We start from the raw sequence: 68,527 nt of genomic DNA on the forward strand, positions 1-68,527 counted from the left end.
AGCTGCCTATCCTGCTGTGGGGCAGAGAAGGGCCCAGCAAAGCCACTTGTCTTCCCCCTGGCGCCTGAGGTCAGGTACTGCAAGTCAGAGCTCACAGACCCAGAGGGCAGGCTGACCAGCTGCTGCCCCAGGGAAAGGGGACAAGGCTCAGCTCAAACCTTGCCTCTTGCAGGAAGCCTCTCCAAACTTCCTTCCCCTCTCTCTGCTCCTGCAGCGCTCATCTCTGAAACACACCACCTCACTTTGCTGCACCTCCCCCTGACGTCTCTAAAACAGTCATTTTCGAGCTTATGCAAACACTGATAGTTTTATCTCATTAAGTGGGGAGCCTTAGGGATACTGTTGACAGCTGAAGGTCTATGGCTATTAATTAGAGTTACAAAGATAGCAACCAGGGAGCAAATGCCAGGGATGTAGCTGAAGGGAGAAAGGGGAGGGGAGAAAGAAATCTCCCTTCCAATATGATCCAACTTGGATAAAGTAGATCAATCAAGAGATAGCGGAAAGGCTACCCATTGTCAGCCTCTTCTATATGACATTGCGGAAAAGGCAAAATCGTGGAGACATAAATTAGCTCCGTGGTTATCAGGGATGATCTGGAGATGAGCTGAAGACGACAATTGCTTTGCAATCATGCTTGAAGGCAAGAGGAGGGGGAACCACACGGCAGAGCAGGGGTGGGTTAGAGAAGGTCCCAGAGCACACCCTACCTCCAGAAACCATGCGGCAGTAGTAGAGAAAGATCAGTCTGCTCAGCCAGCACACAGAATCCTCCCGCCCTGCCCTGGCCTCTGATGAATGTCACTGGGCTGCGAGAGGCCCAGAAAGTACGCTGCCAATGTTTCCATGCACAGCAGGCCACAGTATCGGGGGTAGGAAATGAGATCAACAGTAAGAGCAACTGATTAGAGCTTCCGCTGTGCCAGGTATGGTGTGCGTTGGGCTTCACAATGTATTATCTCATTTAATCCTCACGACAATCTTACGGAGCTATTACTACCCCCCATGTAACAGAGGAGGGGACCAGAGTCCAGAGATGTTAGGTAATCTGCACAAAGTAAAACAGCTGGTAAGAGAGGATGGGATTCGAACACGGGCACCTCTGGCTTCAGAGTCCTGGCCCTTAACCAGCACTGCTCCTCAGTGCCACAAGGGCCATCTCCCATCGTTCCAATGACAGCAGAGTCTCCTCCCCCACCTTCCTGCAATGCACCCATCCTGCCTTGGTTTGCACACCCCTATTGGTGGGTACTCACGTTTTTCCCAGGAAGGTCGTGCTTAAATGAACTTAAAGTTGACTTCTGAATACACGCACCCACACTCAGTCACCCCTCTGGGCCCTGAGTCAGTGTTGCTCAGCAAACATCACCGCCTGCTCCTGGGCACGGGGGAGGATTGTACTTCCTGGCCTCCAGGACTTAGGTATTCCCACATGCCTTCCTCTGGCCAAGGAAGTGGGAACAGACACTTTATAGGCCATTGTCCAGTTCCCTGCTTCCGATGCTACAGGGTTTGGGAGGCTCACGTCTGGAGGAAACCCCCCTCGGCGTGGATCCCTGAGTGACGAGGATGAGCGGAGCCTCCCTCCTGATCTGTGCGGGGATGTGAGCAGGAAGTAAGCCTCGGCTGGGTAAGCCACTGAGGTTTGGGGATCATATGTTACTGCAGCAATACCGAGCCTATCCTGGCTAAATGGGCCACAGAGAAAGTCAGTCTGCTTAGGGCCAGCAACAACCCAATCTCCCCCAAATCTCCTCTAAGCTGCCTAGTCCCAATTTTTTCAGCCAAGCCTCCCATGACTTGGTTAGCTGACTTCTTGACCCTGCTCTTCTCTTCTGGATACATTACAATGTGAGAACTGGACACAACACTCGGCAAAGTCTGTTGCCTCTTCCCTCCTCCTCTGTGCCCTACCCTAGGGATGCAGCCCATGATTTCACTGGCCTTCACCAGGACAGCAAGGCCAGCTCCACCCTACGCCCCAAGATTCCATTCTGACCGGCCTGGCCCTAATTCTTTGGGCCCTGGATAAAGAGAGGGCTCAGGATTTAGAATTGGACTGACCTGGGTTTATCTTGCCTCTACTACTAACTTAACTGGGTCACTGTGGGCAAGTTTCTTAACCTCTCTGAGCCTTTTCCTCAAATGAAGGATGGATATAATAAGACCAACCTTGAGATAGTGGTCCGTGTCAGGTGAAGCACCCAGCCACTCCCTGAGGGCCAGGAGCTCTGTGCAGATGCTATTTCCCTTCCTGTCCCCCCACTCCATCTCCTTCAGGCTCCCAAGATGGGGAAGGGGGAAGGCATTTCTGGAATGAGGCCCCAGGCCACTCTTGTACCATTGCTGGTCCCTAAGCCTAGTCTTAGACCAGTTGCAGGGGGTGGGGGCTCCTGCCCTCCCTTGCAGGTCACAGCTGTCTGCTCCCCCATCCCCCATTCCAGGGGGGCTGTCCCATGGGGGTGGGAAAGAGGGAAGTAGACTCCAGGCTGCAGATGTTCAGTGCTCAGAGAAGGCTGCTAGGCTAATCCCGGGGCTGCTGGCAAGGTTGGGCCAGAGTCTCAGAAGTAGGCTTCCAAGAGGCCCTCTCCTGCCTGCCGGCTGCCTGTGGCTCGGCTCGAATTCCCGAGGCCCCCAGCTCGGGAACAGCTGCGTGGCTGCCCCTCCCTGCCTCCGATCTCTCTCCTCTTCCCCCCACATGAGTTAAACGGACAGTGGAGCAGTGCTAACCCAGGGTCTGGACGGAATCCAGGCATCTCCCAGCCACGCAAACCAGTTTTCTGAAGCCTCAAGGCGCTCAGAGCCGCGGGGTTTCTTGAGCCTTTCAACTTGGAGACACGTTTCCTGCTGCTCTTCTTTTGGCAGAAAGTCTCGGGTCCAGCTTTGATGCTTGCACTTTCGCCTGCCCCTCTGCTCCCTGGCTGGCAGCACTTTTCAAGATACCCTCTAACCAGTGCGGTGGGGCGGGACAGGACCTGGGGTGGGGTTCAGCAGCAACCTCACCGACAAGCCTCCCCAGCCTCCTCCCTCCCCACCCAGGTCTCTACTGGCCTCTCCTAACTGCCTCCCTTGCCATGTCGCCATTGTCAGCACCACCCCCGCAGAGGGGGGTGCGTGTGTGCGCACGTGCCCGTGGGTGTGTACTCACTACCATTTTCTGAATGTTTGTTACAGGAAAAGCTTGTGTTATTTTATCCTCCACGTTCTTGCTTCTTCTCTTTGACAAACACGGAAATAGACAAAAAGAGAGGGTGAGAATCTTGACTTGTTCACAGAAATAGGAAATGACAAAGCCAGGATGTGACCCCAGTTTTGATGCTCTGATGACTTCTGCACCCGTGTCCCCTCTCCAGCCAACCACGGAGCCTGGTAAGGACCAGTCCTCGGCGCGGGAGCACGTGGGACAGCTATGTGATTTACCCCCACTCGATACAGAGCCCTACCTGAGCCACAGACGTAGGTGCCCCTGTAGCTGAATGTGTCTCAGGAGTGACATTGAGGACAGCCTGATTGAGCCGGGGGGGAGGGAGATCCTCACCATCCCGGCGTGCTGGGATGAAGCATGGGACGGTACGGCAGAATCTGTTGCCCTTAGCTGGGTCCCTAGGCTCTGCCACTGGACTGTTCCTTTTCAGGTTGGGAGTAATTCCAGGTGAACATAAGGGTACTTCTCCTGAGTGACCTTAAATACAAGCCAGCATCCACCAAAGAAATCAGGTTTGACCCAAGGCAGGGGGAACACCTGCCCTCATGGGTTTGTTGAAGGATCGCGTGGAGGGGTCCACCAAGTGTCTCCTGAGATATTTCCAAGGGTAAATTTGATGCTACATGGTCTCTGCCTATGATTACAAACTAAGCCCAAGCATGAACAGTTGTCCCTTACTCGCAGGGAAATTGCCTCTGATGATGAGATCCCAGGACTGGAGAGAAATCTGGGGAAAGACTGGAAACCTGGGGCTTCCAGGGACCTTGGTCTCCCTTTGAGGTCCCTGGAGTTACCTGTTGCCCCTCCCCATCTAGGTTTTCAGTGTAGGGCAAGGCACACTGCTGGACAGAGAATGGGATCTGAGCTCCAACGTAGCTCTGCAAGGGGACCCCGGGCGGGTCACTTACAATCCATATGGGCCCCACGTTCCCCAATTGTCAGATGAGGTTGTCGGACAAGTAATCCTGCTGAGGCACTGGGGATCCTTGGGGACTGCATCTGGAATGGGGAGGGCTCCAAACCCTAGCCCAGGGAGCAGCACTGACTCTAAGACTTGTTGTATCTTGACTGAGGCTTCCGGCAGCCTCTGCCCACTTCTGGTGGTTGCTTCTGGTCCAGGGATGGCTTCTAGATCTGCTTCCAGAGATGGTATCATCACCTCATTTTCCAGGTAAGAGAGACACTTGTTGCCTATAGGGCCTTCCCCCACCCATCTCCTTTCCAGTACCTCCATCCTCCCTCTGTCCCTCTGTTGTGAAGCTCCCATGTCCTGGCACTATCCTCCCAGGCCTGCCCCTTTGCAGAACCTCAGGCTCAGGTCCTCTCAGGACACCCCTCACCCACCATAATCAACTAGGTGCCCCTATTCCCTGAAGAGTTGCCCCCTGTCTTTTTCCCTCTGTTTCAAAAGTCTATGTTTGGGCTTGAAATAGTCATGGGCCCATTTGCCCTTCAACACCAGCTGGTGACCTTGGACAGGTCACCTCAACTCTCCGAGCCTTAGCTTTGACATTTTGAAAGAACGTCTAAAATAATAACAATAATTCCAGCAGTGACCACGTGTTGGGTGTTTATCATGAGCCAAGCTAAAAATCGAGTCCTTACATACAACTCAAAAAACCCCAAACAATCTGATGAAAAAATGAGCAGAGGACCTGCATAGACATTTCTCCAAAGAAGACAACCAGATTGCCAGTGGACACATGAAAGGAAGCGCAACATCACTCATCGTCGGGGAAATGCAAATCAAAACCACCATGGGCTGTCACCTCGCACCTGTCAGAATGGCCAGAACAAAACGACAAGCAACACCAAGTGTTGGCGAGCATGTGGAGAAAAAGGAACCCTCCTGCACTGCTGGTGGGAATGCAAACTGGTGCGGCCACTCTGGAAAACAGTATGGAGGTTCCTTCAAAAATTAGAAATAAAAAGATTAAAAATAGAAATACTGTATGATCCATTAGTGGGTATTTACCTAACGAATATAAAAATACTCATTTAAAAAGATATGCACTCCCCTATATTTTTGCAATGTTATTTATAAGATATAAATATCTTTATATATGTATAGGTGTGTGTGTGTGTGAATATTACTCAGCCATCAAAAATAATGAAATCTTGCCACTTGCAACAACGTGGATGGATCTAGAGGGTGTTACACTAAGTGAGGAAAGACAGAGAGCACCCAGCCTTGGAAGCCAAAAGTCCTGTTGTCATCACTTGGGGTGAGCAAAGCCCCAGCCAGAGTCGTCCCCATAAAGTGCATGGGGACAGTGAGTGTGAGCAAGCCCATCAGGCACCTTCCTGCCCGGACAGCATTATGAGGGCCATGGTGGCTTGCTGGGGCAGCTGCTGGGCAGTATGTCCTGACGAGCTTGACTTGCTTTGGCCTTTATCCAGATCCCGTGGCCCAGGGCTGAAGGAGAAGAGGATGGGAAGAGACGGGAAGGTGGGAGGGAGGGAAAGGATGAGAACGAGCTCCCACAGAAGCCTCCGGAGCTTCTGGCCAGTGGGTGGAGTCCATGGTGTACAAAACCTCACTGGGTGGACCTGAGTCTTACCGGAGCCCTCCTGAACACGATCAACTGGATAAGGCGTGGGCTGTCCAGGTGGGGAAACTGAGTCCCAGGAAGCAGCAGAGGCTTGCCCAGTCGATAGCCAAGACAGGGATCGAAACTGGATCTTCTGATTCTCAGTTTGGGCTTGATTTGCCTTCTAGACATCAGAGTGGGGCCTGGGTGCAGGCTTGCAGGGGCTGTCCTACCTCCCCTGTGGGCCAATTCCATAGCTGGGGAAGGAAACAAGGAGGCCAGTCCCCTTCCATACAATGGGGTGGGGATGGACAAACCAGTGCTGGTTCCAGCTGCCCCCCAAGGCTCCCTCAAGCCTTTTCTGCCCTAGCAGCTTCCCTCTCCCTCTGCAAAATGGAGAACTTTAGTTCTCTGGCAGGTAGTTGCGGGGTCAAATGAGAGCATACCTGGGAAAGGGGGTTACAGGCTGTAAAGCCCTAACCCCAGGGAAGACGAGCTTGCTAATGTCTCTGGCGCATCGGGGCCCCTGGGGAAGGTGAGGTCAGGCTGTCCTGTCCTGCTGGAGGAAGGACTGGACCAAGTGTGTACTCACCTCTCCCCGCTCTGGGGTCGGCTTCAGGCTCTGTGGGCCAGGAACACAGTTGAACCAAAGCCTGGCCCCCAGCGCAGGGGAAGAACTACATACAAGATGCTTTCATCTGCCCACCTCCCCAGACATGGGCTAAATTAAGTGCATCCTAAGCCATAGTTCCGTCCCTATAAACTGAACACAGTCTTCCTCCCGCACCCTCCCACCCGCAGCTGCGCCTTCCTTCCATCAGGCTACAGAGTTGATAGGCGCCCCAGCCACAACCTCAGGGGCTGCCCTCTGACCCCTGGCTGTTCCTGGGTGGTGAGTGAGTGGGGGAGACAACATGGGGAAGGGAGTTGCCCCCAGACCCTCACCACAGGCCAAAGCCCAGGTGGCATGTCGGGGCAAAGTACTCCCCCGCCACCCCCAGGCTTCCCCTCTTGCTTCCGCCCACACTTTTCCAGCCCCTTCTAAATGACGTGCCCTCTCCTCCAGGTAAAATGGGTCCCTGTCCTCAAGGAGCTTACATTCCCACCAGGGGCTCAAAAAGGGGACCTCCTGGATAAATTTAAGCGCTGTTGCAAGGTGGTTAGTGCTACTCTGGAAACAGAAGAAAGACCCCTCTATGAAGGGGCCAGGAGAGCCCTGCAGAGTGGGTGGAGGAGAGTGGGGTGGAGGCGGACGAGGAGGCACCGCAGTTTGAAAGAGGGAGCTCTGGACAGGCTTCCAGGGCACGACGGCAGCCAAGGCCCCCGACCTCCCCCAGCCAAGGGATTTAAGGTTTTCGATTGCTGGCATCTGGCATTCATTTTGCCTTTTCTCAGGGGTGAGAGGACATAGAGTGTTTGGCAGGGTTATTCTGGGTCAGGCTCAGGGACAGTTTCTCTGTGTCCTGGTCAGAAGGGAGGCTCTTCTGGGGGTAGAAGTCGTCCCTGGAGCTCAAGACAGCTGGTCTGCCTCAGGGAGACCTGCGGTGGGGATCAGGCCACAGTGAAATCCCCATCTGTGCCAAGCATTTGGGCCTTATTTAAAACAAAAGACACTCTAGTGGACACCCTGCAGACAGACCTCGTCGGGGCGTGCTGACCTAGCTGGGCCAGGGCCCCACAGTGCCTGGGGTCCATGAGCCAGGATGCGAATGCCACTAGGGCCCAGCGTGTTTGTCCCAGCCCTGCATGTGCTCCCACACACTCACACACACAGCACCGCACACACTCACACATACTGCTCATCACGCATCCCTCCCCATGATGACGTAGCCGCCACACATACACACACACACCTACCACAGCACCCGACTCAGAAGGACCCCCCACGCACGCTCACACAGACGGATCCCCACGTGGCGTAGACCCACAACACATATACACACCCCCACGCCCGTACACAGTATGCCCCAGACCATCTCACACGCACGCGGGCACACGTGCCCTCACAGACATACATCGTATGTCCACTCACCACCACATACGCACGCGCATGCCGCACGCCCCGCACCTTGTGGTCCTTAAGGAGCAGGCTTGACGCAGCTACACCAGTTCTCGAAACCGTCTCTGTTGCTTACGTAGCTGGGTGAGTCCTGACTCCCTTACCCTACAAGGTATCAGTCTGACAACCACTTTAAGATTTAGCTAGTTAGTTCTTTGGTTGAAAAAAGGAGGCAGAGTGAGTGAGGAAAGAGGCAGAGAGAGAGAATCTCAAGCAGACTGAGTGGGAGCCCGTCGATGCCCCTCGGGGTCCCATCTCAAGACCCTGAGATCATGACCTGAGCGGAAACCAAGTGTCGGGGGCTTCTCCGACTGAGATGCCCGGGTGCCCCCTGCCTGACTACCATGTTATCTGTGTTCCAGGGCAGCTCGGAGTGAGGAGGTCAGAATTGTCTCTGTGTCGCTTCATAAAATGCCCAGCAAGGAAGGGACTTTTTCTTCTGTCACGCGGCGCTCTCTGGGACAAGGGGAAGATCCTCCAGCATACATGTCAGAAACCAGGTTTTACTCCTAGCCTGTTGGCCACCGGTTACATGCATGTCACTGGGTAAAGATATTTTGCTCCTCGAAACCTTAGTTTCTTCATCCACAAAATGGGAATGGATACTGTGTTTTCCAAACTTCTCAGGGTGGTGAAACTCCAGATGAAATGGCTTTGCAACCTTGAAGTCATGCCAATACGAAACGGGATCACCAGTAATTTGGATGAATTGTATAGGCTTTGTTGCCTAACCAGGCAGGAAGCAGGGGTGGAGAGCATGTTCTTGTCCCTGCTGCTTCCAGGAGGAGGCCTGAGGGAGTCCCGTGGACATGGAGATGGCGCTCCACCATGGGCCACCTCTTCTCATCCCAGGACCCAGCAGGAAGTGCTTCTTGCCAACAACCATTCTCCGGTGGGGTGTCTCCAGGCCCGAGAAGCTAGGGATGGGGAGAACAACAAGGCAGGGCAGAGAGCCTAGCTGGGGAGGAGAGACAGAGAGCTACAGCATCACCGGGCCTAGTCTGCCTTCCTTGATCAGGGCTGACGCCAGCCCACTTTGCACAAAGCACTGGAAGGCCTCCTGGACTGCAAGAGAGCTTCTCTGTGCGAGGTTATAGTTGCTCTGAGTGGTCGCAGGGCTGGGGGTCCTAGGCAAGAATGTGACTAGGTCCTGAGGTACACTGTAAAAAACTACAGTAAGCTCTTAAAGCTTCCTGGAAAATGGGGGCTCTGTCCTTCTCAAAATCCGCAAAACGTTGTAATAGTTTAGCTGGGGGCCCCGAGTTGGCAACTCTGAGCTACTTAGTTTGGGTCTCTCTCGTGTGACAATCCTACTGGCACCTTCTGGAGCTGTGGCAGCAGCCTTGCAGCTCTGGGGACAGGCTCACTCATTCTAGTTTTTAAACTCGGAAAGTGAAATAAGTGCAGGAAAATGTTGGTAAGTACCACTACTGTATTGGTCTTCTATTGCTGCAACAAATTCACCAGAGCTAAAAAGAGGAACCATTTGTTGGTTCACCGATGAGCAGCCCAGAAGCCCACGCACGGCGTGGTAGGTGTGCTCAGGGTCCTACAGGCCAACCCCAAGAAGTTGGCTGGGCTGTGATCTCATCTAGAATTCTGGGTCCTCTTCCAAGCTCATGGGGTTGTGGCAAATTTAACTCCTTGAGGTTGTAGGCCTGAGGTCCCTGGGTCCTCGCTGGCTGTCAGTCAGGATCTGTTCTCCGTTCCTAGAGATCATCTGTATGGCCACCGAGGTCCCCTCCATCTTTAAAGCCCCGTATGTCACATCTTTCATGCTTTGAATCTCTGACTTTCTGTTTCTGATCTCTAGATACAGGTTTAAAAGGACCTTGGGACTTGGTCAGGCCGACCTGGTTAATCTCCTGCTTGAACTCATATGCAACTGGTTAGTTACCACAGTCACATCGGCAAAGTTCCTTTTGCCGTATGATATGACACAGTCACCAATGATACCTGTCATATTTGCAGGCTTTGTGTATACTCTGGTGCTGGACATTATGTCATGGCGGTCATCTTAGCATTCTGCTTACTACAACTACATTACCGTTAATAACTTCAAGTCTTCAAAAGACATTCATAAGAAGGTAGAAGAGATAACAATTTATCAATATACATAGATGATAAGAGAGTTGTATCTCAAATACAGTTTATAACGCCTACAGATTAATGGGGGGGGGACAAAACAGGAGAAAACCAGACAAAGAAATAAACAGGCATTTCTCAGAAAGAAGGCAAAATAATGAATGTATGAAAACATGCTCATTATTAATTGGGGAAAAATAAATGAAAACCCAGTAAAACACCATTTCACCCTCACCAAATTAGCAAAATTGTAAAAATTCTGACAGCATCAAGTGCTTGCGGTGAATATGGAGTAATGGGAACCTGCACACCCTCCTAATGTGAGTTTCCATTGGCGCAACCTCCTGGGATAATGAAATGTAATTATCTCCAAAGTTGAAAATGCACGTGATCTATAACCCAACATTCACACCCCCAGGTATATACTTGACAGAAATATACACACATGGATGTCCAAGGCAGCAAAAATCTAGAAACAATAGGAAAGAATTCAAATGCCATCCACAGTAGCATGTATAAATAAATTCAAATATATTCATGTAACAGATGATTCAGAGGCAATAGCATGGTTCCATTTCTTAAAATTGGTGGAGACTACACTGGTGTTCGTTCCGTTGTTCCTTTGGGAAGTCCTCCCAACTCCTCTGTACCTTCCTCTGAGCAGAAAGAAGTCAGAGGAGGACAGGTGTTTAGAGATCCAGAGCCTAACCCACGGCATCACAAACAAGGAGACAAGGGAAGAAGATACGTGTCAGGTTTTCCAAGGGCTTCTCTCGATCCGTCCTCCTTTCCGTCTCAGTACTCATCTGTAACATTCTCTTCATCTTTCAAGGTCTTCCCTCCGGATGCTTGGAGACCATCCTAGTCCATGCATCCAGTGAGAAGCCCAGAGTTCAGAGAGGCTGAAGGATGTGCTCAAGGCACACAGGCATGGGGAGGCGGCTCGAGCTCTCTGGAGTCAGCGCCATCTTTCCTGGCAGCATCCAAGGCTAATTCATATCTCTATTCTACAGCATCCTCAAAGATCGGCCCATATAGACAGGAAGTGCTCAGCAAATGCAGCCCTTCCCTTCTTGGGTCCTTAGCTAAGTTTGAACAAAAGCTTTGCAACTCTTATTTTGATGCTGCTACACAGGAAATGACCAGCAGATGGTAGCATTTCCCTTTCCTGGCTCCTAATTCTTCCCAATTGCAAGTGTAAAGGGAGGAAAATTGGCTTTTCCCTTCTGTTCTCCAAACTCGGATGTCAGTATATCCCAAGGGCCTATTGCTCCCATTCAAAGCATTCATCTGCTTACTCCTTTGCTGAGAAAAGCCTACTTCGCATCTGCAGAAACTCCAGTGTTAGACACTGAAGGAGGATAGCATGGGGATATGCAGCAAGAACATGAATGAAGCCTTATGAAATACTGATTTCCGCCCCCCACCCCCCAACGGGGATACAGTGGGCAGAGAAAGTGGCTTGCTTAAGGTTCCCATTTTCCTTCAGGGAAACAGGCTCAGAGAGGTAGGGCAATGTGCTCAGAGTCACACAGCAAAGTCAGATTTTCTTTTTTTTTTTTCAGTTTTAGTTATTTTTATTTAATTAGCCACAATTTCTTCTTACCTAAAGCAAAAGAAAACATTTAAACCGAAGATTACTCTGCAGATCATACAGAGAAACAAGACCATTTTGAGTAAGTAGTCTCATTTATGCCAGATGGTATTTACATTGCTATATCCAAGAAACAAAATCTGTCATTTATATATTTTTATCTGATTTTGGTGGGAATATCAGGTAAAGGTATAGGATCAGATAAAGATCCTATTAGTTATTATTTTTGATAATTCTTACATTTAAAATAATTTCTCTTAACACAGTTAGATAAATATTTAAAAATAATTTTTTGGCCAATATTTGAATTCCTTTGCCTTTTAAATGGGCACTTGGTATATAAAATGAATTCTGACTATTTTACTATATACTACCATTTTGTTTTGTTTAATTTTTTTTTCTTTTTTTTTCCATTTTATTTATTTTTTTCAGCGTAACAGTATTCATTCTTTTTGCACAACACCCAGTGCTCCATGCAAAACGTGCCCTCCCCATTACCCACCACCTGTTCCCCCCACCTCCCACCCTTGACCCTTCAAAACCCTCAGGTTGCCCCAACCTCCCACCCCTGACCCTTCAAAACCCTCAGGTTGTTTTTCAGAGTACATAGTCTCTTATGGTTCGCTTCCCCTCCCCAATGTCCATAGCCCCCTCCCCCTCTCCCAATCCCACCTCCCCCCAGCAACCCCCAGTTTGTTTTGTGAGATTAAGAGTCATTTATGGTTTGTCTCCCTCCCAATCCCATCTTGTTTCATTTATTCTTCTCCTATCTCCCTACCCCCCCATGTTGCTTCTCCATGTCCTCATATCAGGGAGATCATATGATAGTTGTCTTTCTCCGATTGACTTATTTCACTAAGCATGATACGCTCTAGTTCCATCCACGTCGTCGCAAATGGCATGATTTCATTTCTTTTGATGGCTGCATAGTATTCCATTGTGTATATATACCACATCTTCTTTATCCATTCATCTGTTGATGGACATCTAGGTTCTTTCCATAGTCTGGCTATTGTAGACATTGCTGCTATAAACATTCGGGTACACGTGCCCCTTCGGATCACTATGTTTGTATCTTTAGGGTAAATACCCAGTAGTGCAATTGCTGGGTCATAGGGTAGTTCTATTTTCAACCTTTTGAGGAACCTCCATGCTGTTTTCCAGAGTGGTTGCACCAGCTTGCATTCCCACCAACAGTGGAGGAGGGTTCCCCTTTCTCCACATCCTCTCCAGCATCTGTCATTTCCTGACTTGTTAATTTTAGCCATTCTGGCAAAGTCAGATTTTCTGACTCCCAATCCAGTGCACCCTGTGAGTTTTGCCAAGTTAATTCTCAAAGGCAAAACCTACCCTGAAGGCATTTTTCAGCCTATATATGCAGACAGGAGATCTGAAAGTTAAAACACAATTCAAAATGCTATATGGTGAATAATAAGGGAACAGCATAGGAAAGAAGTGGGGGCTCAGAGGAGCAGATCTTACCATTTTCAGGGTGAGGGGTATGTGTGAAGAACTGTGAGGTCAGGGAAGAGCTCCTAGAAAGAGATGAGCTCTTACCCTTGAAAGTCAAGATGTACAAAAGACAAGGAGCCACGGTGGAAACTGTAAATCAGGATGGCAAATGCGTGGCCTGGATCTGCAACTTTCTTTATTCTCATGCACCCTCCATCCAGCACCCGGGCCCGTGGCAGACATCATTAATCGATTGCTAGCCTCTTTCCCCCTGAGCGCAGGGCCTGCCCAGGATCCGTTCTGGCACAGGGCTCATCCCCTTCCAGCCCATCACAGGTGGCCCAGCAGATGAAGGCTGCTTGCTCCTCTCGGGCCTGCTCTGCGGCCTCCCTGCTTGCTTGCTGTCCTTTACTGCTCACTTTGGGGCCAGGAGACACGCTGAGTCCTTTATACACACCTGCAATTCAATCCACTTAACAACAAAATCTCAGGTTTACAATAAGTGAAACTAAGGCACAGAGGTGCTAAAAGCCTTTCCGTGGCAGAGCCAGGATGCACCCCCATGCCTGTGTGCCTCCCAAGCCCAGGCTCTGAGACTGCTAGAGTGTTGTGTCAGCCAGTGCGGGAGAAGGGCTGCAGTTTAGGCCCTTGATGGGAAGGTAGTAATGAGACTAACGGAGCTTCAGTGGACACCGAGTCCCAAAGAACAGGGGGCATCAGAAGTGCTTTGTTTGATCGTGCATTCCTTTGACATATATCTATTAAGCACCTACTGTATGCCAGATACCTTCTAGATGCTGGGAGTATAGCTGTTAACAAAAGAGGCAAGACACCCCGTCCTCAATTGGGGGAGTCTAACAGGTGTACCATACGTCAGGTGCTGTGGGGAAAAGTAAAGGCTGGAGAGAGCCATGATGAGCTATATGGGTTTTCAGGCCTGGGAGATAAGGAATGGCCTGGGGGACCTAGCTTTCTGGAGTGACTGAGGCACATGGACATAAAGCCCTAAGGAGGCAGATTCTGATGGCCTCAAAGCAAATCATGGCGGTGAGGAGTCCATGTATGGAGGAAAGAGCGGGGCCTGCCGGCAGTATGAGGGATTCCGGAAGCCTTCTTCGCTCTCCTGAAAGTGGTGTGGCTGCGGGAAAGGCAGTCTTTCCAGAAGACACAGGCTCCTGGGCCCCCTTGGATGCTGGCCGGTGTGGGATGGAGGCAGAGTTCCGTGTATGCCTCATACAATATACGAGCACCTAACGGAATCGAATTCATTCTTCAGGGGTCTCCGACCACCACCAACAGCCGGCCCCATAGATGGGGCTGGAGCAGGGTGGGAGGTGAATTTTCAGCCTCTGGGCCCTTACTCCCAGCAGGGTACTGGGAGGAACTCCATGCCATGATCAGTGGAAAGCATGGAAACGTGCTGGTCACTATCGACAAGATGCTTGGTATGTAGTTGGTGGAGGAAAATGACTTTCCAGGAGTCTGTTCAATAGGAAGCCAGGAAGCATGTTGTTCGAGCACAGTGTCCTCTGTGTGCCCAAACTCACAAACAGCTTAGTTAAGCTTTGGGGGAAATAAACATGCAGAAATAAAATGGACTTGGGGCGCCTGGGTGGCTCAGTCAGTTGAGCATCCAACTCTTGAATTTGGCTCAGGTCATGATCTCAGGGTCTTTGGATCGAGCCCCGTGTCAGGCTCTGTGCTCATCATGGAGTCGGCTTGTCCCTCTCCTTCTGCTCCTCCCCTGGCTCACATTCTCTCTCTCTCTCTCAAGTAAATAAATAAAATAAAATTTTTGAAAAAAGGAAATGGGCTTGCTCTGCTAGGGTTCAGGTCTCCCTTGGGTGCATGAGCAACATGGAAGGGAGTAGAAAGGAGGAAGAATTTTAGAAGACTCGTGGCCAGTTCTTTCATGCCACCTTGCCCCACCTTTAGTTCAGTGCTTTATGGAGGCTTTCTTGTGGCCTGCAGGGAACCATGAAGCATGTTCTTCACGTGGGCTCTGCGAACATTCTAGGAGTAGTATACCAGCTCAAGCAGGGGGGATTAGTACACATATGAGTCCCTGCATGACTATATGGATGCACAACTGTGCGCATCCAGCTTTCTTCAAATGCCCCTAACATGTCTATGCTAGTTATCATTTTATGACTTTTCAGCTCCAAGTTCACCCACAAATAGCTGCTGCCTGCTAATGGGCAGGATCCCCACAAGCGTCTTGCCTTTATAGTGAGCGTGCTGGTAAGTCTTCTAGCAGAGCGTGCTCGGAGAACTCCACAGGAGGACGGGGCTTCTGCTGTTGGTTTTGACAGGTACAGGACATCCTGTGGTGCTCTGTCCCACCCATGTGTCCGGGAGGTCCCCCAGAGACCTAAGCATCTTGTCCGGCCTGGTGATCACCTTCCCATGACCCTCCCAAAACGGACGCTGTGTGTTCCTTGCTGCCCACCTACACTGCCATCTGACTCCTTCTAGATGCCCACAGACCCCACCACCAGGTTGTGACTCACCTGCACTCAGGCAGATTGCTTCATCCTTGTCTAGCCACGGAAGACCAGCTGTGGCCAAGAAACCTGCAAATTCCTCCACCATCCCAGGGGCTGCCATGATGCCTTCTCCAACAAGGTCTGGTCCACAGCCTTGAAAGGTGGCTCCGTTTTGAGGCTATACCCCTTTCCTTGAGTTCCCTTTCTCAGCTGTAGGGAGAGTAGCCCTCTAGGGCTCTCTTTACATCCTACAGTTACTCTTTTATCACAGCATAATTTTCTTTAGAGTAAATTCCCATTGCTTAACTGCTTACTCCAACTCCATTGCTTAACTGCAAACTCCCATTGTTTCTGTCCCCTCTTCCTGATTGAACCTAGACAGAGAACAGTTCTTGGCTCCCCAAGGATCCACCATAGCTAGTCTCAGGTAAAACAAAAATAGAAAACTCTCAGCTCATTGTTCAGCACACAGAGAACAATAAACCTAAGTGGCTCTGTTACTACTCTGTGTTTGAGGTAGAGGTCACTTCCCCTGCTACCAAAGGGTTGGCGGCTCCGGAGAATCTGCCTTAGGCACCTCCTCTTACCTGTTTAGCTTGAGCTGCATCTCCCCTGGGCGGCAGGAACATAACGAGAAGGTAGAGCTATCATTTGTGGAGCACACCCCCCATAGGAAGTGGTGGGCCAAGAGTTTTGTGTGTATTATTTGTCCCATGTGCAGACAAAAAAAAAGCTAAGGACTCAAGAAGTTACAATGTTGCCCAACATTTCACAGCTGGCCCAGGCAGAGCTGGAATGTGAACCCTGTATAGCCTATCCCAGAGCCCAGATGCTTAACCACCATGATGAATTTCTTCACGGCCAAGATCTATTGCTGTGTCCGGCCCTGTGCTAGATGATTCACAGAGGTTACATAATGTGTCTCCATAACAACTGGGTTTGGCATGCAGTGTTTTGGTTCCTGTCACACAGATCAAGAGACTACATTTCTTACCCAAGGCCACTCAGCTAGTGAGTACGGAGGCAGGATTAGAAATGGGCCCTCTGGCTCCAGAGCTACGCATTTAACATCTAGAGTATGGCTGCTTCCCTGACTCCCATAACGGAAGTGAACGTTGGCTGCAGGATGTACGTAGATCTGGAGAGCGTGCTGAGTGAAGCATTGGGAAACACTTGACATGGCACTTGACTTCGTATATGGTGCCCATGCATTTCCAACCATGCCATTGGCATCAAAGATGAAAAGCTAGGGAGAGAGAAGGATAGAAGAGTCGATAGGCTTCTCTCCCTGTGTCGCCGCCCTACTATACCTGTCCTAACCCCAGCTCTATGTGAGAGGGATCATCTGCAGGCATTTCTATAAGAATGGTTTGGAGACAGACCTGTGTTGGTTTCCAGCCCTCTTCTAGGGAGGGGATTGCCCGACACTCAAGATGGATGGCACAGCCCCTCAAGCACCTTGCCAACACCCAGGTCTGATTCCATTTCACCAATGGTGCCAACCTGAGTGATTAGCTCCCTTTGTACAGTTTCATGCTTCTTTATCAGCTTAGCCCTAAAGACCCTAACAGCAGATACAGAGAGGGAAATAGCACCTATTGTAAGATCTAAGAGTATTTGCAGATTCCAGAGAATGAGGCCAAATAACACATTCATTTCTACAAGTTGTCCTCTTGGAGAGGTCGTTATGGACATAACAAGCCTCCTGTTCGACATCCTTGCAACAGAAGAGGGATCCATGTTCAAAGCTATATTTTGCATCATGTCGCTCAGTACAGATTGAGGGCCACCAATCAAAACACAATCCACTAAAAGTTAATCTTTAAAAACCAACGGGAGGCACTCAGGCGCTGAACTCTGTGGCTCCAGCTGAACTGGTATTATATGTATTTAAGAATATGAGTCTAGGGTGCCTGGGTGGCTCAGTGGGTTAAGCCTCTGCCTTCGGCTCAGGTCATGATCTCAGGGGCCTGGGTTCAAGTCCTGCATCAGGCTGTCTGCTCAGCAGGGAGCCTGCTTCCCCCCACACCCCCCGGCCTGTCTCTCTGCCTACTTGTGATCTCTGTCTGTCAAATAAATAAATAAAATCTGTAAAAAAGAATATGTGTCTAGGTATTGAATAAAATACATACTTCATAGGTACTTGTCCACAAACAGCATTTCTTTCAGCCAAACTTTTAAACAGTACATTGTGGCTCTGAGGCTGAGATTCGACTCGGAATGCTGGTACTCTCCGTTGCCATTTATGAAAGGAGCCACACGCATTAATAATAAACTGATCTGGGACTTCAGTTCAATCCTCTGAGGAAAACTGGGGCGCCAGCAAGCACATGTTCCTAAAGCAAAGGCCAACACACATCCCCTCCAACCTGTGTCAAGAGAGCCCTTGCTGGTGGAGCCAAGAATTGCTTTAGGAGAAACTTCCAGAGTTCTCTAAGAACGCCACAGGTGGGTAACTGAGGCCCCATGGTTCCACCTGGGACCGTGCAATGGCAATGAAAGTCAGCCTGGGGAAACAGGACATCAGGTGTGGAAGCACAGATCCTATCTGAACACACAGGCAGATACCTGTAGCCCCGCTCATGCCGACCAGCAATCCCTGCTAGTCAAACTGGCTGTGAAATGCACTCCCTAAGTAACTAAACAAGGTAGCTTTTCAGCTTATAACTGTTTTCTCCAAATCCCCTAAAGTTGGAGGATAGCTCTTAAAATGATTGTTGCGGATCCAGAATTGGTAACCCTTGTTTCTGGAGGTAATAAGACAGTAGTAGTGATTGTCTATTAAGACCATTCTGGGGGCGCCAGAGGTGGGGGGCGCAGTCCGTTAAGCATCCGATTCTCGGTTTCTGCTCAGATCCTGATCGCGCTGTCGTGGGACTGTGCCCCCTGTGCGGCTTCGCTGCGCTGAGCATGGAGTCAGCTTGAGATTCTCTCTCTGTCCCTCCTACTCCTACTCTCTCTCTCTAAAATAAATAAATGAAACTTTAAAAAAAAAAAAAAAGACCATTCTGAGTCCATGATATCCAAATCGGATTTCCCAGAAATTCTTCAGTGCTTCTAATTCCCTGAACATTATTTGTCAGCTTTTTAAAAAAATACCAGTTTTTTTCCTTTCCTGACATTTCTGGAGTTTGGGGCTGAAGAGATAGACTACAGCACGTGCTCTGTCCACTATCGTGACGGAGGAAGTCCGAGAGCCTTATTACACAGAGTTTCAGCAAAATACATTTCCTGAAATTGTTTTTAAAAATATCTATTTCTATATGTTTATATGTAGTCATTGCATATGTTGCCTTATCAAGTATATTTCCTGAAAGAGAACTTCCATTTTAAATGGGCATTCATGAGGGGTGCCCCGGGGGCTCAGTCGGTTAAGCTATGCACTCCTGATTTCATGGCTCATGTCATGATCTCAGGGTCATGAGACAGAGCCTCACTTAGGGCTTCATGCTCAGCACAGAATCTGCTTCTTCCTCTCCCTCTGCTCCTCCTCCCACTTGCATGCTCTCTCTCTCAAATAAATAAATAAAATCTTAAAAAAAAAACAAACAAAAAATAAATGGGCATGGATGAGGATAAACTTACATGCTTAAAACTTCATACATACAATGTTCGGAAGAGTTTTCCATAGACTAATTTCTGGTTCCAAATGTATCAAATCTTGTTTCTCCTTCACTGCCTACATTTTTCTGAAAACAGGTTCGAGAGGACATGTTTATTATTGAACCGTCTCTGGCTCTCCTGGCTGAATCAGAGCCGTGTTCCTAGAAACCATTCCCACACTGAAAGATGAGCAGTAATGTAACCACATACAGAAGTGACTGGAAATGGCACAAACATATCTTATTAAATCCTAACTAAGTGAACTTCAGCTTGTCTTTTTTTAGCTAAATCCCAAAAATGCCTATGGCTCCTCTGATGTGAGGGGTTTTTGGAGAACTCAGGGTAGAAAGAACCAGATGTCTTAATTGCTTGTATTTAAAATAGCTTATTTCTGCAAACTCTACAAAAACATTGGACCATAGAAAGGTTTGCTAAGCCTCTCCCATGAGGAGCTCACAGAGGTGAGGAGCCCTGTAGTGCTATCTCAGCTGAGATACAGAAGCCAAGAGAAAAAGCAGGTTGAGCAGGAAAGATGATTAGTTCACTTTTTGACATTATGAAGTTGGGTTTTAGGAGGGATATTCTGGTAAAGGTGTCTAGGAAGCAGCTATCTATTCATATGTTTTTAATTCAAGCAGCACCTCCTTATTAAGTAAAGAAAACTCAAACATTGCAAAGGAAGTAGGAAAATAGAAAAAAAGATACAAAGAGAAAGCGTATTTCACATGATATTCAAAATATGAATCCACCTACCTGGCCCCTTTCCTAACCAGTTAGAGACTTGGAAAAGGTGCTGGACGGCCCCCTGGGATAAGCATTGCCCCTTTTGTTGCTAGATCAGGGGAAAATCAAGAGTGGAGGTACTATGAGGTCTCAAGGCAACAGCTATTTACCAAGCAGGATGAAAGAACTTTGACTTTTTACAACTTACAGCCTTTACCAATGTGTTTTAGGTGAATATCAGCCCAGAGTACGTGTGCGTGCATCTCCAAAAAAGGGGCAGAAATAAGTCCAAATATTTCTGTAATCATTATTAATATAAACTAAACTCATCAATTAAAGGTAGGTACCCAACTGGATTTGTTAAAAAAAAAAAAAAAAAAAAGGTGTCATTTCCAGGAGATGAACCTAAAGAACAGGAAAGCCTGAAAACAAGACAGGAAAAACATACCAGACAAATACTATCTTAGCAATACTGAAAGCAGGCCTAATAATTTTTTAAGGAGAAAAATGATAAAAGAAGGTAAGTCACCAAAAGATAAACCAATTATGAACTTGTGTGAACCTAATACTTTGTTCTCAAAATTATAAGGCAAAATGAGAACAAATTATAGGGGGAAATTGACAAAGTATAATAAAGGTAGGAAATGTTAAATCAGCCTTCTTGGAAATCAACAGCTGGAACAGAAAAAACCTGGGGTATAAACAATCTGAGTAACTAGCACACTGGAGGGAAAAACACATAGAAAGAAGCTTGTGTATTCACAAAAACTGGGACATTAAAAAAAAGAAAAGTCTGTCTGTAAGGCCACAGAGAAGTCACAAATTCCAAAAAGAGCACCTTTTCTCATCTCTAAGCATTAAAATTAGAAATCTATGACAAAAAAAAATTTTTTTTAAGATTTTATTTATTTATTTGACAGACAGAGATCACAAGTAGGCAGAGAGGCAGGCAGAGAGAGAGGAGGAAGCAGCAGAGAGCCTGATGCAGGGCTCCATCCCAGGACCCTAAGATCATGACCTGAGCCGAAGGCAGAGGCTTTAACCCACTGAGCCACCCAGGCACTCCCAAAACGTTTTTTTAAAAAGCTGCAGAAACACGCTTCTAAATAATACATGAATTAAGGATAAAATCCTAATTTAAAAAACCCAGAATATTTAGAACTGAGAGATAACAAAAGCATGGCATGTTAAAAATTGTGATATGTAGTTAAAGCAGGTTGTACAGGGAGATTTATCGTCTTAGATACATTTATCAGAGAACAACAAGAGAGAGATTTGGAAAATAACTGACCCAAATGTTCAACTCTAGAAACCAGAAAAAGATCACCAGGGCAAATCGAAGGAAAGAAGGAATGGAACTACAAAGATTAAAACAGAAATGAAAGCAGTAGATAATATTTTTAAAAGAATGAATATAATTTATAAAAAAAATTAGGGACGCCTGGTTAGTTAGCTTAGTCGGTTAAGTGTCTGCCTTCAGCTCAGGTCATGATCCCAGAGTCCTGGGATGAGTCCCTTGTGGGGCTCCCTGCTTAGCAGGGGCCTGCTTCTCCCTCTCTCTGCTGCTCCCCCTGCTTGTGCTCTCTTTCTTCCTCTGACAAATATATTAAATCTTAAAAAAAAATTTTTTTTTTAATTAAAAGTGGATTGTAAAGTCTGGCCAGACTGATCAGAAGCAGCCTTTCTGGATCCCAACCTCTACACTTTCCTCTCCCATCCTTGACCCTAAGAATCCTCTTTACAAGCCTGTGTTTTGTGAGGTATTTGCGATTTGTTCGATTTGTTCATTTCCCCACTGGAGAAGAGCTGTGTTTACAGCAATAGAGTGTTCTATAGTCCCTCTTTGTGTGGCACCCAGCAAGGGGCGGGTCACCTCGGCTGTACTCAAACCCTGTCTGTGCAATGACTCAAGGCTCCTGCTCTACTCAGAGCCATGCAGCACCTGACCGGTTTGCAAGGGGTTCACTCCCCCTTAGCTCAGCTCATGTTTGCGTCAGACCCTAGCCGCGATGAACCAGGGGTACATTTGCAGATTTTCATAGACCATAGACCATTTCTAAGCGAGAACACCGAGGCTCAAAGAACGGACCACTTCCAAAGCGACAGGCCCCAGGTGTTGGCACACCAAATCCAGAGTCTTTTCCCTGACACAAGTGTCCCCACGGAGTCGGAGCTCAACACGACGTTTGTTAAAAATAAATGGTTCAGAGTCACAGAAGGGTGACCACAGGGGTAGCTATTCAGCACCCTGGCCTTGAAGAGCTCAGTCCTGACGTAGGAAAGTGTTCGCTACACGCAGAAGGAATTCCGCTCTGATTTATTTTTTTTAAAGGTGGTATTTAAGGAAGCAGTAGCTCATCTGCGAAAAAAGTGAGCCATTCAAAGAAACTTGCCTTTGAGGCCGCCGGGAGCCGGGGCAAGCGCGGCGCCGACGCAGGCCGTCCAGCCAGAGGCTTGGATGGGCGCCGGGTGTGACCTTCCCTGACGAAGTCCCAAGCCGAGGGCACGCCAAGCGACAGACGCTCCCTCGGAAGGCCGCGGGCTCGGTGGGGGCTTCGCCCCGACGCGCGCTCCTGTGTCGCCACAGGCACCCCCACCGCGGTAATACCCCGGCCTGGCGGAGCCTCCTGGTGCCACCGACCCTCCGCTCGTCTTCTGCTGAGGGTGGGGGCGGGGCGTTTCCTCCGAGTCGCACTGGAGCCTTTGGCCTGAGTTTCACTCTCACCCGCCTCTCATCGCTAAAAAATGCAGTTCAGCCCCGAAAAAAGGCCGTGCCTTTGCGGGGTGAGGGGTGTTGCAGAGGCCGCGTAGAATGACTGGGTCCGTGGGGTTTGTAGTTGGGCGCGGCGGCTGGCTGTCCCAGGGCGCGGCTTCCGCACCGCACCCGCGACCCTACCCGACAGGCAGTCTCCCCTTCTACCTACAGCGCCCAGTCCCGCCCTCTCTTTGCGCTCTGAAAATGGAAATAGGACCAGCAGCGCTGTTTGCAACAGCCCCAAACCCGCAGCAACCTAAATGTCTTTCCCTAAGAACCTAGGTGTCACGCACGTTGGCGCACCCCTTGGGTCCTTGGGAAGAGCCAAGGAGATCAAAGTGTGCTTGCATGGAAAGACCCGGCAAGATGTAGTGAGTAAAAATGCATGTTGCAAAAAACACGGCAACACCGTCTTAAACAGTGCATCTAGGTGAATACATATACACATAGAGAGTTGCAGAGAGAAAGATCTGGAAGGACACGCCTAAAAGCGGGCTGGAGGAGTAAAGAGTGAATCTCAGTTTCTAAAAATTGCTTTTAAATGATCATATATTCATGTATTACCTGTGCGAACATTTTTTCAAAAATGAGATCTTTTAGAGTAGTTTTATATGTACAGAAAAAATGAGAAGTTAACACTTGGTTTCTCCTATTATTAGCATTTCCTATTAGCATGGAGCTTTTGCTACAATGAATGAGCCATACTTTATTATTAACTGACGTCCATAGTTTATTTAAATTTCCTTAGTTTTTTCCTAATGTCCTTTTGCCCGTATCCCCTCCAGGATGCCACACTACATTATTTTCATATCTCCTTAGACTTTTCTTGGCTATATTCTTGGGAGGAAGATCACATGGGCACATCCTATCACTGAAGATTTCTGTCTCTCCATGTTGACCTTGATCACCTGGCTAAGGTAGTTTGTCGGGTTTCTCCACTGGAAAGCTACTCTCTCCACCCCCACCTCTATTTCCATACTGTTGGGTGACATTTTAACGTGAAAAGTGTTCTTTACCTGAAGGAGAGTCGTTAACAAAAGCACATAGGGCCGGGGGGCGGGGGGGGGGCTTGGGGAATGCCGTCCGGGAGATCCTGGCTCAGGGCGCGACCAACGGAGGAGGTGGGCGGAGCAGGGTAGCTCCTCACCGACCTCCGGGCGCCGGCAGTATCCCCTCCCAGCCCTCAAGAACCAGAAGGCGGGAGATTTTTACCCCCGCCCCAGGAGGCGGCTCTCAGCCCTTTAGCCCTTCCGGCTATCACCTGGAGGCGGGGCCACGCTCCAACCCCACCCCTACCCCCGCCCCACCCCTACCCCCGCCCCGCCTCCAGCGCGAGCGGCTCCGCCCCGGGGCGCGCTGGGCCCCTGCCGGGTTTTCCGCCCCGCGCGCTCCTCCTCCCGCCCCGCCCTGACGGTTGCGGTTCCCGAGTGCCCGAGTGTCCGGAGTGCCCGAGTGCCCCGAAAGCCGGAGTGGGACAGAGCTCCAGGCCGACGGAGGCGCCGCGGCCGCGACGCCCGCGGAGACAGCCGCCGCTGCCCGGGGCCCCGCTTGCCCCTTGCGGCCCCCACCCTTGTGATCAGTGGCCAGTGGCCGGGTAAGTGAGGACTCCCCGGCCCTCCGGAGGCACGGGGCGGGGCGGCGGCAAGGGACGGGGTGGCAGCAGAGCGCCGCGGCCGGGCGGGTGAGCCCCAGACTGCCCTGCGCCCGCTCCCGTCCTGGTCCTGCCCTGCGGCTTCCTGGTTGCTCAGCACGGCGATTGTGGGGGTTGGTGTCGGGTTATCTGGTTGGCCCCGGACGGGTCGTCGGCCAGGCTGCCCGGCTCGACCAGCCGCAGGGGGCTGCCCTCTTTGAGGTGGGCGGTGCGCAGACCGGCCCCCTGTGCCCAGGCCACGTGACTGTGGTGCGCGGCTGGGGTCGGGGGCTCACCCGCTCCTGGGCGGGCGTGGGACGACTGGGTGAACTTGGAACCGGGTTAACCTGCGGCCAGAAGGCGGCTGGCTGGTATGGGGATGGCCGGTGACCCGGGCCCCTCTGACCCAGCGGAGTTCTCGAGAGTGTAGGTGCCCTTCCGGCTTGTGCTAAAGAGGGCTCGTAGAGGAAGCTGGCTTCAGGAACTTTCCTCCTGAACTGGGAAGATGCAAATCCTGGGAGCTGCTGCTGTTGGAGATTGTTTGTTAAGGCCCCTTTGAGAGAATGCGGAACTACCCCGGCGCTGTGTTCACCTGTGTGTTTACCCTTTCTGCCTTTCCCCTTGAGCCCTACGTAGCCTGTGGAAGACTTAAAATGGCAGAAACCCATCTTATTGGTTTAAAGGACAGTTGCGAAGTTCTCCTTTCGAGGAGAGAAGTTAAGCTGGCGAGTTCTAGCCCAAGCAGGTTACAGTTGCCTCCCCGCCCCCCCCACCCCCACCCCCGCGATATTCCTCTCCGCTTCCCCTATCAGTGACCTTGCTTTGCTTTGGGTATCCAAGGTAGCCAGCGACACTGCTCTCTCTCCTGACCCCACGTTTTGCTTCTGGCTGCCTTGACCTGGGCGTGGAGTGGTGTGCCTCTTCGCTGCTCCCACAACAGGAACAAAAGCTTGCAGAGGAGGGCAGGGTGTGTTTTCTTTCTTCACTCCTAAATGGCTCGCATTTTGTTCCATCATTCCTTCCTAACTTCAGTCCATTGTTGGGGATTCCAGGAGGATTAACAGTGCTCCTTCCCTCAAGGCACCCTCCTGTGCTTCTAGGTGGTCCCTGGCAAGACAGACGGGTGAGGTGCTAGGGAAATCTGTTACCCTGGCATGCGGTGCTCAGTACCTCCGGGTCCTGCATCCCTCCGTCTTGTCTCTTACAAGTCTCTGTGCCTTGGTTTCCTCATCTGTAAAGTGGGGGTGATAATACCTACCTCACGGGGGCATTGTAAGGGTTAAGTGAGTTAATACGTGACAGCCATACAGTCCAGGCGCAGCGCTGAGCTGGTGACTGTTAGACCATACGTGTGTGCTCTAGGTGGATGTCACCTACATGGGGTAAAGCTTACGGCAGGGCCTAGGACACAAGTGTCAGCAATAATAATACAGTAATAATAGCTGTTGTTTCTTTCATGCATCTGGAGGTCCGTTCAAATCTAATTGCTTTCCTGCCAGTTCCTATTTTAGTTCATGTTGTTCTGCCCTCCGGGAATGTCCTCCTTCCCCATCTCTGCCCATGATTCTCCACCCTTCTGGGAACCATCCAGGGGCCTACTCCTAGCCGGAAGGGACAAGACATACCCTGAGCCCACGCTGCCCTCCTCCTCCACTCCTTTGGCATCCCTTCTCCATATTCGCCTTGCTTAGTATTTGTGTGGCCCCGTGTCTTATCCCTGCCCTGTCCTTTGTCTTTGGAGGGTGGGGCTTACTCATGTTTCTTACTTGTGCCTTGGTTGCACAGCACCCAGGATGGGCTCTGCCTAATATATGTGCTCAGCAGAATTTCACTGAGTGTGAGAGGCAGGCCAGGGAAGTAAGGTTTTTCCTTGATCTTAGACCTTGAAGGCTCGGTTTGGGTAGGCAACAAAAGAGAGCCTGAGATGGAGCTAGGGCAAGGCTGACAGATACCTGTCTTGGATTGCTGTACCTAGAAGGCCAAGATCAATTAGTGATGCCTTGCTCATATGATTCCATGGAGGATGGGTCCTTTGGAGTGACAGGAGTAAGAATCCTGCCAGAATAGGTTAGTGTGGGCTCTTGGGAATTCATTGCAGAACAGAGAGGCAAAGCCGGTGTAGTGTAGGCAGGAGGTGACTGTAGAAAGGAAATCTGTGCTGAGTGCTAGGGATCTGTGCTAAAGACCCAGGGCCTTTATGGAGTTCACCCTCCTTCCTCTTGGATTCACCTCCTCCTTTCCTCTCTCCCTAAGCCTGAGGCAATGCCTGTGCTTGATCCCATGGTGGGGCACTCAGGGAAGTCTGTGCTGGTGTGCTTCACAGTCACAGCCAAGCAGGCCAACTCTGGTCTTTCTGGACTTCTCTCTACAGCACATTCTGATGCCATTGTCCCCTGGTGTCTCAGGAATTTGAGTGATCCTAGATAGGAAAGCCCTTAGGCTTTCAGCCCTTAGGCACCTGTAAAGGTGAAGAAACTGAAGTTTCTTTGTTGGGAATTTGCATTTTTTAAAAGGAGTTGCTGAAATTCAGTGAAGTTTTCTAATGCTGAAACCACAGCACAGCAGGCCCCCTGAGCCCCCCTCCACCCCCAGTAAAATAGAGGTCTGATGTCACCTGGTGGCTTGTATTCCGGAGGACCGTAACAGTACATAAGGCCCAAACAGAGGCTCCAGTACGCTATTAGAAGAAAGTGGGTGAGGGCAGCAATGGAGGAGTCAGGAGACAGAGTTCTCCTCCGTTTTGGGTCACTGGGACAAGTTGTGGAGCCAAACAAGGTCCCAGTGTTCTAGATGGTACAATGCCTGCCTCATATGGTTGTTTGCAGATTCTGGTGAGAAGATGTTTGCGGAGGGGGTTTAAGATGAGCCAGGGCTTGGTCATGATGGTGTTGATCTCTTGGGTGCTTTACTGCAAGGACCCTTGAGACAGGATGGAGTGTGCAGACAGTTGGCGTCTGACTCTGTGATCCCTTAGTGTCTGGTCTTCCAGGGGCTGTGCTCCTGAAAGTCCCATGGACTCAGCAGAAAAGAAGGGAAGAATTGCTCCTGAAATTGCAAGGGAAGTCTGGTGTCCCCAGCCTTTGTCACCTGGAGTTTGGGGGTAGGTGGCTGGGAGGGCCATTAGCTGTGCGGTCTGGGCGGGGAGCATGTGGCAGATTAAGCCTGGGACTGGCATCTCTAGGGGGAAAAGTATGTTTGGGGGGGGGCAGCTGGCAGTAGCAGATGTGAGCTTGCCGGGGCCACGTAAAAGGTCACGGCTATTTTTAGGAAGTGGGTGACAAGGCATGTTTCTGTTGAACCGACATTGTGAGTACCCACTGTTTGCCCAGCCCTGTGCTGTGTGCATAAAAGCACAGTCCACCCCACCCACCCTAGGTTGTCTGGCTAGATTCCCCAGAGACATGGCATACTGGATGAGAACCAGGTCTGGAAGGTGGCCAAGATCATGATCACGAATTCAGTTTTGGACATGGAGCGTCTTGAGGTGCCTTTGGGGTACCAAGGAGGCAGGTGTGTCTGGGACTTAGGAGGACTCTGGGCTAGAGAGACATTTTTGTCTAGATTTATCTGCTGTAAAGGGCATATTGAGATTGAGGAACTCACCTTAAACAGCTGAGTAAAGGAACCTGAGCCCAGGAAGGAGCTCGAAAAAGAGCAGTCCATGAGGGGAGAAGAAAAGCAGGACAGTGTCAGATCATAGAAGCCAGGGTGAGTCCACTGCAGTCGGAGGGAGTGACCGTGGGCACTTGCTGTTGCTGTGGGAGGTGATAAGGAGGATACGCAGCACATGAGCTGTGGCTGTTTTGCTGGGAGGTTGGCGGAGAAGCCAGATGGGAATGAATGGGCGGAGGAGTTGCAGGAGTGCAGATTGGCTGTGCTGAGTATAGAGGAGCTTTGAAGGGAAGGAGAGGCATTGGGTGGTGCTGGAGGAGGCCGGCACCGAGGGGGTGTTTGTTTCTGTTTCTCAGCTCATCCTCCCATTCCACCCTGAGAAATTAGCAGTGTGGGTGGCCTTCAGTCCAGCCCCCCCCCCCCAATTCCTCTGTATCGTGTGGACACAGGCACCTGTAAAGGTTTACTGCTGCTGCTGCTTTTTTAAAGATTTTGTTTATGTATTTAAGAGAGCGAGTGAGCGAGCGAGCAGGGAGAGGGGCAGAGGAAGAGGGAGAAGCAGGCTCCCTGCTGAGCAAGAAGCCTGATGTGGGACTCCATCCATCCCAGGACCCTGGGATCATGACCTGAGCCAAAGGTAGACGCTTAACCAACCGATCCCCCCAGGCGCCCCTGTAAAGGTTGGCTTCTCTCACAGAATGGCTTCATGCTGCACCCCTTATTCTACAGCTAGTGGTTTTGATTAGTTTATCAGGGGCAGTAACCCTGGGTGAGCCGTGTTCTGGGTCCAGTAGCCACTGTGGAATGTTCTATAGTGCAGGGGGACTGGTTTATACAGTCTTGCCTTAATTGATGGGTATGGAGACCATTGACTATTTTTATAATTTGAACTAGTGCTGGAATGAGCAACCAATAGGGCCCTGATTGGGATGTCATCGAATGTATTCATTTATAAGGAAGAGTTGACCTTCTTATGATACTAACTTTTGCAAATCAGGGATAGATTACAGGCCTTGTAATACATCTTCAGTAGATATTATGAATGGGATTCTAACTGGATTTGCTAACCAGATAATAATTTTTTGTATCCTTTCCACTTTTTTTTTCCTGTTTCTTGGCCATTAATTTCAACCTTTATCATTATTCATTCTTTCTTTTGACTTATTTTGTTGCTCTACTTTTAATCTCTAAATTAGTTTTTATTTTTTTAGTTTTTTTAACTTAAAAAGCATGTAAAGTTCAACATTTGTGTGTACAACGCTAGCTAGTTGGCCTTCAAAAGGTTCACCTTTCCATTCCTTTATGGCCGCCACATAGATCAGGGATTTTTTTTTTTCCTTTAAGTTTATTTATTTATTTAAGTATTCTCTGCACCCACCACAGGGCTCAAGACTCATGACCCTGAGGTCAACAGTCTCATGCTCTTCCAGCCAGCTGCCCTGCCATGTAGATCTGTCTTGACCCAAAGATGTTTTAGAAGACAGGATCCTGAATTTAACCAGTAACCAGTTTTGTGGGGAGTATGATTACATTTTAATGTCGACTGCTGGTTTTATTGGGTTATGTTTAGTGAATGCGATCAGCAAAATTTCTTCTCACTGGGCCGTATCCGGATTTTCTCTGTGGCAAGTACGTGATCCATACCAGAAGGTCTCATGGACAGGAAAGGCTACATATTCCCTGTGGGGCACAGACTGTAGATGTATCTCTTAACTTGAGCTTGCTTGCCTTTCCTTGTGTGTTCGTCTGTCAAATTCTGCAAGAGGTCCCCCAAATTCTTGCTATAATCTCCAGTTAAGTCAGGCAGTACTTACCTTCGTTCTCGATGCAGGGACCAGACATCCATGCTTGGTGTGTACAGGTTTATGAAGCTGATCTGTGCAGATTGTACTTTGCGTCATTTGTTGCTTATTTTAATGCTTTTGGCCTTTGGCCTTCACTGCCATGTTATCTGTGTTTTAGGAGACCATATTGCCAAAGGTCTGGGAGAATCCCTTCTTCAGAGACCAAAGATAAATAAAAAGTGCATTTTGTAAGACAGTAAATGAAAAGCTCAGAAACGTAGAGGCAGGCATCGGCCTGGGGCTTTACACCAGGGCCTGTTTCAGTTCGGGCTTACGCGCAGTATGTCGTCCTCTGGTCTCCCGGACCAGCTTCTCAGCACCCCAGTTGTCATGAAATAATCCGGTCCCAGTGGTCCCCAGGATAGCCAGCTTCTTAGGAGGGATGGGTAAAATAAGATTTGCCTGCAAGCTCCAGGGACAGGCCCCGCACTGCCTCTCTTCTTTTGTGGTTCTTGTCCCTCCCTTTGTGTCCAAAGACAGGGACAGCTCTGACTGGCAGTTACCCTGTTCCTTCCTGGTTTGTGACAGCACACGGCCTTTCTCCATTCCACAAGGGATGTGACAAAACAGTCAGTACACAAAAAAGTCCCAAGGCCAAGTGTCAAATTTGAAGACATAGGCCACGGCCTGGATGACTCAGTTGGTTGAGCATCCGACTCTTGATTACGGCTCAGGTCATGATCTCAGGGTCGTGAGATCGAGCCCCATGTCAGGCTCCACACTGAGTGTAAGCGTGGAGCCTGCTTGAGATTCTCTCTCTCCCTCTCCCCAGCTCTGTGCTCACTCTCTCTCAAATAAATAAATCCTTAAAAAAAAATGTGTCTTCTGTGCTCAGCACATGACCAGGGGTGTGGGAGGATGGCAGAAGGCAGTGGTAACAACAAACCGAGTTTGGGGGTTTCTGTCTTTGATAGCGAATTCAGACTGTCACATACCAGATAGTCTTGATTTTATTCCTTGAGTCTTGTTTTCTATTTATTATTTACTGGACTTAGGTGTTATTCTGCTGACTTGGGGAGGTTTCTCATCATCCCTCTTCCTTTGCCCGCCTGCATTACGATTCAGCTTTGGTTGTGGATTAGGAGAGGAGCCCCCTCTCTCTTCAGAAATTGGAGGCCGGGGTCCATGTCTGCTCTGTGAGGTCGTCCTGGCACCAGGCTCCTGGTGTGGAGTTGCCCCCAGCACTCTCTAGGGCTGTGGTTTCCAAATACAAGCGTATCTAAGACTAACTGGGAAGGTTTGTTAAAACACCTATTTATGCCCCCTCCGCCCTTAACGGCTCTGATGTAGGAGGTCTGGAGTGAGGCCTGGGCATCTTCATTTTTGACAGCCACCCCTGCTGTTAGGCCGCGTGGGGACCGTGCCGGATAGCACTGCTCCAGGGCCTTACCTTAACCCGCGTGGCCTAGGGCAGCTGGCTTGCAGGGCCATGCCATGCCTGGTTGCCAGGGAGGCTTGGAAACTAGTCCTTATTGGAGGCTACCATGTGCCAGGCAACAGTTTGTGTTCTGTGCCAGAAGTAAGAGGGGGCAGATGGTAGTAGGGGACAACCAGAAGTTCCTGGGACACCACCCACTGCTGTGTTTAATTTGAAACTCCAGTCTTGCCATCGGCCAAGCTGGTACTCCTTGGTTAGGAAGCGGGAATGGTCTGTCACGATCAGAATGGTATGTCACGATGGTGGCGATGGCGAGCCCACAGGCAGTGCAGGGCACGGCCACCTCCGGCCCCGTGACTGGTGCACAGAAGGCCAGCAGCTGCTGCCACCGCTCGCTGATGCACTGAGGATTCTCGCTTCTTCTTGGCTGCCCCCAGGAGTCGGGTCCCTTCCTCATTTTGTCTTAACATTTCCCCAGCCCCAGCTCTATCCAGCCCTGGGGGTGAGGGGGTTGGTACCCAGAAGGGAGCTGAGTGGACAGGAACTGGTGTGGGCCGTGAGTGCCTCAGCCCAGAAGCCTAGAAACATGCTTCTGGTCTGTGTCCTGCCTCCAGCCCATCCTGGGACATCAGGCAGATTCTTTTTTTTTTTTCTTTCTTTTTAAAGATTTTATTTATTTGAGAGAGAGACAGTGAGAGAGAGCATGAGAGGAGAGAAAGTCAGAGGGAGAAGCAGACTCTCCAAGGAGCAGGGAGCCTGATGCGGGACTCGATCCCTGGACTCTGGGATCATGACCTGAGCTGAAGGCAGTCGCTTAACCAACTGAGCCACCCAGGCGCCCCATCAGGCAGATTCTTTCTGCTCTCTGGGCCTCCACTCCCCACCGTAGTAAAATAGGCTGGTCGAAGTCGATGATTTCACGAAGGCCACTGCCAGGTCCAGTATTCTAGGATTCCTGTGTAATCCAATGCCAGGGCACTGGGAATTGACTTTTTATTTCTAGGACGTGTCTTTCAGAACTGGCTTGCTCAAGTTCAGCCCTCCGGTAAGGCTTAAACACTACCCCATTGCTACTTGCCCAGCCTGCCTTGTTCGGAGCATCTCCTGGCTGCTTAGCCACAGGCCAGCCCTCCGACCACAGTCTGAGGCACGGGCTGGCTAATGATTGACTTAGGCTCCAGCAAGCCTTAGTTCACTGCCCGTGGGTGGGGAGTTCAATGTTTAACAGCACCTTGTGCAGGCTTTTTGTTCAGTGCGAGGGAAAATACAGTCAGGATGGGTGAGGGTCTGTCTGGGGCTCTCTGGCTCGTTTCTGTGGCTTTATGGCACTGTGCCTGCGGCCAAGAGAGACAGATCCCCATGAGGGCGGGACACTGGGACTCTGCGTCCCTGCAGAGAGTAGGGCTACTTACCTTGCAGAGTTAGGGATGTTCGTACACCCTCGAAACACTTGCAGTCCTGCCTTGGTGTGGGAGGGGGAGGAGAGCATGTCCTTGGTGTGTCGTCCTCTCTGTCCCCGGAATTCCTGGAGCCTGTGCACCAGAAGCTCTGACCAAAGAGGCCATCAGAACAGGTGCCACCCAGGATGTGGAAGAGATGAATTAGGGTCCACTGGTGTCATGTCGTGGTGCGCAGCCCTCTGCTAGCCGGTGGCAGGTGGAGGAGAGACCTGTCCTACAGCCTAGGCTCTGCCTCTTGCACCGAGAGGCCTAAGAGATAGTAATTCTGGCTCTGGCGTCAGTTGGTGTGACCTTGGCTTGCCAAGAATCATCTCTGAGCTCTGTTCCCTTGAGGTGATCTTATCTCTCTTGCAGGAACATTGTGAAGATGAATGAGGCAGTATATAATGAGGTAATACCTGTCTCGACCATAGGTACTGGGAAGAGGGGAGTAACATTCATTTACTAGAGGATATCAGGCCAAGTGCTGATAAGTTCCAGGAAGAGCAGTCATTAGGGGTAGAGAGATCAGGGTGGGCTTCCGGAAGGAGGTGGGGCTCTGTCTTGGCTAAAGGAAGGCCAAAATTGACATAGGCTTAAGGAAGGCGTTAAAGGAGCCAAGGAGGGCATACCGGTTAGAAGAGACCAAATGAGCAAAAGTCCTGAAGATAGAAAGTGCAGGATGACATCCTGGCTGTGAACCGCAGTCCTGCCTGGGAACCTGCCATCAGCTTGCCGTGGCCCAGTGTAACTCTTGGCCCAGGGCCGTGTGGCAGAGCCTGGGATCCCCCCTGCACAGGGGTCAGCCCATGCCTGAGATCGAGATCCGAAAGAGAATCTTCTCCGCTGTGAATGTAGGCTCTGATGGGATCTCTTTCCACTTCAGCAGCACAAGGTTGGCCGGGAACTTTGTCACCCTTAGACGGGAAGGTGCCAGTAAGTGTTAATTGGAAGGAGAGGTTTCCTGGGGCTTCTAGGTGAGGCCGGGGGCCTCAGCCATTTGGTGCCAGAATAGATACTCTCTCGTGTATCTGGGTTCGAAGGGACTGAGCTTCTCCAAAGCCGTTTGAACAGGTGGTCCCTGCTGCCTTCCTTTCTAGCCCTCCCTGCCACCCTCTTCCCCCAGTCTCTGTGAGAGAGGATCTGTGATGGGCTGGTGGCTTTCATATGGCTCATTGCCTCTTAACTGGCAGGGCCCTGGGTGACATCACCTGTCCTTTGACTGCACGTGCAGGTGCCTGAAGGGATAGCCCAGCTTGGGACGGTGGGCTGCTGGAGTAGGCACACCTGGCTAAAGGGGTGGTCGCTGCCTCCCTAGCTGTGTGCTACTGCAAGGAAATAGAGGACCCGTGTTGCCAGATCTCCTATTTTTCCATTAAAAAAATTTTTTTTTTAAAGTCAGGCCCAGCTCTTTTATAGCCGCTCGCCTTCCTTCCCAGGAGATAAATGTGAACTACAGAACCCTCATGGAGCCCCAGGTTCTGGGCAGCACAAGTCTAGAACCACACATCCCTCATAGGCTCACCCATTTAATAAGTGAGGGAGAAAGATGCCCAGAAGAGCCTTAGGTTGGTCAAGACCCATCAGAGAAGCCGGTTCTCTACACTCTTCTCCCTCCTTCCTCTCCCAGAGGATGCATTTCCTGATTCTCTGCCGTAATCTCCATTCTTCCTAGGAATGGCTCTTAAACCCCTCGTGGGTAACTTCCTGCAACTGCTCTATTGTGTTTATGTCCCCAGGCAGAGAGAAAGCCTGGGGCAGGCCAGGACTTTGGTTTTTTCCTCCTCTTTCCCCAGGTAGCCTAGCCCAGCCCTGGGTTCCTCTCTGAGCCCAGGGGTGGAATTACTGGGAAGATAATGGAATGTAAGTTTCCACTTCAGGAGACCCTCCCCTCCCCCCACCTTACTTGCCAGGGAGGGGTCCTAGCAATGATGTGTATTCATTTTCTGAAAGAAGACCCCCAAATCATATGAAAACTGGGACCGACCCCTGTAGATGCGGAGACTGGCTGGCATCCTGTATTTTGGACAGTGACCTCTTATTTGGGGGTGGGGGGCAGGAGATCGGGGTCCTGGGCCAGCCCTCTTAGGATCTTGCTCTGTCACCTGGGCATGTCACTTCCTCCTCTCTGGTTGTCAGTTTCCCCATCTGTGACAAAAGAGCCGAGGTGGCGTGGGTAGGAATGAACTGAGTCATGGCTAGGGCTGAGTGAGCTCCAGGGCCCCAGCTGCGCGGTCCTGGCAGGTTGGGGTGTGATGGTCCCGCCGGGGTGGAGCACACTGCCAACCTTTTCCCTCCCCAGAGCCTTTGCATTGCTGGCGGGGTGTGTCTGGCCGGGCCACACAGAGCCACTCACAGCCCTGAGCCTCACCATGGTGATTGTTGTTGACTGATAAAATACCAGGAGCAAAGCTTTATGGAGCTTTTATTCCCAGACCTGCAGAAATGGTGAGCACCTGGTCCTTCCTTTCTCGGTTGGAATAGTCAATTTGTTCCTTCCCTTGTCAGGGAAAGCCTCCTGAGTTACATAGACTTGTACCTGGATCTTTTTACACAAGGAGAGCAGAGGCTTTTTCAAAGAGAACACCATAGAAGGATCTGGAAGGAAGGAGATTACTGTCTTTGTTAGTTTTATATTGTTGCCATAACAAATTACCACAGACTTAGTGGCTTAGAATCACACAACTTATTTTGGTGGTAAAATACACATAACATAGGACGCCTGGGTGGCACAGCCAGTTAAGTGTCTGCCTTCGGGCTCAGATCATGATCCTGGGGTCCTGGGATCCAGTCCCACCTCTGGCTCTCTGCTCAGCAGGGAGTCCACTTCTTCCTCTGCCTGCTGTTCGCCTGCTGCTGCGCTCTCTCTGAAAAATAAATAAATAAAGTCTTTAAAAAAAATACACATAACATAAAATTTACCATTTTAGCATTTTTTAAAAAGTGTGTAGTTCCAAGGCACTAAGGACGTTGACACTGTTGTGTGGCCAACAGAAGCTCCCCAAATACCCCTCCTCCCCGCCTCTGGCCACTGCAGTCCTCTCTGTCCGCATTGGGCTGCTCCAAGCACCTCCCGGCAGTGGACTCACACGGTGTTTTTCTGTCCGTGACGGGCTGAGTTCTCAGTGTAACATCCTGTGTTCAGCCCTGCCGAAGCACCTGTTGCAATCTCCTTCCTTTCTAAGGCCTAATAGTATTCTGTTCTGTGTTCTACACCACGTTTTGTTTATCGTTCCTTTGGACGGCCAGCAGGGCTCAGGCATCCCCAGCGCCTGGTTGACATCCTCCTGCTTGGCTTCTGGGCCGTCCTGGGAGCAGCCCCTCTGCGCGGGTGTTGTCGCCAGGAGCCGTCACCCCCAGGTGGAGGTGGTGAAGTGCAGACACAGACCTGTCTCTCCTCGGCCTGCACTGCACTTGGAAACACAACCACAGTTTCCCCTTTGGGGGGGGGTGGTGGTTCCTTAGGACCTGACCACAACTTGGACTTGTCACTGCTACTCTGTCTGTCATAAGAACCTTGGCATCTGCCAGGACCGAGCCCCAAGGCCTCCTCACGTTCTGGGCTTGGGTGTAAGCCGGTGTTGACACCATGGATGGGTTCACCTTCATTTCCCATTGCTCAGAGATACCAAATTGGGATTGGCCTGTGACTAAGTGTCGGCCCTTCCGGAAGCCCATTTGGTGTGGTGTCAGGGGGAACTTCCCGTGAACAGGAAGGAGCCAGGTTCGTGAGAGAGCTGTGCTGTGAAGGGGTGGGAGGGAGACCACGAGCTGATGTGTGAAAGTGGTCACTGCTGCCTCGCTGCTCCCCTTCTCAGCACCAAGGACCCGGTCTAGGAAGGCAGCTGGGAGGAAGGAGCATGATTTCCATCAGGCTGAGGACTTGGGGTCAAAATACTGACAGCAGGTGCAGGGGCGCCGGAGCTGCTTCCCTGGGTCCCTCCTCACAGGCAGAATCTTCTCCAAGAGGCCTTTTCAGAGGCGCTTCTCTCCCCGTACCTGGCCTTCCCCCTGCCCTGTCTGCTTCTTGCCACTGCTTCTCTGGCCCCTGCCATTCCTGGGGCATGGACCGGGCATCCAGGCACGCAGAAGGGAAAGAAAGAAAACTTTGCCAGTTTCCTGTTGGTGAATTCCCCCTTGGGGAGACAGGAATATCCAACACAGCCATTCCCAGGACCTCCTCTTCCAGAGCTTGGTTTGGTGTGGGAAAAGGAACTGGCCAGCAGGATTCTACTTGTCATGTCCTCTGCCCCCACCGCTAGCATTACTCCCCAGTTCTCCATCCTCTCCCCACACTGCCTCCAAGTTTCTCATCCTGAGTATTATCAAATGGGCTTCTAGTCCTCCTGTTTGCTATTTTATACTGGAGAAACTGGTATCATGAAAGGTTGAGTGAAATTAGGAGAATATATTTGATATTTACCTGTTGCTATCCCCATTTTACACATGTGGAAAACCGAGGCCTAAGAAAGCTTAGGTAACCTGCCCAAGGTCACACACCTAGTAAAGAGCAGGACAGGGATTTGAACCTGTGTGGTCTGGCTTCCGAGTTCATGTTCTTCCCACCAGCCTATCCTGCCGTTGATGAAGTACCTGGGGTCCCAATGAGGCCTGAGATCCTGATTCCTAATCCCAGGCTAGTCCATCAGCTGGTGTTTTTCAGTTTCTGAGATACTGGTTTCCAGGGCGGGTGAGCTCCAGGAGGAAGTAGACTATAGCATGGGGGTAAAAGTCCGGGGCTTTGGAGCCTGGTTGCCTGGGTGTGAGTCTTGGCTCAGTCATTTACTATCTGTAACCGGTGAGTTCCATAATCTCTCCATACCTCAGTTTCCTTATCTCTTAATAGGGGATCATAATCTCAGTGTTTGTTTTATAGAGTTGTTTTAAAGTTGAATTCCATGTAAAGCACTTAACAGAGTGCCTAGCACATATTAAAGTAGTCAGTAAATGTTAACTGTTGTTATGATTTCCTAGTTAGCTGGAGAAATTTGGGGATAAAGTTAAGCAGTCTCCTTTGTTACAGGACTTCTCAGAGCCTTTTACCATGCTATTATGAATGAGCACTTTGGGGAGGAGATGTAGTAGACAGCATTTTCCAAAGTTTTGGACAACTAATCTCTCTCTCCTTTTAAGTTGCATCCCTCTAAGTTCTCAACTTGGAAGATATTAAGCTGGTGTCCAAGAACATAGTTCAGGAAGCACTGAGCTATAAACCAAGCTGCCTGTTTGTGCTAAGCTGGGGCTGGGGGCCCAGGTTATTGCTGAGCCAGCTCTGAGTGACTGTATGTGGCAGAGTTCTGTGTGTGTCTGGCTTCCCTCCTCCCCTGTAGGTGTGGGGAGAGGGAACAGGTGCGAGCCTAGACACCTGAGGATCTCTGGAACCTCCTGGCCATGAGGAAAGGCCTTGGCAAACTCCAGTTCAAAGTGTATTTACTGCAATGGGAGGAGGGGTCCTACAGTAGGTCCCCTGTGGCACAACTGGCTGGGACCACCAGATAAGCCAGCCTAGCTCAGATGGACGCGGCCCCTGGTGTTGCAGCATGGCTCTGTTAGGAGAAAGCAGGTAGCGAGTAGAGTTTACCATGGATGCTCTCCCTAGTGTGTGTATGGTTTGAGTAAACTGTGTCCGTGGTGTATTTTAGCTGCAAAACTAAGGGGTTGGAAATTAGACAGCCTTCGAGGTCCCTTCCAGTGGGAACATTTGGGTAGTCTGTAAACCTGTGATTGGGGTAAAAACCTAAAGGGGTGTCCCCTTTCAGAGTCCTAAAATACAAAAGGAAGGAAGAGCCCTGAGAGGGGGAACCCCCCCCCACCCTCCTGGCAGACCCTCCCTTCACACCCATGGAATAGCAAGTTCTGTGGAGAACTGGACCCAGCATGGGGTCATTGGTTTGGGATCCTTTTCCACATGAGAGTCTTAGAAGAGGATTACTTTTTTTGAGAGAGAAAGAAAAGATGCATGAGAGGTGGGGGAGGGCCAGAGGGGGAGAGAATCTTAAGCAAGCTGGTGCCCAGTGTGGAGGTGGACTTGGAGCTCCATCTCATGACCCTGAGGTCCTGACCTGACCTGAGCTGAAATCAAGAGTTGGACGTTTAACTGCTCAGCCACCTAGGTGCCCCAAGGAAGTGGATTACTTTAAGTAGACGTTTCTGTCTTGCTTTGGGCCTCATTCACACCCTGTCTGGGTCATTGCCTCCTTTTGTCCAGCCCAGTGACCCGGGGAGGAATGCCCAGCACTCCCAGGGCGGTGTATGGAGGCCAGGAGCTGTTCAGACTGGCTGAGGGCGAGCAATGCCGGGTAGTAATGTGTCCCATTAATGACCCCCAGTCTGCCCAAACCTAGCCTGGTACTGGAGCGAGGAGAGTTTGCAGCTAAGCAAATAAATCTCTTGCTTTAAAACAGTTGTATACACACATGCACAAACATAAACCATATATACACACACATGCACGTGCATTTGTGTGTGTGTTTTGGTGGGGCAGGGTCTTGAATCACACATTAGAAACTGCCAGTAGTGACCTTTGGGTAGAGGGTTAGACCTTTGCTTTTCACTTTCTGGTGCCTTTCTGGTTGTGTGTGAATTTCCCTGCAGTGTGTTCTCATGTTTTTATTTTATTCTTTAATTTTCTTTTTTTATTTACTTTTTAGAGCCGTTTTAGAGTCACAGCAAAATGGTATGGAAAGTACATTACTATCAACACCAGTATCCATTGTCAATACCCCTACCGTAGGGGTGTGTGTGTTGTGATTGATGAACCTGCATGGACACATCCACAGTCCATAGTTCACCTTAGGTTCACGTCTGGTGTTGTGTGTTCCATGGGTTTTGACTAATGTACCCACCATTTTAATATCATACAGAATAGTTTCACTGGCCTAAAAAAAAAAATCCTCTGTGCTTTGCCCATTCTTCCCTCCCTCCTCCATAATTCCTGGAAACCACTGATCTTTTTACCACTGGTTTTACCTGTTCCAGACTGTTGAGAGTTGGAAGCTGGCAGTACGCAGTCTTTTCTCATTTGCACTCCAGCTCCATACATGTCTTTTCATGGATTGACAGCGCACTTCTTTCTAATGCTGAGTCAATAGCTCATCGTCTGGGCATTTGTCCATTCACCTACTTAAGGACTTCTTAGTTGCTCTCTCATTTTGACCATTATGAATAAAGGCACTTATACACATCTGTGTGCACGTTTTGCGTGGACAGTTTTCAGCTCACTGAGGTTAATACCGAGGACTGCTGGACCATATGGTAAGAATGTGTTTAGTCTTGTAAGAAACCGCTAGACTGTGTTCCCGAGGGCCGGTACCATGTTGCATTCCCAACAGCAGTGAGCGAGAGTTCCGGTTGCTCCGTGCCCTCACCAGCATTTGGTGTTGTCACTGGTTGGGACTTTGAGCATTCTGATGAGGGTGCAGTGGTCTCTCGTTATTTATTTGCAGTTCCCCTAAGGATGTCTGATGGGGAGCGTCTTTTCACGTGCTCGAAGCCATCCATGTGTCTTCTTCGGGGAGGTGTCCAGGTCTTTTGCCCGTTTTTAAAATTAGATTTGTTTTCTTACTGTGGAGTTTTTAAGAGATCTTTTCTATGTTTTGGATAACAGTCCTTGATCAGATGTGTCTTTCATAAACTTTCTCCCAGTTGGTGGCTTGGCTTCTTTTTATTTTTAAAAAAGTATCAGCAGAGAATCATCTGAGCTGCATGACTTAACTCTATATTTAAATTCTTGTATCAAAACAGATTGAGGATTTCATATTAAAAGATGAATATACAGACGATTGCTCCAGCCCCCAGGCTGGGGAAGGCCAGTGGAGGGGCCATCCCACAACAGCCTCCACCCTAGTCCTGGGCCTGCTTGGTTTGCTGCTCGGCACAGAGGGGCAGGAGGTCTTGCATGGTGCTTCCAGGCCTCTCAGCCTGCTGCATGCTCTGTCCCCGCCCAGGTCCCTCGCCGGCCTTCTGGGGAGGACGCTTTTGTATCCTGGTGCCATAACACTGCCACCACCCACCCTTACTTTCCTTTTTATGTGCTGGAAGTCAGGCCAGCTGCCTGCCGTGTGGCACACGCTCCCTCCAGTGAGTCCCCGTGTCAGTGTCCTGACTGGAGACCAGAGCCACTGCATAATGGGGCCTTTGCCCAGCCTGCCAGAGCTGCTGACGGTCAGGAGGAGGAGAGCCTTGGTCAGTGCAGAAGGTGTGATGATACCTGTAGACACAGAAGAGAGAGCCGATCTACTGGATTGTAACTCAGCTGTGTTCTCTGTGGTGGAGAGCGAGTGCTGGACAGGCAGGCGCGGGGAGAGGAAGGTGCGGAGCCCCTCTTAGAAGCCCCACTTGAGCTCACCTGTGAGTGGGGACGATGCCGGGAACGATTTCACATGGTACAGCGGGCCCTGCTGGTGGCGGAAGTTACCCAACAACCGGAGGATGAGCGGATTTCTTCATGTTGAGGAAGGGGAAAGCAGGTAGACATTGTGAGTCGGAGAGCTGAATCCCCACAGCCCCCGGGTTGGGTAGGCACTGGGCGCAGGGACGAGCACCACGAGGGTGCCGCAGGTCTTCCAGCTGCCATGGCTGTTCTCCTGGGGGTTATCAGGCAGGTAAACCCCAGGAGCTCTGGGCATGGGCCCTGTGTTCGAATCCTTATTGGGTGCGGGCCCTCTTTACACCGTCGTGAAGTTGTGGGGAAATGTGTAGCATCGTTGTGGTAAGAGTTAGGGACCAGAGTGCTGCCTGCGTGGCGGCACCTGTTGCTCTCGGGCTGGGGCGTGGTCGGCCTTGCCGGTTCTGGAGTGTTGTCCTTGGCCCCTTTCCTACCAGTTACTTGGAAGAAAGCAGACGTCATGCTTACCAAACAAAGCTGAGCACTAAGATGTTTGCCGCTGGAATGTCCGGTCACCTCAGCGGGCTGAGCAGCGCGCAGAAGGCACGGGAGGAGTTGGACAGGATCTGCATCAAGGCTCCTTGGCCAGAGCTCTCTGTGTCCCAACCCAGGGAGGAGGGAGGCGATGGTCCAGTCCTGCCCTGTGCTCTTCAGGGACCACAGCTGGGGCCTTGGGTTCTGAAGAGAGCTCCGAGACGGGGAAGGGAATGGTACTGCACACAGAAGATGGTGGGGAGATGAAGCTGCTCTCGGGGGAGGGCCAGTCTGGAGGTGGTCTCTGGAGGAGGGGAAGACCCAGAGATGAAGGCTTGCTGCTCGGACGTGGGGTCAGACCTGACTCACTGCCAAGGGACAGCTTTTGACTCTGGCTGGGAAGTCTGCGAAGCCCTCCTGGGAATGCATGCCATCACCCTGGGAGCCGCCTGCCCTGTGGTCCTGTCCCAGGTGGGGAAACATGGGTGGACCCTCTGGGTCTGGGTCCCGGGGTGCGTTTGTGTAGGGCTGCTAACCTCAGCCGCTGAGCCGGGCTGCCTGGGCCTGAATAGAGCCTGTGTGAAGTATTCAGATCTTGGAAGAACAGCCATGGCCTCAAGGGAGCTCAGAAATCGCCACCTGAATGGGGCCTTTTTTTTCAAGTTGTTTATTTAATAGGCAGTACACGCATGTAGCCCCAAAAATGCAAATATGAACAGTAACCTTCATGTCTGTCCCCAGTTTTCCCTCCCAAAGGCAGCCAGTGTCACCAAGCTTCTTGTTTATCGTTCCAGGGATGGGTGTGTGTGCGTGTGTGCGCGCGCACGCATGCTTCAAAACCACCGAGTGTGTCTGTTTTACATCTTTTTTTACAAAATGTTAGCTGAGTAAACACACAGCTTACACCTTCATCAAGAATGGCGATCATTTCATATGCCCAGTTACAGAACCGGCTAACTGTAAAATAGCTATGAGCATTCGTTGTGCGGATCTGTTCTGATTCCCTGCGCCAGCCGCTGCAGATGGCTAGCGCCTGTCTAGCTAGGGGCTGTCATCCCAGAAGGCCCCAGCACACTCCCTGTCCCTGTCACTTCACACAGGCATAAGTGTGCCCGGGAAATAAATTTCTAGAAGGGGAGTTTCTGGTTCAGACCAGGTCAAAATTATACATGTTGACATCTCTGTGTTTGTAATTGGCGGTTCTAGCATCTTAGTGTGCATAAAGCCTTTTCTGGAATTGCCTGTTTGCATCATTTGTGTTTCTCTACTGGTAACTGGGTTTTTTTGTTTTGTTTAATTGCAAAACATTTTTCTTAAGTTTGTTATTTCTCTTGTCTTTCTGTTGGTTTCCTTATTTGTTTCCTGTTGTGCAGAACTTTAATTTTATGTCTTTGGGGTTCGGGACCACTTCTTACATTTAAATCTCTGGTCTGGCTGAGATTAGTTTTGATGTATGCAACAGGGTGGTACCCAGCTTTTGGCTTGTCTCCCCCCACCCCCACCCCGGGCTGTGGGTGGGGCCTTTTGGCTTCATTCCTCTGGGAGGAGAGGAGAAGGGTGGCAAGGGGTCTTTGGTACCCAAAGACCTTTGGTACAGTCACCTCTAAACACACTGACCAAAACATCCCCACGCCCATCATCCCTGTGGGCCCCGTGGGAACCAGTGGCACGAAGGAAGCCCTTCAGCCTCCTTGCAAACACCATGTGCAGATCTCCAGTGTAGCTGTGAAGGGCACACAGAATCCTGTAGGTGAATGATGGTGTCTAGAGCAGTGGTTCTCAAAGTGGGGTCCCCACACCAGCAGCATCACCTGGGAATTAGTTTGAAATGCAGATTCTGGTTCTGTGGTCTCAAACTGCAGTGGAGCCCAGCTGTGTGTGTTTAACAAGCCCTTTGGGGTGGTTCTGATGCATACATTTGATAGCTAGGTTGGGGCCCAGTGTGCAGGGGAGCAGGTCACCTGGGGTCAGCAGGAGTGATGGTTGAGGGGGCCTGCAGGTCCCTGACACCCTTACCTACCCTTAGACACCACTGTGGACAGCAGCAGCCACTGAACCACTGACTGGCAGCAGGAAGTAGGTTGCACCGACAGTCTGAGTGGCTGTGCCCCTCCTGGGCAGTTTAACTGGCATGGGGCATGGCAGAGAGATCCGTATACAGAGGGACTTTGTGAGACAGCTGTCCCACCCAGCACCAGCAGACAGGGGCCCTGGGTTCCAGGCCTTTCTCTTCCCCTACTCCTGATCTACAAGTCACTTACCTTTCTGAGCTCCTACTGCCTCACTTGCCCTCGTTCCAGATATGGATCACATGTGCCTTGTCTCTAGGAATGAGGATTTCCTGCCATGCTCCCATGCCTGATGAACCAGAGGTCGGAAAGAGGGGAACTGTAGCTTGGGGTAGATACACATTGGAGGCCACCGTGGACAGCTTGGGGTCTCTGGGCACAGGGGACAGGGGCTCTGGCTGGATGGTGATGAAGAGACTTGGGAAAATAAAGACCAATAGAGTGGGCCCCTGCGAATGAGACAGTGTGTGCTCCCCTCCGGGGTTAGAGAGCAGCTCCACACACGTGTCAGCAGAGGTAGAAATGAAGCGTGGGGGGGAAGGGGTCTGTGGGAAATCGCAGCCACTTACGTGTGGTGAGCCAACCCTGCAGTGCTACGTGTGGGCACGGGCGCGAGTCTGCCCCTAGTCGCCGTTTCTAGCTGGGTGCCCAGCAGGTGGAAGGTACATTGGGCTGGCCCAAGTCAGGCCTGACACAGCCTCTGCTCGTGCAGGGGCCTGGCCTGTGGCTGTTGGGGGGTTTGGCAAGACTGGTGGGAGCTCTCCACAGAACCTGAACATGCTTCCCTCTTGCCTTGCAGATTGAACCATGAGCTACCCAGGTTATCCCCCGCCCGCAGGCGGCTACCCCCCAGCTGCACCAGGTAAGAAGGTCTGGGGCAGGCAGGGGAGGGGATTCCCTCTCTACTCAGTGTGCAGGAGCGGACAGGGAGAGAGGAACAGTGCTTTCCAGTCATCTCCTCTCTAACCAAGGGTGCAGTCAGGATGGGGAGGGGTGGAAAAAATCCTGGACCCAGGGACCCAGAAAGGCCTGGACTTGAAACACTTCTGGAAAGCCAGGACGAGGCCAAGACCCAGTTTCTTGCTTTATTAGCTGGTAGCAGCAGGCAGATCTCTTCTTCTCTCTGGGACCCTTTTTCTCTTCTTTGCAAATGGTTTCATGTATCTCTCTTTCACTGGGTTGCACCTGAGACTAGTGAGACAGCCAGGTAAAGCCCCTGGCACCCTGTGATCAACTGCAGGGTCCTTCTGCCAGAGGAGGAAGTGGAGGTTGTTGCTATGGGTCAGCTGTCTGTGCTGCAGCTCTAGAAGCTACGGGCGGATTGCACTGGGGCTGCACCTGCAGTCAGGCCGCCAGATCCCGGCCCCACCAAAGCATGTCTCTTCACACTCAGAAATCAGCTCCTCTGGCCCTGGCCCCTCCCAGGTTCCTCCTGAAATGACACTGGGTTGCCGTGGTAGGGGAGGAGATGAGGGCATCATTCCAGGCTGGTAACCTGAGCTGCCCCTCACCCCACAAGACCAGCGGGCAAGTTCATTTCCCCAGAGCAGAGGCCCTGGAGTCCGAGCACCCGTGACCCTGCCGGCCATCTGTGCCCACCCTGCTGTTTCAACAGGCAGAGAAAAGGTCTGGAGCGGGGAGGTGGCGTGGCCACCATCACGTGGTGTAGGGCCGTATCCCTCTGAACAAGGCATGGCCCAGGGGTGCCAGCGCGGGCCTCATGTTTGGTCCTCGGCGCGCTAGGGATCCTGCCATGGTGTCCTATGACCGCCACCCCTGCCATGCTGAGTGGCGAAGAGAGGGCGGGCTGGGGATTCCTGGCAGGCTCCGTCCTCAGGGACCTGGAGCCCTAGAAAAGTTGACCTAGAGGGCCTATTCACTGCCCTGGTCAGAAAGGCATCTAACAAGCCAGGGGGCCACACGACGATGGCCGGCCGTGGCACGGGAGCCCCGCACAGGCATCAGGTCTCCGTCCTTATCCGGGCAGTTTGAGGCAAACTAATTATCATCCCCACATGTCAGCTGAGGAAGCTGAGCTAGAGGGGCTGAGCGCCTTGCCCCAAGGCACACACTGGGTCCCTCTGGGTTCAGAGCTGGGGCTTTTTACTGCTGTTGCCCAGCTGCCCCCCCCCCCCCCCCCCCCCCCCCCGCGTAGGGATGGTGTCTGTGTTGCGGGACCCAGCCCTGTCTGCTTCCACCCTGTCGTCCTACTCTCCCTTCCTTCACAGACTTGTCACTGCCACAACCCAGTCGGCAGGACACCACCCTTCCCTGCCATGCTTTCCCTTCATCGTGGGTTCACGGTACTCTCTGAGCTCACCACTGTCACGGGCTGAGCACAGTGACCCCAAATGACCTGTTTTTATGTCTGTATTTCCTTTCCATGATGGTGAGCCCAGGGGGGCAGTTCTATCCTTGGTCCTCCTACCTCTTTAGTTCCATAGAGGTCTTGGGAGGGTTTGCTGATCCCACCTTCCTCCCTGGAAGGAGGGGCAAGTTTCCTCTTTTCTCTTCCTCTGGCAGCGGGCTTCATTCAGCTTTCTTGCCTGAGTGTTTTCTGTGGGGTCTGTAGTGCTGTCCTTGAGGCCCTGCTTTGGTCTCCCCTTCTGATGACCGGAGAGCTTGCTGCCCTGCCTTTCCCTGCTGGGGGTGCCACCAGGCTGCTGAAGGGCTTGGTGTTGCTTCCAGGTAGTGGTGCCTGGGGAGGTGCTGGCTACCCCCCGCCCAGCATGCCCCCGATCGGGCTGGATAACATGGCCAACTACGCCGGGCAGTTCAACCAGGACTACCTCTCGGGAATGGTGAGTCCAGCCCTCTGGCTGGGGCTGCCCCTGGGCTGGGCCGGGTGGGGGGGGTGGTTTACACCTGCATGGCCAGAGGGACAAAGGCTGCTGGCTTGTGTGCCTTCAGAGGTGTCTGTGTGTGTGCCTGCCTGTGGGCACCAAGTATTGGACTGCATCTTAGAACGAAGGGTTTTCGTCGGGCTTCTCCCTGCTCACGATGTCCCATCTGTAAACTGGAGGGAAGGGGCATGCACTGAGTTGCCCGATCTCTCGGGTCTCTTTCCTCCCTGAAGTGGATGGGGCAGTGCAGAGATACACACAGAGTATGTATGGAACACCTTTGTAGGAGCACTGCGTAGGGTAGGAGGGAGGAGAGTGTGGGTATGCGTGTGCCAGTGTGCGCGTGCATGTGTGCGCGCATGTGTGTGTACATGTGGATGATTCTCTGCTCGGGCCCGGGTGCCTGGTAGCATAGGCTACTTTTATTTGTTAATTGGCTTATAAAAATGTATTTTATAATCGAAAAACAAATGCTTGCTGGATGTCAGCCGTGCAGCCTGTATGCAAGTCTCATTTGTGCCTGGCTTGCTCTAGGCACCGAGGGTATGTGGATACAACAAACAAAAATCTGAGCCCTGAAGCTCTTGGGGAGACAGCCAGTCACCATAAGTAGTAAACTGTGGGGTGTTAGAGCAGATATGGGTGCCTTGGGCATAAGAGCAGATACAGGGCTCAGGAGTACAGGTACAGGGGAAAGGGTCAGTAGTTTCAAGCTGGGTGGTCAGGCTGGGCCTTGCTGAGAAGCCAGGGGTGTTGGCCTCTGAGCTCTCAGTATTGGAGGGCTCAGATCAGGGAAGGACTGATGGACAGACTGTGGCCATGCTCCTGGGTGGGCGGCGGGGGGATGGGGTGGGGGCATTCATCTTAGGCTTGCTTTGTGGACTTTCAGGCATCCAACATGTCTGGAACATTCGGAGGAGCCAACGTGCCAAACCTGTACCCTGGGGCCCCTGGGGGTGGTTATCCTCCCATCCCCCCTGGGGGTTTTGGGCAGCCGCCTTCCGCCCAGCAGGCTGTTCCTCCATATGGAATGTATCCGCCCCCCGGAGGAAACCCGCCTTCTGGGATGCCTTCATATCCGCCCTACCCAGGAGCCCCTGTGCCAGGCCAACCCATGCCGCCCCCTGGCCAGCAGCCCCCGGGGCCCTACCCCGGACAGCCGCCGATGACCTACCCTGGGCAGCCGCCCATGCCACCTCCTGGGCAGCAGCAGCAGCCAGTGCCAAGCTACCCGGGATACCTGGGGTCTGGGAGCGTCACCCCCGCTGTGCCTCCAGCCCAGGTGAGTGCCCACCCTGCACCGCCCTTTGTCCAGGCTTGGGCCCCAAAGGCCTGAAACTCAAACTCATCAGTGTCCTCTAACAGCAGGGCCAGGGAGGCTCTGTCCTCCATCTGTAACTTCTTGTTTTACCAGACTATCGCTTTCTCATACACCCGGTTTATATTCTTAAAGACCTTAGGGAGCTGCCCTGTTTGTCACAGTTTGGTTAGATGTTCCATGTGCGACTTGGATCTGAATGTCCTGGGGTACTCATCATTCCTCCTGTGGCATTCACTGCCTGGCTCAGTGCTTTGTAGGAACTGCCCGGGCCCCGGGCCTCAAGCCACGTGCCCAGTGGGGCTTAGTCTTCAGTCTCCTGAGGTGCCTCTCAGACTGGTCTTAGAGGGTTCTTAAAACCTCCTCTAGCTGGGGAAGCCTGCTGGCAGTTCCTCAGGGCTTGCTGTTGGCTCATTTTGGAGAGCATTTCGTGTTTCCAGTGCCTAGAATTCATTGTCATGGTTACAAGGCCAAACCAGCCAAGCACGGGGCTAGTGGTATGTGCTCAACTACTATTATTAGACGGAGGGTCCTTCTCCTCCCTGCCCCCCACATTCCCCTACCCCTGCCCTGCTCTCCATCTTCCTCTGCCCTCCCCTCATCCCTTCTCTAAACTTCTCTTTTTAACCTGTTAAAACCAGTGGTGCACTAGCCCCAGAAGGCAAGCCACCAGGAGACCACTTAGGCAGGAAAATGCGTTTGCTGCAGAGGCAGCCATCAGTGTCAGGAAGGAGCCCGGCAGGCAGGCGGGGCTGAGAGCCTGGAGAACAGCGCGCAGAACAGTGTCCTGGAACAGTCCAGGACGTAGTGAGGCAGCGGGTACCGTGGTAAAGGCCGGACGCTGGAGTTTCTGGAGGGAATGCTTTTCCTTATTTGCACCGAGCTGCCCCGTGGCCGGAGGACCTGGGCATTAGGCAGATGTTCAGCATCAGGACTCGGCTAGAGACGGGCCTCTAGCGCGGGAGCCAGGCAGAAGTCTGAGTACCCGAACCCGAGGGTGTCTAATGGTCACAGTAGCTCCCTCAGTGACTAACTGCAGGCTCCTTCAGGTACCCAGAAAGGTCACTTTCAGAGTCTGGGCAGGGAAGTCTTGCATTTGGGGGATACGACATCTTCTGTGAGTCTCTTTGTCCGAGCAGTTTGGAAACCGAGGCACCATCACCGATGCTCCCGGCTTTGACCCCTTGCGAGATGCTGAGGTCCTGCGGAAAGCTATGAAAGGCTTTGGTGAGTGACCCCGGGGGGCTCGGGTCCTGACAGCCCCCATGACTCGCCAGGTGGCTCTGGGGTGATATGGGGATGCTGGGAGGAGGGAACCTAGTCCCAGTGGTGGTGGAAGAGGAGGTCGATGTGGGGGTGCGGTGGGGATGCCCAAGAGAACGGGAGGGCCTAGGCTGGGGAAGCGTCCAGTTGCAGAGCATGCCCACGACCCCAGCCCTGCCCACATCCACCTCTTCTTGTCCTAGGAACCGATGAGCAGGCCATCATCGACTGCCTGGGAAGTCGTTCCAACAAACAGCGCCAGCAGATCCTCCTCTCCTTCAAGACCGCTTATGGGAAGGTGTGTAGGGGGACGGCGTTGGGGGGGGGGTTCCCCACTGAATTGAGGCATATCCTCTAGCACAGCCCCACTCACCCCTGCTTTTCTTAGGTCCCAGGTGAGCCTAGGTCTCCTGGGTGGGCAGTAAGGCCCATTAGCGCATTTTCTGCCCACCTAGCAGGGCCCTCTCGGGTTATGGCATCTTTGTAAAACAGAAGGATGCTCCCAGGGAAATCCAGAAGTCCACAGGGCACTGAGGTTTGATGAGAGGCACCCAGAGATCTGGGTTCTGGCCCTGGCTCTGCCATGACTCATGGAGACCACGGACAGTATTTCCCTTCGGTTCCCACTGGGCCGGATTTTCCTCCTGGGGACCAGGCTGCTAATCCCAGTCCTCTTCATGACTACCCCGGGAGGTGTAGCTGGGAGGGGGGCTTTGAAGGAAAAGGCTTGCAGTTCAGCACAAATGCATGGGAACATATTTTGAATTCTGGGCTTTTGAACCTTAGGTAAACACTGGGTCTGGTGTTCTATCTAGCCCAGTGCTTCTCCAGCCTGAATGAGCCACGGGTCCCCGGGGAAGCAGATTGAATTGCAGGCTCCAGCTCTGCAGGTCCGGGCTGGCTGAGGTTGGGCTGTTCCGCCAGGCCCTGGCTGAGGCAGGCGCTTCTGGGCCTCAGACCTGCGATATTGTCCCTATTAGTCACTGCCTGTGGATTCTCAAAATAGGTTTGTTTGTCTCTTTGAATATTTGATCAGGATTTGTTCAAAGATCTGAAGTCTGAACTGTCAGGAAACTTTGAGAAGACAATCCTGGCTCTCATGAAGACCCCGGTTCTCTTCGATGTCTATGAGATAAAGGAAGCCATCAAGGTATGTACATGTTTGTGTTTATGTGTGTTTATTTGCTTACGTGGACACACAGGCCAGGGAAAGGCCTGGACTGCACAGTGGGGCTGAGCCCGTTTATTAGCTGCTATTGTCAGTGAGGTTCCTAGAGCCTCTCAGGTTGGAGTCCAAGTGCTGTAGAAAGGGTGACTTCCGGTGTCTTCCCTTAGAGGCAACACAGGTGTCGTTCATCATTAGGGAGCATCTGTGTCTGCCCGTCTCAGAAGCACAGTAGCAGCTGGGTGGTCGAGCTGGTGGTGACACAGATGGGAGCAGGCATATGAGGCCGTAGGTAGGACCATCCTCCTTCATTTAGGACTCTGCCTTAGCAAACAACAGAGACACTCTCAAGGGGTTTAAGGGAGACGAGGATATGAGCGGCCCGGCTTGAGCAAGGGCAGGGCTCCAGGCAGGATTTCTCTTGTCTCAGCTGCTTCCCGAGTGCCCGCTTCGTTCTTCCATCTTCTGGGGGCAGAGGATCCCTGGGGACCCCGCTCTGTTTACCTCTCAGATTCAGCCACAGAAACGACAAGCTATCCCTCAGTCCAAATTCCAGTATAGGCCGACTCTGACAGGCCTACTTAGGGTTTACTGTCTGCCCCCCAGGCCAGTCCCTTGTGGCCATACGGTCCTGTGGCTCCTAAGCCCCACAGCAGGTATCCTGTGGATGGGGCAGGGGCAGCTCCCATGGGAAGGGGACATCCCTGTGAAATGAGCAGGTGTTCCTGAAGGAATCCATCATTTTTCAGAGGCTTGATGGGTAAGCATGACTCTTCTGCCCCCCAGAGGAGAGGCAGAGAATTCAGTATGGAGCCTGGAGGGGAGAGAGGTGCCTGCTGAGATCTCAGACACGCCCTCTTCTAGGGAGGGGTCAGGAGGCAGTTGGGGACAGCACCCAGGGAGCCGCCCCCAGACCTGCTCTGGGCCCAGCTGCTGCCCCCAGCCGGTTTCGTGGGGTGGTGGTGGTTGTGGAGTATGGAAACGACACAGGGCTGGGGTCACCTGTCACTGATGAGCGGTGTGTCTTTAAGCTTGTATAAAATGGGACTGCAGACGCTCGCTCTTGCCGCGTGTGGTGAGCGCTGAGCACGGCGGCCAGCAGAAGCTCTTTGCAAGTTCTGCAAGGAATCAAACAGTTGTGCTCATCAAGAAAATAGCTCCCCCCGTGCTCTGCTTCCTACGTGACTGGCACTGTGCTAAGTGCTTCTCATGCTTAACATTTAATCCTCAGAGCTCAGCAGGAGGTAGGTGTTAGCTGCTCCCATTTAATGCACAAGGAACCTGAGGCACACAGAGGTGGTGAAAGGCGCCCGAGGTCACACAGCTAATAAGTGGCAGGCTTATTATCCAAGCCCGCCCAGTAGCCAGGCTGCCTGTGTCCTCTGCCTTCTCCCCACTCCTCTCTCTCAGCCTCGTCAGGGTTGCCTCTTCTAGCCCTCTTCAGATGCTCCACAGTCCAGTCCAGGACTCCCTTCTGTCCACACCTCTGCTCTGGCTTCATACCCATTTTTCAGTTCTGTCTTGTCTCATCCATGAGCTGAACTTGGAATAAGACAGATCTGGGTCCACATCTCAATCCACCATTTACTCTGTGGCCTTGGATAAGTCACTACACCTTCCTGGTAACTCCATTTCCTTGGGGGGGAATGAACGTGGTCCTTCACATGACCTCTGGGTGTCACCATGTCCCTGTCATATTCTGGTATTTTTGTGGGACTGGGGCGGTGGCGGGGAGCTTGGCTGCTTCAGGCCGGACAGCAGCAGCAGCCCCACTGGGGGCGTGGGCCGGTGCTGGCGGCCGTGGCTGTTGGGGTTTGTGCTGTGGGGCATAGGGCACCTGCTGTCTTCCCTGCGTGCCGGTGAGGGAGCTCTAACAAGCTTGTGGTTTGTGTTCTCTGCCACCTCAGGGGGCTGGCACTGATGAAGCCTGCCTGATCGAGATCTTCGCCTCCCGCAGCAACGAGCACATCCGGGAATTAAGCAGAGCCTACAAAACAGGTTAGGCTGGTGCCCACCCCTCAGTCCTCCACAGACTCCTGCTTTCTGGGCCTTGGCTACACCCTCTCCCTTGGCCTCTTAGACCTTCCTGGCCACCTTACCACGTCATCTCCTGCCACCCCAACACATGGGTCTTTGATCCGAGACCCAACCTGCCTGCTGTTTGCACATGGGGCAGGTGGCTAGGGTAGCAGAGGGCTAGTGGGAGAACCTCTTGGGTGTGATTTGGACCAAGCCTGACAGAGGCGTGGTCAGCCTGGGGGTCACAGTCCCATTGTCCCTTGGAGGGCGGTGTGGACCTCATCGCACCCAGGACTCCTGGGCCCTCCTCTTGCCGGCATCTGCTGCTGATTGGCTGCAGGGCGTGCCTTCCCTGTGTCTCCCTTTCAGAATTCAAAAAGACCCTGGAGGAGGCCATCCGAAGCGACACGTCTGGGCACTTCCAGCGGCTCCTCATCTCTCTGTCTCAGGTGCCTTTCCCATGACAGAGCTTGGGGCTCAGAGCAGAGAGAGGCGGAAAAGGCTTATTAGGGATGGGGGAGGCATGCAACTGCAGGGAGCAGCCTTGACCATGCCTCCTGCTTCCTTTCAGGGAAACCGGGATGAAAGCACCAACGTGGACATGACGGTGGTCCAGAGAGATGCCCAGGTGGGTGTCATGGCCCGGTGCCCCAGCTGGGCTTCCGGAGTCAGGACGCACCCCTGCTTTCTTGCTCCCCGAGGGAGGGGCTCTGGGGTGGAAAGAGCAACTGATAAGGAGCGGGTTCCAGACGCTGTGAGTCTCAGGTGGGCTCTGCTGCATATCACCTGTGAGACCTTGGGTGTCCCCTCACCTCCGTCGGCTTCTGAGCCCCACCTCAGCACGAACCTGGGAGACAGGTGTGACAGGAGTTGGTAGGTCATGGTGGGCGTGGGGTTTCATGTGACCTGGTCCTCTTCCTGTGTTCGGTTGCATGTCATCGTGTTTGCAGACAGGCAGACTTTACACTTGCCTCTTATGCTTTTGAAGGTCAGAGCCTAGAAACCAGCTGTCTCATTAGTTGTGCAGCCTTAGAATTCTGCCAGTGTCTGCAGCCGGTCATGACCGCAGCTTAAAGGCAAAGATCTCTCCCGTCCCCGCTGTCAGGTTGTCTGAGTGTCTCTCTAAAGGAGCTTGGGTTTCCCACTGATGAATCGGACCACAGCAGCTGTGGCTAGAGGAGAGTCACAGCTTCTGGTGGGATGGAGCTGGCCAGCCCTCTCTCCCCCTTTGTCGCCCCTGCCAACCCCAGCCCGGCATTCACCAGGAGCTGCCAGTGGTCTCCTTATCTCTGCTGTCTGTCAGGCTGAAGAGGACCTTTGTGGAGGGCTCTCTTTTTAGGGCTGGAAAACAGCTGCTCTCCAGTCTCGTCCATTTCCTTTCCACATGGGGAAACCGAGGCTCAGAGAGGCTGACCCTTATGCCTGGAGGAACCTGGAAGCAGGGACTGGACAAGGGCCCAGACTCCTGGCTTGTTCCCTGTGTCCTGGCCTCACCGCAGATGCCCTCCTTCAGGGTCTGCCTTAACATCTCCCCTAGCTTGAGATATGCACTCCCATTTCTGGACTCAGGGCTGGGCATCTCCAGGCTCCCAGCTCTAGCCCTTGCCCCAGTGGGAATTTTCCTCTTCCTGCTTTCCTGTCTGCTAGATAGGCCTGGCCATTCCCTGGCCAACGCAGAAGCTGCCTCACTTTCAAGGTTTTGTGCCCCCTTCTCTGTCTTCTTAGTTACGGACCTTTTCCTGCCTCACCTTGACCTGTGGGATCTCTGATCCCCTCCTCCCCTGGCTGTTGGTGCCTTGAGATCCCAGAGCCACTACCTGAGGCCTCTAGAGCACTTCCGGGCCATCTGGCGTGAGGGGTTGTGAATTGACAAATATTTGGGGTGCAAACTTGCAAAAATTTAACAGGCAAGTGCAGATTCTACCCGTTTGCAAACATTATTATGGTATACACAGGGACACCCAGGGACACACAGGGAAAGTGGCTGCCACATGCAGACCCACACCCACAATTGCATTCTATTCATTGTCATATGACAATAATATTGTCATATTATTTATTGTTCCTCTTATAGATAGGGAAACTTCTTAAAAAGATTGGGAATTTTATATAGAAAACTGGATTTCTGGCAACTGTGGGTCTGCGCTCCTCTATTAAAGTCTCCAGCAGAAGCACCTGGGTGGCTCAGCAGGTTAAAGCCTCTGCCTTCGGCTCAGGTCATGTTCCTAGGGTCCTGGGATCGAGTCCCGCATCAGGCTCTCTGCTCAGTGGGGAGCCTGCTTTCTCCTCTCTCTCTGCCTGCCTCTCTGCCTACTTGTGATCTCTCTCTTTCAAATAAATAAATAAGTAAATTAAAAAAAAAAAAAGTCTCCAGCAGGTGCTAAAAAGCAGTCAGCCTTCTGCATGCTCAGCCTTCGTCCCCACCCCAACCACCAGCCTTACAACTGGCCTGTTTCCCTCATTTAAGTACCCAGCCAACCTTTGGGCTTTCACGTTCGTGATTCTGAATCTAATCTGACCTTTGCATTTCAGAGGTGAGAAAGTGAGGCTCCAGGAGGGTTGCCAGCACACCGGAGCCCCCCAGCAAGTTGGCAGCAGAGCCAGGACTCCAGCCCAGCCCTCGTTCTGTTGTCCCTCTTGTGCTGCTGCGCCCTTGCTGGGGGTTAAAGCTGTCCCTTGCCTGTCCCAGCCTCAGCCGGCCTCGGTTCTCCTGGTCCTGAGGGTCCTCCCCCCCACTCCCACCTCAGAAGCCTGTGTTGCCTGGCGAGATGATGTGTGGATGGTGTCTAGTTCCGCACCGTGCATGGAGCACAGCCAGAGCCCTGCATCCATTTCCTTCCCCGGTGGGCCTGCACGGCTGCCCTAGGTAACCTGGGCCTGATCTCTGGGGTGAGGCCTGCATTGCATTCCTGCCTTTCCCTCTGTGCAGGAGCTGTATGCAGCTGGGGAGAACCGCCTGGGAACAGATGAGTCCAAGTTCAACGCAATTCTGTGCTCCCGGAGCCGGGCCCACCTGGTGGCAGGTAAGGTGGTCCCAGGTCCCAAGGGCCAGATAGATGAGGGCAGACAAGGTCTAAAGGGGAGACAGCTAGCGGGAACACTTGGCAGGCCCACTGCATGGGGCTTACTCCTCCTTAAAAGAGCCCCCTGGTGGGTGCTGGGTGGCTCAGTCATTAAGCGGCTGCCTTCTGCTCAGGTCATGACCCCAGCATCCTGGGATCGAGTCCTGCATGGGACTGGCTCCCTGCTTGGCGGAAGGCCTGCTTCTCCCTCTCCTATTCTCCCTGCTTGCGTTCCCTCTCTGTCTATCAGATAAGTAAATAAAAAAATCTTAGGAAAGAAAGAGCCCCCTGGTGGTAACCTGAAAGGTCTTATCAGTGGGTTTCCAGACTTCCGTGCTGCTCAGTGGCGCCACCTGGGGTACTGCAAGCTGAGGGGAGAGGTGGGTCTTCCTCATGGCATGCCTGTGTTTGTTTTCTCGGGTAGCCAAAACAAAGTACCACAGACGAGTGACTTAGCAACAGATGCTCATTTTCTCACTGCCCTGGGGGCTGGAAATCCAAGACCAAGGTGTCGGGGGTTGGTTTCTTCTGAGGCCTCTCCTTGGCCTGCAGGTGGCTGGCGTCTTGCCATGTCTGGAACGCTCTCTCCCCCGTGTTTGCATCCCCAATGTTTCCTTGTGTGTCCAGGTCTCTTCTTCTAAGGACACTGGTCAGATTGGATTAGGGCCCATGCTAAGGGCCTCATTTTAACTTAACCACCTCTTTAAAGGCTGTAGGTACATTCTGGGGTGTAGTGTGGGGGTTAGGATGTCACCCCATGACTTTGTGGGGACAGAATTCAGTCTGTAACTTGTCCCTTCTCTCTTTCCACTAGTCTTCAACGAGTATCAGCGGATGACCGGCCGAGACATTGAGAAGAGCATCTGTCGGGAGATGTCTGGGGACCTGGAGCAGGGCATGCTGGCCGTGGGTAGGCGTCCCGGGCCCGCCTTGCTGCCGGCCCCTCCCCGGGGCTGGTGTGCATTGTCTGTTTGCAGGGTGCTCCCCCTTCTCTGGCTGCAAGGCGAGCGAGCACATGATCCATGATTGCTAAACCCCGGGCCGAAGCGGTGGGAAAGCAGCCTGCTTCCCGGCTTGCAGCATGGCCATTCCTCGCGCGGCCCCGGACGGTCCTGTTTATATTTCAGGCGCAGCTCTAGGGAAGGGAGCTGCCGTGTGGGCACCAGTGGGACGGCAGCCAGCTGCTCTCCCGGAGGAAGATGACTCACATCCTGCCAAGTTTCCTCTAAAAATATATCCCTGCAGGCATTTGTCAGATGTTTGTGATGGAAACACGTGGAAAGATTTTTACTTGCAACAGCAGAACAGGCCCTTGCTCAGGAAAGCTGGCTTGGCTCCCAGAACCGCAGAGTGCCTTTTGCCGTGTCCGCACCCAGTGCAGCAGGGTCCGACCCATTCCATGGCTGCCCACCTGCCCAGGCCTCGTAGCCTCTCCATGCCCTGTGGGGCGGTCACAATCTGCTCATCTTTAGCTGTGCTTTCCTTGGAGCCTTCTGGCTGGGGCAGATGGCGAGTCCTCCCATTTCCTTGTGTGTCCCCCGTGACACAGGGATCGTGGCCAGAGACATTCGTGCCACTTGGCCATCCTTCCTCCGAGAGGGTCCCAGCCCCTAGGTTGCCCCATGTGCCAGTATCCCTACATGGCTCCTTTCACCACACGGTTGCCTGGAAGGAGGTAGAGGTTCGGGTCTGGTCTCTGTATGTTTCTATTCCAAAGAGGCAGAACCAGGAGCACAGACAACTGAGCCTGGAGGAAAATGAGGAGCAGAAGCTGAAGGTGTCCCTGCGGCCTCGCACAAGGACACTTCGTTCTCTCCGTGGCGCCTTGGACGGAGAGTTTCTGCAGATGGAGTGATGCTCTGTTTCTCTGTTCTAGTGAAATGTCTCAAGAATACTCCAGCCTTCTTTGCTGAAAGGCTCAACAGGGCCATGAGGGTACGTGTCTCCCACGTGCAGGGGTCTGGGCGGAGGAAGGGCCTCCCCATGACCGGGACCTTGCTCGGGGCAGAAGGCATGAGGAGAGCCACCCCTCAGCCAAGAGGACAGAGAAGGCCCACGGGCAGGAAGGTGGAACAGTAAGGAGGCTCATTCATTGCTCATGCCCTTGGTGGACTCTCTTCAGGGAATGGGAACGAAGGACCGGACCCTGATTCGCATCATGGTGTCTCGCAGTGAGATCGACCTCCTGGACATCAGAATGGAGTATAAGCGGCTGTATGGCAAGTCGCTGTACCACGACATCTCGGTATGGCCCTCGTGGGGACGAGCGGGCTGCCTCCTATAGACCTCCCTGGCCTCCCCCTTGTCCCCTTGTACCTGCCTGCTTGGAAGCCTGGCCGCCCGCCTTGGCCCCTGGTGTGTGCGGGCATCTCACCTGTGGGCTTTGCGCTTTCTCTCTTCAAACTCTGCTGCTTTGTCCAGTTGCCCCCAGACTCTTAGAAGCTCCTGAGGGCAGGCCGGGTGTTAACCCCGCTGGCGCCCCTTCACTACCTCCCCAGCACCCTGACCCCTGCTGCTCAGTAAATGGAAGGGAGGGGGAGTCCCTGCATCAGCCTTGGAGAAAATGCCAGGCCTCCCCACATTGGTACTCGGTCACCCTGTGAGTCTGTGACCCATTGGTGAGGACTCCCATCCTGAGGCAACAAGTCCTTGTCACCTGGTCACATGGCAGAGACAGCCCTGGGAGCATGAGAGCGCTAGGGCTCTGGGGTCTAGTCTGGCTCTTCTCACTTGTTGTGTGACCTGACCACCCTTCCTGAACCCCAGTTCCGTCATCCCCAAGACAGGGATAGCAGTTCAGGGAGTCTGAACGAGGTGGTCCTGTCAGGCACCTGGCGTGACACGTGTTACGCTTTTGTAACCGTGCGCCAGGGCCAGCCTGACAGTGAATTCCTTCTGACCATTAAGTTCTTGAATCCAGAGGCACCACAACCAGCTTGTGACTTCAGGCTCCCTCAGATCTGATGTTGGGCCTGTCACCGAGAACAGCTCATCTCCATTTTTCTGGCTATAACCTGCTGCTTTGGAAAGCAGAGGATCCTTAATTATGCACCAAGTGACTCGCGTGTGCCCGTGGGCTCCTGAAAGGAGCCATAGCCCTCGCTTCTGGGAAGGGACGTGGTGGAAGGAGACGGTCAGACGTTAGCCAAGTGCAGGGTGCCTGGCTGGCCGAGTCGGTAGAATGTGCAATTCTTGATCTTGGGGTCATGAGTATAAGCCCCATGTTGGGCACGGAGCTTACTTTAAAAATAAGTAAATAAAAAATAAATAAAATTAATATTTAAAATAATTTTCTAAAAAGAAGTTAGCCAAGTGCATTCTGGGCTGCTGCTAATGGGAGTGCAGCAGTGTGAGGTGGAAGAGAGGTCGGTGGGAGCTGGGACGCCCAGGTGACAGCGGTGTGCACTACATCACTCTCCAGGGCACGTGTAGTAAGTACCACGTCCCAGACAGCCTCAGTCCAGTGCAGTGAAGATGCTGGGAAAAGGTCACCATGAGTTCGCCCCAAGTGAGGGGTTTGGGTGGACTGTTTTAAATTTTGCATGTTTATTTTTCAAATTCTGACTTTGATCAATGGGGTGAGTGCACTTGTCTTTTCTCAGCAGGCGCTCGGGGAGGCCGAACCCCGAGCTCTGTGCTAGGTTTAGGCAGCCGCAGGGCCGCGTGCGTGAGCCTCTCCCACCCTGGGACCAGCACGGGCTGCGGGGTGGCGTGGGGGTAGTCCCTGCAGCAGCACTTGGGGCAGAAGAAATCAGGAGCTAGGAGGCCAGAACTGGCCGCAGCTCGCTAATACTGTCCTTGTTTCTGTGACCAGGGAGACACTTCAGGGGATTACCAGAAGATTCTGCTGAAGATCTGTGGAGGCAATGACTGAGCTGTAACCAGTGGCTCCCACTTCTGTCCACCTGCCAGCGATAGCAATGCCAGGAAAAGGTCAAAAGAATGTCCATCTGTTTCTAACAAATCCACAAAAGAGCCCCCCAGGTGTCCCAGGGCAGCCCGTCCATCGGTAGATCCTTGGCCCGTCCTCCACCTCCGCCCTCCTCTCCTGCTCCGTGTATCATGCTCGTGCGGTAGGACCTGGGTCCCTTTCTCAGGGCGCCTTTTCCTCCCCAGCCCTCATGGCTGCTTGCTGCGAAAGTAGACGTTTTCTTTCTTGACCCATGCAGTCAGTCCCTTTGGCTTGTGGCTGAGACTCTTGGCTTCCTATTAGTCATGTAATTTTATATTTTTATTTGGAGACACCTTTTTGTTTCTTTTAATAGTCCTTGCCCGACAGATGCATACATGTCTCTGCTGCGTACACATTTTGGGTGAAAGGCTGCGGGGAGCGCTGTGTCCGCAGCAAGGGGTAAAAGGGAAGACCTTTAACAGTAATCTTAGCGTCTGGTGAGAATGTGTCACCAACTTTGTTATTGCCAAACTCACTCCTTAGAGTTTTCTTAGGAAAGAGAAAAAAAGAAGAAAAAGGCCAGAAAGTCATCTGTTCCTCCTTCCATGCAAAACCAGGAGAACAAAGCCAGCTCCCAGCCAGTGACAGGGTTTCTTGTAGTTTGGAATGTGCCTTAAACCTGAATGTTAATAGCCAAAAACTTTCTAAATTAAAGTCAGCCAGCTCTGGAACATTTTGGAAATGTTTCCCTGGTGCCAGCTTGTCGTCTTCTGCCTCATGATTCTGCCTGTAGCTCAGGGTTCTGCCCGTAATAGCCAGTGAAAATTTATACGACTTTAAGTAGAAACTTATGCTCAGGAAACTGTGAGCATAAGTAATTTACGGAGGCCTGGGTTGTAAGTAACCAGAAGGGAGGTTCCTGAAATCCCTGCTTGGGGCCCAGATGCTAGAGGTGTGTGGATTTTGGTCAGACGTGGTGCGGTGTAATCCACCGAGGACAAGGCAGAAGAGTGCGGTCCTTCATCCGGGTCCTGGAAAGGCACGGGCCGGAGGGCACGCGCATGACTCCTGGGCTAGACCTCTTGGCTGGGTGCTGGAGAGGAGGGTGGGGACAACCCAGAGAAGCACAAGACTGGTGCCTCCCCTCAGGGACCCTTTGGTCTAAGAAGGTGCCCCTGACTATGGTCCTGGTGGGCCTTTGGTCCCTTGGTTGGTGGTGCATAGGAGAGGGTGAGTCCAGAAGGGACAGAATTTCCAGACATCATTGTTCTGTCCAGAAGCCTGGAGCTTGCCTTGCTGGCCAGATTTCTCCACTCACTCCCTTTCTGACCTCCTTTGTTGAGAGTTTAGAAAGGAGAGAATTCAGGGACCAAGGTGGGAGATTGAGCCAGCTGGGCCCTGACAGAGGCTCCAAGGAATGGCCTGTCCCCAGAGTAGATGTCTGCCTGCAATGCCCCCCTCACTCTCCCCTGGTCATAGTGAGAGGAGAGGATGGCCCAAGGGGCACAGGGCAGCCAGGAGCTAGACCCTAGCCTGCTTCACCTACACCCACCTGCCTGAGCCAGAGAAGTTGCCATGGGCACCGGATTCAGTGGTAGGCCCTGCTCTTTGCTTCAGGTCCCCCTGTGTCCATGCCTGCAGCCTCTCGAACAACACCCAGCATGCTTGGCTGAGGTGCTCCTGCCCTAGGGCAGGCCTGTTGCTCTTAGATGCCTGGTGGCATTAACTGATTGGCATGACACGACTTGCCACAAACCCGGGCGGACACTGGTGGCCTCCCATGCTATGCCGGGGCCTATATTCAGCCCCCCTCTAGGGAGATGTTCTGTGACATTCCTTCGCCTCGTCTCACCAGAGGTTGCAACCTGGTGTCCAGCAGACAGTTTCTGACTGTTTGTGCTTTTACTTTGGTCGCCAAAGAGTCTTTTCAGACATTTGAATTTATTGCCAACATTTGTATTTAGGTATTGAGAGATGTTATATTTTTCTTAAAAATCTGGAATTTTGGCTTCTCTTTAAAAACCAAATTCTGGCAACCCTGCAGACCAGGAGCTGCTGGAGCCAGGTGGCAGCTGCCCCCTTGAAGCATATGTTCTGTTTTGCCACAGGCCCTGCCACTCCCCTTTGCATATTAGCTCCTTGGCCCCAGTAGGGCTTGGAGTTGGAGACCCTGGCCCACACACTTGGGGACCATCTGTGTTCACCTTGGCCCAGGTCTTGGTTTCTCTCTACCTTCCTGTCCCCCAGGCTACCCTCTTGGTCATGCCCATGGGACCTAACCCATAGGATGGGCTAGAGGACAGCATGAACTCTGAGTTCTCTCCAGGGCCAAAGGCATTTACTGCCTTCCAAGGTCAGTGGGAGGTTATTAACTCTGTTGGTTATGCTCAGGACAAAAAAGATGGGGAGGGAGACCTTCAGCCTTACCAGGGCATCTTTCTGGGAGAGGACTTCAGTGGGTGGTGTTGGGGGGGTGATGGTGTTACTGTTTTACGTCCTGGGGTGTTAGTCAAGACCAGTTCTTGCTACACATCTAATATCACTTCCAGAAGAACTAGAGGATGAGATACCAGGGGAATTCGGCCCTGAGTGAATTCTCAGCAGCTGTGAGGCGTTGGATGGAACAGTGTGTTGGGGGCAGGACCGGAACTAGGATGAGGCAGATGAGTCACTTGTCTTGGGTACAAAATTAAAGAAACCATCCTTGCCATATATTGGGCTTACACTGTGGGTGGAAAAGTGGTCCTCAGGTAGTGGGTCTCAGATCCTTGTGTGCATGAGGCTTGTCAGAGGAGCTTGTTAGGATGCAGGTCCCTGGGCCCCAGCTGCCCAGGGTGGAGCAGGCCTGGGGGCTGGGAAACTGCTTCTGCAGCCCGCTTGCCTGGTCATTCTGATGCTGATCTCCGTGCTCCTGGGCTGATACAGGACTTCTGAGTTAAGAGTGTTCCTTCACACAAAGGGCAGCAGGTGAGGTGGAGGCAGGCTATGCCTGGAATTCGGTCAGGTGACGGAAGATGGGACAGGTCCGCTCCCGGCTTGGAGAGAGGGATTTGAAAGATGAACCTCTGCAAATGCCCATGGTCAGAGCAACAGCTGGGTGACCCTGCCATGTCCCTCCTCTCGCTTCGGCAAGGAGTTAGAGCTCTAGCTTAGGACGTAGCCCCTTCTATCTGCTGCCAGTTCCTTCCTGCCCTGGCTGATGGAAGTGGAGTTAGACTTGGAAACAGAAATCAAGCTAAATCATCACAGATGACTTTCCCAGCCTGATAACAGCTTATATTTTCACCCCATCAAACCTGAGAGCTCTCTCTGGCTGTGTTCCTCTAAGAGACTGGGACGTCATTACTTAGTCCTCTACCTGGCCCCTTACATAGACCCTTTCAGTAAAAGATGGAGTCAGTGAAGCCCTCAGCTCCACAAGAGACTCCAACTCTCAGCCCGCACTTCTTGGAAAGCTCTCCTTGGCCCAAGCCTGGTGCCCACTCTGAACCTGGTTCCTTCCAACAGTAAGAGTTGACACTGTCCTGAAGCACAAAGAGCACTAGTCTGGGAGTCAAGCTCCTGTCCTGATCTCAGGTCAGCCCCTGATGTTCTCTGTGATCCTGAAAGTGTCCCCTCTTTGGGCCTTTGTTGTCCCTTTGTAAAATGAAAGACTAGATCAGAGCTTCTTGAACTTGAATGTAGTCAGCAAAAATGGCAGAGTAGGGACCTCCAAAAGTGTACCTCCTACACAAAAGCAACAAAAAAGGTGGAGAGAACTGTCAGAATCAACTTTATCCAAACTCCAAAACCTAATGGAAAGTCTGCAGCAACCAGACAAATGCTTGAGAAAAAAAAGTCTCCGTGAGAGGGTTTTGTTGCTTTTTTGCACACCCCCGCCCTATTCCCCACATCCCCCCAGCTCAGCAGCAGCCTCATGAACATCCCACAATCCCTGCATGGGTTCTTAGCACTGGAGGGAATAAAATGGATCTTGTTCTCAAGAACTTTGGATATTTTGATCCGTCTGGTTGCTCCCCGAAAGACTGGCTCAGATGACTTGCTTTCATTTCACCTAATTTGGAACTCTCCTCAGATGGAGGTTGCAGCCCCGGTGGACATTTGAAGGCAAGTCTACTAGCCACGGGTGCCTGGAGGAGGGGATAACAGTTGCGGCAAACAGGAGATAAATTGAAAAGTTTGGGGTTAGAGAGGCTGGCAGTAAGATACTTTGGGGAATAATGGTTTTGGAGAGGTCCCACAAATCCTGGCGATCTAGAAGGCCACCACACGCATGCCCAGGGTTGAGTGCATGCTTAGAAAAGACCTGAGAAGGCTCTGAATGCTCACCTCTGGCTGACCTCTGGCTCCAACACACACAAAACACATTGGCAAAGGCTGGGAGATTTGGGGGTGGAGGGCGGGGAGTTGTTTCCAGGTTCTTAAGGAAATTTGTTGAATCACCAGTGACCACTAAGCTAACTGAACATAGAGACTTCAATGGCCACACCTCACAAAGAATATAAACTTCAAAAAACTCATCCAAAAAATAATAATAAAATAAAACTTAGCTCAGAAAACTCACTAAACTACAACTAATACAGCAAGCTACAACAATAATTTTGGGGAAGGAGAAGACTCTGGTTTCCAGAATTGTCATATTATAATGTACAAAGTGCCCAGTTTTCAACAAAAATTATGAGGTATGTGGGGAGGAGTCAAGATGGTGAAGTAGCTGACTGAGGCGACATCAGGTAGATCAGCTCGATAGCTTATCTAAACATTCTGAACACCTGCAAATCCAACAGGAGTTCGAAGAGAAGAAGAGCAACAGTTCTAGAAACAGAAAATCAACCACTTTCTGAAAGGTAGGACTGGCAGAGGAGTGAATCCAAAGCGACGGGAAGATAGACCGCAGGGGGAGGGACCGGCTCCCAGCAAGCGGCAGAGCAACGGAGCACAAAGTCAGAACTTTTAAAAGTCTGTTCCACTGAGGGACATCGCTCCAGAGGCTAAACCGGGGTGAAGCCCACACGGGGACAGCATGGTCTCAGGTCCCGCGGGGTCACAGAAGGATTGGGGGTGTCTGAGAGTTGCAGAGCTCACAGGTATTAGAGCAGGGAAGCTGGCTACAGAGACAGCCGAGGAGTGAACTCTCAGCCCGGGGCTACCTTAAATTGTGATCCTGTGGCACAGGCCACTGCTCTGTGAGCAGAGACCCCACAAGATCTGGGGGACCCCCCTGGAAGAGCACAGGGATCTGCGAGGTTTAGAAACTCCAGGTGGGGCTGTGTGCCAGAGAAAGATGCTTGGTCACAGGCTGGATGAGCTCAGAGTGCAGCCAGAGGCCAGGGAGATGGGAGTGATTGAGTGCTTTTCTCTGAGGGCACCCTGAAGAGTGGGGCCCCGAGCTCTCGGCTCCTCCGGGCCAGAGACTGGGAGGCCGCCATTTTCATTCCCGTCTTCCAGAACTCTACAGAAAGTTCAGGGAACAAAAGCTCCCGAAAGGGAACCCAAGCAGATTACCTAGCCTGCCCCCTGGTAAGGGTGGTGCAATTCTGCCTCGGGAAAAGACACTTGAGAATCACTACAACAGGCCCCTCCCCCAGAAGATCAACAAGAAATCCAACCAAGACCAAGTTCATGTACTGAGGAGAACAGTGGAATTCCAGAGGAGGAGAAACCAAAGCATGGAATTCATGGCTTTCTCCCCATGATTCTCTGGTCTTGCAAAGTTAATTTTTTTTAATTTTATTTTTTTCTTCTGCTAAATTTATTTTTTATTTTTTACTTTTACTCTTTCCTCTTTTAACATTTTTAAACTAGTTTATCTTAATACCTTACATCTAAAAAAAAAAGAATCCTTTTTGAACCTTCATGATTATAGTCATATTTTATCCTTCATTGTATCTAAATTTATTTTTTGTATACACGTAGAGTTTTTTTCTTCTAAAAAAATTTGGGATACAACTTCTTCTAATAGATCAAAATATACCCTAAATCTAGCACAGGGCTTTGTTCTAGTCTCCAGTGTGAGCAAATTCTTTCCACTTTCTTTTTCTTTATTCTCCCAACCAACTTATCAACTCCTTTTTTAGAAATTAAAAAATTTTTTTTTCATCTTCATAGTCATGTTCCACCCCTTCATTGTGTTTACCCTTATATATGTTTTTCATTCTTTAAGATTTTGGGAGGTAGTTTCTTCTAAGAGACCAAAATACTCCCAAAACTAAGTGGGTGACCCTGTTCTATTCACCAGTCTAATATATATATTTTTTCTTACTCTTTTTTAAATTTTTTTTTTTTCTGAACTTCTTTTTACCTCCTCCCCCCCCCCCCCCCCGCCAATGATTTGGGGTCTCTTCTGATTTAGTTAAAGCACATTTTCCTGGGGTCTTTGCCACCCTTTTAGTATTTTATTTGCTCCTTCATATATTCTTACATGGATAAAATGACAAGGCGGAAAAACTCGCCACAAAAATAAGAACAAGAGACAGTACCAAAGGCTAGGGACTTCATCAATATGGACATTGTTAATATGTCAGATTTAGAGTTCAGAATGACGATTCTCAGGGTGCTAGCCAGGCTCCAAAAAGGCATGGAAGATAGAGAAACCTGTCTGGAGAAATAAAAGCCCTTTTAGGAGAAATAAAAGAACTAAAATCTAACCAAGTTGAAATTAAAAAAAGCTATTAATGAGGTACAATAAAAAATGGAGGCTCTTCTAGGATAAATGAAGCAGAAGAGAGAATTAGTGATAAAGAAGACCAAATGACAGAGAATAAAGAAGCTGAGTGAAGGAGAGACAAACAACTACTGGACCATGAGGGGAGAATTCAAGAGATAAGTGATACCATAAAACAAAACAACATTATAATGTTTGGGATTCCAGAAGAAGAAAGAGAGAGGGGAGCAGAAGGTCTATTGGAGAGAATTTCCCTAATATGGCAAAGGGAACAAGCATCAAAATCCAGGAGGCACAGAGAACCTCCCCCTCAAAATCAATAACAATAGGTCCATACCCCGTCATCTAATAGTAAAATTTACAAGTCTTAATGACAAAGAGAAAATCCTAAAAGCAACCCGGGACAAGAAGTCTGTAACATACAATAGTAAAAATATTAGACTGGCACCAGACTTACCCACAGAGACCTGGCAGGCCAGAGAGAACTGACATGATACATTCAGAGTACTAAATGAGAAAAACATGCAGCCAAGAATACTATATCCAGCTAGGCTATCATTGAAAATAGAAGGAGAGAAAAAGCTTCCAGGACAAAAACTAAAAGAATTTGTAAACACCAGCTTTACAGGAAATATTGAAAGGGGTCCTCTAAGCAAAGAGAGAGCCTAAAAGTAGTAGATCAGAAAGGAACAGAGACAGTATACAGTAACAGCCACCTTAGAGGCAATACAATGGCACTAAATTCATATCTCTCAATAGTTACCCTGAATGCAAATGAGCTAAATCCCCCAATCAAAAGACACAGGGTACCAGAGTGGATAAAAACAAAACCCATCAATATGCTGTGTACAAAAAACTCATTTTAGACCCGAAGACACCTTCAGAGTTAAAGTGAGGGGGTGGAAAACAATTTACCATGCTAATGGACATCAAAAGAAAACTGGAATGGCAATCCTTATATCAGATCAATTGGATTTTAAGCCAAAGACTATAATAAGAGATGAGGAAGGACACTGTATCAAAGGGTCTGTCCAACAGGAAGATCTAACAATTTTAAGTATCTATGCCCTGAAAATGGGAGCATCCAACTATATAAACCAATTAATAACAAAATCAAAGAAATTAATTGACAATAATACAATAATAGTAGGGGACTTTAACACTCCCCTCACTGAAATGGACAGATCATCCAAGCAAAAGATCAACAAGGAAATAAAGGCCTTAAATGACACACTGGACCAGATGCACATCACAGATATATTCAGAACATTCCATCTCAAAGCAACAGAATACACATTCTTCTCTAGTGCACATGGAACATTCTCCAGAATAGATAACATCCTGGGTCCTAAATCAGGTCTCAACTGGTATCAAAAGATTGGAATCATTCCTTGCATATTTTCAGATCACAATGCTCTGAAGCTAGAACTCAATCACAAGAGGAAATATGGAAAGAACCCAAATACAGGGAGACTAAAGAGCATCCTTTTAAAGAATGAACGGGCCAACCAGGGAATTAAAGAAGAATTGAAAAATTTCGTGGAAACAAATGATAATGAAAACACAACAGTTCAAAATCTGTGGGACACAGCAAAGGCAGTCCTGAGAGGAAAATATAGCGATACAAGCCTTCTCAAGAAACAAGGAAGTTCTCAAATACAGAACCTAACCCTACACCTAAAGGAGCTGGAGAAAGAACAACAAAGAAAGCCTAAACCCAGCAGGAGAGGAAAATAAAGATCAGAGCAGAAATCAATGAAATAGAAACAAACAAACAAAAAAACCCCCAATAGAACAAATTAACAAAACTAGGAGCTGGTTCTTCAAAAGAATTAATAAGATTGATAACCCCCTGGCGAGGCTGATCAAAAAGAAAAGAGGAAATACCCAAATAAATAAAATCATGAATGAAAGAGGAGAGATCACAACCAACACCAAAGAAATACAATTATAAAAACATGAGCAACTATATGCCAGCAGCTTTGACAATCTGGAAGAAATGGATGCATTCCCTATACATAAACTACCACATAAACTACCTACCTACATAAACTACCACAACTGAACCAGGAAGAAACAGAAAACCTGAACAGACCCATAACCAGTAAGGAAATTGAAGCAGTCATCAAAAATCTCCCAACAAACAAGAGCCCAGGGCCAGACGGCTTCCCAGGGAATTCTACCAAACATTTAAAGAATTAATTCCTATTCTCCTGAAACTGTTCCAAAAAATAGAAATGGAAGGAAAACTTCCAAACTCATCTTATGAGGCCAGCATTACCTTGATCCCCAAACCAGACAAGAATCCCATCAAAAAAGAGAATTACAGACCAATATCCTTGATGAACACAGATGCGAAAATTCTCACCAAAATACTAGCCAATAGGATCCAGCAGTACATTAAAAGGATTATTCACCACGACCAAGTGGGATTTATTCCAGGGCTGCAAGATTGGTTCAACATCCACAAATCAATCAATGTGATACAACACATTAATAAAAGAACAAGAACCATATGATACTCTCAATAGATGCTGAAAAAGCACTTGACAAAGTACAGCATCCCTTCCTGATCAAAACTCTTCAAAGTGTAGGGATAGAGGGTACATACCTCAATATCATCAAAGCCATCTATGAAAAACCCACCGCAAATATCATTCTTAATGGAGAAAAACTGAAAGCTTTTCTGCTAAGGTCAGGAGCACAGCAGGAATGTCGATTATCACCACTGCTATTCAACATAGTACTATAAGTCCTAGCATCAGCAATCAGACAACAAAAAGAAATTAAATGTATCCAAATTGGCAAAGAAGACATCAAACTATCACTCTTTGCAGATGATATGATACTATATGTGGAAAACCCAAAAGACTCCACTCCAAATCTGCTAGAACTTGTACAGGAATTCAGTAAAGTGTCAGGATATAAAACCAATGCACAGAAATCAGTTGCATTTCTTTACACCAACAATAAGAC

At 51.0% G+C, this 68,527-nt stretch overlaps 1 protein-coding gene across 2 annotated transcripts; it reads left to right on the forward strand.

The window, feature by feature from the left end:
* Window positions 1-23,862: 23,862 nt before the first annotated feature.
* ANXA11 (annexin A11) lies at window positions 23,863-59,645 on the forward strand. Of its 2 annotated transcripts, none has more exons than XM_046026742.1 (15): window positions 23,863-24,087; window positions 44,125-44,187; window positions 46,014-46,126; window positions 47,058-47,450; window positions 48,626-48,713; window positions 48,953-49,047; window positions 49,786-49,899; window positions 51,822-51,912; window positions 52,303-52,382; window positions 52,505-52,561; window positions 54,863-54,956; window positions 55,810-55,905; window positions 56,872-56,930; window positions 57,118-57,240; window positions 58,810-59,645. In XM_046026742.1, the coding sequence occupies exons 2-15, from the start codon at window positions 44,133-44,135 to the stop codon at window positions 58,867-58,869; spliced, it is 1,518 nt and encodes a 505-aa protein (XP_045882698.1). In that variant the 5' UTR covers window positions 23,863-24,087; window positions 44,125-44,132; the 3' UTR covers window positions 58,870-59,645. The 2 variants fall into 2 exon arrangements, with proteins under 2 accessions (XP_045882698.1, XP_045882699.1); XM_046026743.1 differs by lacking the exon at window positions 23,863-24,087 and adding an exon at window positions 41,616-41,727.
* The last annotated feature ends 8,882 nt before the right edge of the window (window positions 59,646-68,527 follow it).

This window comes from Meles meles, chromosome 13 (genome assembly GCF_922984935.1).
Source record: "Meles meles chromosome 13, mMelMel3.1 paternal haplotype, whole genome shotgun sequence".
In the NCBI taxonomy this organism is placed as follows: domain Eukaryota; kingdom Metazoa; phylum Chordata; class Mammalia; order Carnivora; family Mustelidae; genus Meles; species Meles meles.

Coding starts and splice junctions, on each gene's coding strand:
- ANXA11 (XM_046026742.1), top strand. CDS start 44,133: ATGAGCTACCCAGGTTATCCCCCGCCCGCAGGCGGCTACCCCCCAGCT. Junction 44,188..46,013: donor CTACCCCCCAGCTGCACCAG/GTAAGAAGGTCT, acceptor TGTTGCTTCCAG/GTAGTGGTGCCTGGGGAGGT. Junction 57,241..58,809: donor CGCTGTACCACGACATCTCG/GTATGGCCCTCG, acceptor TTCTGTGACCAG/GGAGACACTTCAGGGGATTA.